At 46.8% G+C, this 71,545-nt stretch overlaps 1 protein-coding gene across 2 annotated transcripts; it reads right to left on the reverse strand.

Moving 5' to 3' along the window:
- Positions 1-1,785: 1,785 nt before the first annotated feature.
- ARID3B (AT-rich interaction domain 3B) lies at positions 1,786-58,925 on the reverse strand. Of its 2 annotated transcripts, XM_039238181.1 has the most exons (9): positions 58,825-58,925; positions 55,458-56,095; positions 22,279-22,350; positions 22,003-22,075; positions 9,379-9,562; positions 8,028-8,308; positions 7,680-7,934; positions 6,192-6,290; positions 1,786-4,288 (listed from the first exon to the last, which is right to left on the reverse strand). In XM_039238181.1, the coding sequence occupies exons 2-9, from the start codon at positions 56,016-56,018 to the stop codon at positions 4,125-4,127; spliced, it is 1,689 nt and encodes a 562-aa protein (XP_039094112.1). In that variant the 5' UTR covers positions 56,019-56,095; positions 58,825-58,925; the 3' UTR covers positions 1,786-4,124. The 2 variants fall into 2 exon arrangements, with proteins under 2 accessions (XP_039094112.1, XP_039094111.1); XM_039238180.1 differs by lacking the exons at positions 1,786-4,288; positions 6,192-6,290 and adding an exon at positions 6,311-7,163.
- Between the last annotated feature and the right edge of the window lie 12,620 nt (positions 58,926-71,545).

The following is a 71,545-nucleotide window of genomic DNA, read 5'->3' on the forward strand; positions in this document are numbered from 1 at the left end:
TTAATTAGAACCCCTGCAGCTCTTCTCACTAGCTTTAGGAGCTCAGGCTGCAACACTTCTCTGTTCCCGTTTCCTCATCTGTAAAATGGGAATCATAGCCCCATCTCATAAATGTGTAGAGGATCCTAGCAGTGAGTTAATGCAAAGAACCTAAACAGCACCTGGCACACACCGGTGTTCAGAAATTGATAGTTTCATAGCCAAGTGAAACCAGCCATCAGGTCTCCTGGAGCACACGTGGCCACCCAGGCACCCCGAAATACCAGAATCTTTTGATAAACTCTTTTGGAGGGTCTAGTTGGAGAAATCCTTCCCTTTCTCGAGGTCTTGAAGATATTCTCCTGTATGTCTTGTTAATCTGAAATGGGATGGAATTGCAAGGCCTGGTGCCTTGTTCTTCTAGATTCTCCAGGTCTGTCAGGAGCCCTTCTCATCTCATCCCCCCTGCAGCCACGATGCACTGTTGATGCACCATTTCCACCGCAGAGGTCTCTAGACCCTGTCTCTCCTCACGTCCTGACGCCCTCATGGGCGAGGCCTGCTGCCCCTCCATGTGGTGGCCCCCTGCTGTGTCACAGGAAGCTGTGAGGTGGGATACCAACTACACTATGGGTTACCAGTCATTAAAGTACGAGGGGCGCCTGGCGGGCCCAGTCAGTGGAGCATGCGACTCTTCATCTCGGGGTTGTGGGTTCGAGCCCCAAGATGGGTGTAGATATTACTTAAAAAAAAAAAAAAGTCTTTAAAAAAGGTGTTTAGAAATCAGTGAGAGGCTCCAAGGTCACTCTCATTTGCTAGCACTTCAAAATGGCAAAGAGGTCCCCTCTTGCCCGCCTCGGAGGACCGCACAGACTGGCGAGGTGCGTTGTTGCAAATCCCCAGTGCTTTCCTTCTCTGCCCACTTCTCTTGGTTTCACCAGAACTGGGTTGTAGCCATAGGATGTGCGTCGTGGCAGAAAACAAGGCTGAGTACTCTGGGTCTAGGCCTGTGTTCCAGTGGTGGTGTCCCAGAGGTCTAGGCCCAGCGTGTCCCTCGACTCCAGATCACGCTTCCGGAAAAGAACCTTTTTAAGCCTACGTCCTGGTTAAAACGGGCCAGCAGCGGAGCTGCTGATGCTCGGAGGATGGCACCCCAATCCCCTTGCCTGGGATCTATCCTGGACCCAGCCATCCTTTCCCCCAATCCCCACCCCTCTGACCCTAGTCCCGGCCACAGTTCCCCAAGGGCGGGTTGGCTGAGGCCACTGAGTTTCCACAGATCAGTTCCTCTGCTGAGAACGCTCTTCCTCACGTCTCCAGTCGGCAATCTCACTCTTCCAGTTAAAACGCTGCCACCTCCGGGAGGCTCTCCAGAGGTGCCCTAGTGAGCTGCTCCGGCCATCTGCCATCGGCAGCCTGCTGTCCCAGTCACGCTGCATCCTGATTTTTGACCGGCTAACTGTGTGAGCCTCCCCAACAAGGCTGTGAGCTCCATAAGCATGGGGACCACACTTGACTCAGCAGGAGCTAAAGACAGGTGGTCCCCTGGCCCTGTGCCCGCCAGGTCACTGATACAGGACCACCGGAGAGGGCCCTGGTGCTCAGGCAACACCCAGGGTTTTCTGCCAACCCAGAAACAGGCCGAGAGTGAGCACTCTGGGGAATGTATGAGCAGTAAAGGGCAGAAGGTTCAGGAAAACCCAAGGATCTGGAGGACCAGGTCCTTTTTACTCTCGGGGCTCTTGCCTATCCCCCGTCCTGATCACTGCCCACGGGAGGGTCACTGAAAGCATCCGAGAGGCCTGCTTGTGTGAAGAGGTAGAGGTTTATTGAAATATAAACATTCGAGAACATGTAAGATAGAAAATAACCACAACATATACAGACACTTGCTGCAAGAGGATGTCTGAGGTATTTATCCACTGCCTAGGCTACCCATGTGCTAGCACATTTTCCTGGTCAGAGTATGCAGCTTGCGGGGGTGAGGGGAGGGGAGAAAGCGGCCCTGGCCAAATGGCTGCCCTGTGGCCTTCAGGACTGCACCTTCAGGGAAAGCTTCCCTTCCTCAGGGCCCTGCTCCTGGGGCACCTGCTGGCATCCCTGACTTTGGGCTTCTGGGCTGAGACCCTGCTGTGGTCCTTGAGGGCAATGAGGGGTTGCCTAGAGGGCAAGGCTGGGCAGGCCGCCTGGGGAAGGGGAGAGGATCCAGTGACCAGAAAGCCACAGTGCACTGTCCCTGTGTCCTCTGGCTAGGAAGAGTCCATCCTTCGTGACCAAACCCCTGAGAAAGACACACTGGCCAAATGTTGCGACACTTTCAAGTGGGCCCAGCGCCAGCTGACCGGGCCCCTCCTGGCACCGGATCCCAGACACCTTTCTCTGCCCACTGCCTGCGCTTACCTGGCGGGTAAGGAGAGAAGGCTCCTGAGGCCAGAAGAGGGTCAGGCCCCGGTGGGTGGGGCTGTGTGTGTGTGTGTATGTGTGTGTGAGTGTGTGTGGAAGGCTGGGGAGGGGGTGAGCAGATGTGGGCCGGCAGAGCTGCAGCCTACCAGGCTGAGGTAGCTGTTTTGTGCTCCAGCCTTTGATTCCCTTTCCTTTCACAGACAGAGCCGAGTGCTAGTCGTGCGATAGCTCGCGCCAGCCTGGCCTGTCACCACCACAGCCAATGACGTCACAGGGAGCAATGTTCTGTGAGCTCTGCAGGACGTGCTCAGCCGGAGGTGAGCCCGCTGTGACAATCACCCCGTCTTTCCAACACGGGAGCTGCCTGCTCTGGCCCAGGGGCCCAGGGGAGGACGGCTTCCCCTTATCCCCTGGGCGTTTTGGCCTCTACAAGACCCAGGGCCTCCCTGGCCCACCCCCGCCCCGAGGTGGCAATGCTGAGGGAAGGGGAGCCGGGGGTAGGGGTGGGGGATGAGCCCTGCTCTGGCGGGAAGTGGGTCAGGAACCATCTCCGGAACCATGTGGTTTCAGGACCCACCCTGCACAAGCCAGGGCCCCTCGCGCCCCCGCCGCTGCGATCCCTGAGTCATCTCTCCTGCCTGCCTCCCCGCCTTGTCACTGGGGTCTGAGCAAAGGGCCGGAGGGGCTGGGGTACCAAATGTTTGCTCGGCTTTAGGGGTGATCTGCTTTCGTTTCTTTGGTGCTACAATAACAATAAAAATTAAAAACAAAAAAGTCAGCAAAACACATATTAAAAAAGATTTCAGAGATGCAAATACTTCCTGAAGAATCAAACATCAACAATTACAAATCTGAGGTATTTCAATGCACCTGACATCAGCAGGTTTGGGGATGTTGGGGCTGAGGTGGCCCGATGAGAAGGGAAGGCCCAAGGGCCAAGTGGGTTGTTCCTGGGACAGGTGGCCAAAGGGCGAGTGACAGCACGAGGTACGGGGGGGGCCAGACAAGGGTCAGTGTGGACACGGGTGCCAGGGCCTGCCTGGGCAGCCCCCTGAGGCTCTGCCTCTCCCTCAGCAGGTACCCAGTAAGCTCTGGGACCCGAGGACTGCCCTCGTGTGCCCTTCCTTGGGACCATTAAAAGAGGGACATGAGGCCCTGAGGATAGCTTCAAAACTTGAATTCGAGGGACCCACAGCCCTGGAACCAAATGTGGTAGGCAGGGTGGGCAGGAGGGCCCCGTCCCATGCTCAGCAGAGAAGGGCCACGAAGGCATCGTCCTGGGCCCTAGCAGCCCCTACATGGGAGTTAAAGATTGAAGGGCTGAGCAGGGGAAGAGGCCGGTGACCCCGGAGTCACGGCAGAAGGCAGGGGAAGGGAAATAAATTAAGGGGAAGGGCTCTGGCGGGCCTCCAGCCCTGTGCCGGCTTCCAGATTGTCAATACACTGTGCCCTAGACGGGAGGTGGCCTGGGAGCCCCGCAGGAAGCCGGCTGCCCACAGCCCGCCCGGTTCTCCAGCACAATCCCTGATTGGACAACGCTGCCCCGTCCTGCCCCTCTCCCTCTCCCCGTCCCCAGAGTACAGCAGGACCTGAGCGGAGCCCGGACAGACGGGCACGTCCAAACTCTCAACATCTGGCCAAATGGTGGTGGACGTGGGCTCCGCAAGATGAGGTAAATTCTGTGCATCAACCTCCTGCACTCTCGACAGGAGAGCGGGGCACGGGGCGCTGGGTCCTGCCCCTCAGAGGGACCAGCTGGTGGAGGGCTCGGCGCTGGGGGTGCCCCGGGACGAGGTAGGACTGGGTGAGCAGTGAGAGCTGCTGCTGCCGCTGGCGCTGCCGCCCATGCTCTGGGGAGCGGACCCTGCGATGAGGTGGACCACGGGCTTCTGGGCAAACAGCACACCTGGGGGGGAAATGAGCATGAGCAGATGCAGAGACACAGGCGTGTGCACTGTCCCCACCACGGGTGCCCAGCTCAGTGCAAGGCTCCGTTTCGGACCCCGTGCTAGCTGCTGACTGGAGTCCCAAACACGGTCCCGCCTCGGGTGCTGACAAGCTGGCCAGGGGGCAGAAAGGTAAACCGTGGTTTTGATGAGATGTAACCAGTGCTCTGTGGGCACGGGTGCCTCCCCCAGGGGCTTGTGGGAACAAAGAGAAGGCGGTGGAAGGAAGGGGCAAGCCAGTCAGGAAAGGCCGGGGCTGGGAGAACACGCTTGGGCCATCAGAAAGAGTGGCCGAAGGAAGAGCTGGAGCAGGGAGGTGGCAACATGCTGGAGGCCGGCATGGCAGGTGAGGCCGGACAGATGGGAGGATGAGGGAAGGGTGGCCCGTGTGCCTCTCAAGAGGCAGGTTTTACCCTGCAGGAGCCACGAAGACCGTGGAGCTTTTAGGAAGGGGAGGGATGCAACAGGTATGTGTTTTAAAACGCTCTCCATGGGGCTGGAAGGAACATGGGGCTGGAAGGAACAGGGGCTGGAAGGAACAGGCACAAGGAAAGAGGCCCAAACCAGGGCAGAGGCGCTGTGGGGGTGGCAGAAGAGGGGAGAGAGCCGAGGAGCGGGGTCTGTCAGCCTGGGGGTGACGACAGAGGTGAGGGGCTCTCAGGAACGACTCTCCGGTTCCTGGTCTGTGCGACTTGCACACCCGCTAAGAAAGGCCACAGATGGGACAAAGGTGAGGCAGGTGAGGTCTGGGGTGCCTTCACCTCCCTTCTGTCACCTGCTGTGAGGAGGTGTTCTCCCTCCCTTTCCAGACACTGATCTCTTCCTTCCCTGCTCTCTCTGTGGACTCACTCCCAGCCCCTAGTCCTCTTAGACCGTCAGGCACTACCGGATGGCCAAGGGCACCTAGGCCCTGCTTGTTGTCTCGCCTGGTCTCCTCGAGGGGCCCCCTGTGTCAGGCTGAGACTTCTTGCTGACGCCTCTGAAGCACAGGTCACGTGATCGGCGAGGCGGTGTGGCATCACTGCTTCTCTGTGGGCTGCTTCTGGGAACTCCGTCCCCTCCTTGGCCACAACCCTGACACTGGTAGCTGGTGGCCCAGCAGAGATCCAGAGCGTGAGGCCGCAGGGTAGTGTCCCCAGAGCAGGGGCACCAGTGTGATGGAAGCTGTAGCTTTAAGGCCCTTCCTCTGGATACCTCCTGGCCCTCTGTCAAGCATGTGGCTAGCGTGCCGGGCTCAGGAAGCCATGCTCAGTGAGAGTCGGCTGGGCTGGTTCCCAAACTCACCCCCAACCCAGAGAAACAGGAGCAGGAAAAGGACTGGTTTCCAAAAGCTGGAAAGACTTGGTAGAGATGCTAACCCAACCAGCCAACCAGATAGAGCGGTAACTGCAAAGGACGGGGCGGAATTGTAACAACAGGGGCCGATTTCTGCCGCACTCAGATTCCTTTGCCTGCATGTCAGTCCTGGGTCTCTTGTAAAGAAAAGGAATGACAGGCGACGTTTAGGGACAGCGGAGCTGAACCCTTCCGAGGAGCCCTGTGCGCCACAGGACCGTAATGGCAGACGCAATGTTTAAACCCTGGGCATGGGCTGGATTATGACGCCTTGTGCTTAAATGATGGGTGCAACTATCGAGCCAACCATTGGTCCAAAATTAGATGCAGGGTCTCCACCGCTCTGCTGAAAGGGGGTATCGGTCATCCTGCTGGCAATCCTCAGCCTCTCCCAGTCTGGAAAAACCACTCAACCTTTGAAACCTTGAGACTACACGCAAGAGAGGCTCCCCTGGGAAGCTGTTCAGATGGGAGGGTGACAGGAGGGGCCCTGGCCATGGCCTGCCCTCAGAGTACCCGGAGCCTCACCTGCGTAGGTGGTGCCGTCAATGTCCACGGACATGTTAATACTCCCGATGCTGCCCGTGGCCAGGTTCAGCGCGGCAGCTGAGGCCTCTGTTCTGTCTTCTGCTAGGGACAAGGGAGACAGCGGGCCTGATCAGGACTTCCGACACCACGGTGTCCTCTCCAAAGCTCTCCCACTCTCCTGGACCAGCCAGAGCAGGCAAGGCCTCCCACTGTTCCAGAAAGTATCTGGATAACCTCCTCCTGAGTGTAAGGTTGGGCAGGAGAACCCAGGCTTGCCAAGGTCCTATCACTTGCTCTCTCTGTTCCCTGCTGAGCCACTCACTTCCCACATTCCCTCTGTTCTCCCGGGAAAGGGAGCTGAGGCTGCAAAGACTGAGCCTGGCTCACAGCTGTGCACTGACACTTTCAGACTGATTCGGCAAACGCTAAGCATCCACTATCCATCTGGCCAGGGAGCCGCAGACCAGTAAGGCCCAGTCCCTGCCTCTGAGGACCTGCTTTTCCTCCTGCTCCCCTTAACCAGGCTGGCTGGTCCTCGAATAGAGGGTCTACCTGCCCAGCATGTAGCCCGGCACCTGGCGCCCATCTCAACCTGACCATCTGGGGTCTGTAGAAAGCTACAGGCACTGGCTCCGCCTGGTTACCCCAGACTCTGCCCTTTCATCATGCAGCCAAGTATTTCTTCCAGGTGAGCTGCTTTTCTATCAGTGTATGGCCTGTGCAGGTGACAGAGCAGAGCCCGGCTGTCACCCCCAGCGTCCTGCACCTCACCTGGGGACAGTGGGGCAGGGAGAGCTGCCCACGAATGCACACAGCTCCCTTCACACCCGACTTCCCACCGCAAGTTCGCTGAAGCTTGTTCTGAGACAGAGTCAGGGCAAGAGTGGCCAAGAAAATGTGGGGGATGGCGGGGAAGGGGAGAAAGGAACAAGGGGCATGGAGTGTAATTCAGGAGTCCAGAAGGTAGGGCACCTGAAAAATGAGGAAGGGAAGGGAGAGATGTCAATTATGCTGCCAAACTGGTATTTCCTCTTTCCCCTGTGAGGGTCACAGGCAGCTGGGGCGACTCTGGCCCCTCCCAGAGGCTCCTGGAGGCTCAGAATGGAGGTGCCGGCTTCCGGCCCAGACCTACATCCGGGGAGGTACTGGGGTGAAGGCTGAGCCCTTTAATTTACACAGATCAAAAGGCCGGGGAGGAAGAGAAACACAGCAGCTGTGCCTGAAGGTCTCTGGCTCCTCCCCCTCGAACAACTGAACAACAGCTTGTCTTTTTCGACAGAGAATAGGGCACTGCCTGAGGCAAGTTTTAGTGGGCTTGGTTAAGGTAAAGCCCTGCGTGGTTTTCTGGCCTGGAAACCCTTGGGGAACCTGGAGGGTAGACCCCGGAGGGGCCCCCACCCCAATCCTGGGATGGCTGGGCCCTGGAGTGGAACCGGGAGGAGGGTGCAGCAGGAGGGGAGGGGCTGCCTGGCTCACCCCCATGCTCACCCCTGCCGTTGATCCTGATCTTCATGGGCAGCTGGCGCGCCATGCTCAGCAGGCTGCGCTGGAAGGCCTGCTGCACCAGGCGCTGCTCCTCCTCTGACAGCCTGGAGGCCTTTTTCTCAGGGGGCTCCCCGGACTCCAGCCGCTCCCGCAGCTGCTCCAGCGCGGCCGTCCGGGTACCGGCCTGCTGGCCTGCCAAGGTCACGGGCACAGCCAGGCGATTTGGCACAGGCACCGTCGTCACCGGGACTCCATCACCTGGGGAAGGCACCAGAGCCAGACCGACCTTGCACCTAACAGACTCTTCCACTCCCTCCCTGCCCGCCCTCCTCCCCCCTGGCCCCTGCAGACCTTTCCTGAGCGTGGTTGCTGGGGATATCCGCGGGCTGCTGGCGGTAGCGCCGCTGCTAGAGCCCAGCCCGAGGATGGGGAAGCGGATCTTGGGTGGGGAGAGCAGGGCGGGGGCCCCGGTGGCAGCGGCAGTGGCGGCAGCAGGCGAGTAGCCAAACAGGGAGGAGCTGTAGCTGGGCCGCCGGCCCTCCCGCCGGTTGCCGTCGATGGCTGCCTGGAGCTCGGCTGGGGAGCTCAAGGCTTTTTTCTCACACTCATAGGCATAGAGATACTTCATGTACCTGAAGGGAAGGAAGCAAGGAGAATAATCCAAAACGGCACCAGAGGCCGCCCCGTTTAAGCTTCTGGGTCTCTGCGGGGCAGGCCTCTAGGACACAGGGTCACTTGGCAGAAGAGAAAGGTCCAGGGCCTGCCAGCTGCTACTCAACCCTTTCCTGACCTCTGCTCCACTCAGGGGCACCACTTCCGGGGAAAGAGAGCACACCTTCACTCACGTTTTGTGTTGGTGTTGGTGCCGTGCCAGCACCCTGGGAGAAAGTCTCTGCAAGGTCTTCCTGGTTCCTGGGCTGTCCTAACCATTCTGAGTCACGCTGCTCAGACAGGAGTGATTTGTCCCACTCTGCGTGGCCCTGGAAGATGTCCCAGGGGCCTCAAGAGAAGGACCGCTGTGCTGGTTATAGCGCTGTCCCTGACTCCTGCTGGAACAGCTCCAGAGATAAAACCCTTCCACTTTTGCACAGGGCTCTGAGGCACTGTCACGGCTGCTCGTTCCACACCTTTCAGAGAGCAGCAGCCGGTGTGCTGGGAAGAGTGGATGCCCCTCGGGCTACTCTTGCTTCCCCTGCTCCTGTTACCCTTGGAATTAATTCATATGGTTGCAAAGATGGGTCCCACATCCCCGGTCCTCTGTGGCTGGGCGCGGAAGGTCAGGTAGGAACGGCTAAGGCTTAGGGTGGGGGTGTGTCTGGGAGGCTACGTCCCGGAAGGAGCGGATGCAGGGCCAGGAGCCCGGGGATGAACCTTAGCTAGCTGCTATAGCCTGGACCAAACTATGATCTTGGAGGCTCAGATTTTGTTTTCTGAAAAATGGCGTAACACCTACCTCATGGAGTTGATGGGGACACCCGAAAAAAAGAGAATGGCAAAGTAGCCCAGGGACGCACTTGGGAAATGATGGCTCTCATCCTTACTTAGGTCGAGAGGGACTCATCTCAGAAAGCTCCTGGCTGCATCGGGAATTCCGCTCATCTTGCTCACTGCACAGTGGAATTTCCTTCCTTCCTCTCCTCTAGGTTAAAACACCCCCATTCTCCAGCCTCAGCTTCCTTTCCCTAGGGCCCTGGCCACTCACTGGGTCCTCAGGGTAAAGGCGGCGCTGGTGATCGACGTGGGCAGGTTCAGGCCTTTGGTGATCTCCCGCCAGATCTTTTTGTTGATGATCTCCACCAGGCCCCCCTTCTCCGTCACCAGCTTATACAGCATGTACAGGTCCAGGATCTGCTTGGCCATGATGGGGATTCGGTTGATGGGGGTCCCTGTGATTGTCCAAATAGAGAAACAGAGGGTTGTGTTATCAAGCGGAGAAAGAAGACATGCATGTGCCCACCTTTTGCTGAGTCAGAAATACGTTCATGAATCTGCTTTCATCTGACTCCAACTCCCAAAGCTGGAAGCTCTCAGACTAGCTACCAGTTCTCCGTGGGATGAGCAGACAGGTCCATCTCACAGGCTTTGTGGTCTTGCCTAAAACATTAGCCTGTTTTCTTTTTTTTTGGCTACCAGGACGAGTCCAGATTCTTTCCTAACGATGTGGCCACTCACATTCCTCTCGAGCCTTCAGAAGCCACTCCGCCATCCCACCACCCACCCACACAGTTCCCTGGGCGTGTCTTTTGTAGCTCTGGGTGCGCTTTATAACAGCGTTTTCATTTGCATACTGCCTGCTTCCTCCTCTCCTGCGGCAGGACGGAAAAATGATTTCTCGCCTGTGTCCCCACCAAGTCAAAGGAGCTGCTGGACACACGAGTCTCCAGGGGGATACAAAGCCACTCAGTAGTTCTCTCCCCACTAATCACTCCACCCCCTGCCTGGCCTCTGCAAGAGGGAGGGTCAGGGCAGCTTCCGCCACTGGCCCCGAAGGGAAGTGAGAGGAGCCAGGGACTTGATTAGGAAACCTGGCACCAGGCAGGAAGGCCTGCTAATGAGCACCAGGGGACGGCAGGGAGGGCGGGGCTGGGGCTCTTTCACAGGCGGCTGGGATGCTCGTCAGGAGGCGTGATGGATGACTGTCATTTGGCAGCCTCAGGATTAATGATCTGGAGGTCAGAGGGGAGAATTCCGCAGGGAAGGGTCACCGTCCAGGGCAGGGTATGAGACTTGTTGCCTTTTGATGGCGAACTCCTTTTACTGTACACAGGCTGCTCTCCTCTGCCTGGGCCCCCTCCCACCGCCCCAGCCTTGCTGAGGTCTCACGGACTGCCTGGTGGATGGTAAGCCAGCTTGATTTTCCAGAAGTGCTGTTTATTTCAGCTCTTCCTGCTTCTTTCCTCTCAAGGAATGGGATTTTCTTCCTAGCCCTGGAACGCTGGCCTCATCAACTCTTTTACAGGATAATTCAAGCTAGAGGCATGAGGAGCAAACAGCCTGAGCATGAACATGTATGTGGAGCTCTTAATGGCAGCCCCAGGCCTCTTTTCTAAGTATGGGGAGGGGGCAGGAGGTCTCCAAGAACTTTGTCTTGATCAGCCGGTCCTTGGAGGGTCAAAACAAAGGGGTCAGAGTGTTAGATCCAAAGACTCCAAAGGTAAAATATTCAGAGGACGGTGGGTACACTGCCAAGACACATAGCTTGTGTTGGTTAACTTTTTCTCCCTGTGCCGTTCTGGACGGGGAGCCTGATTCCCGACATAACCAATGAGAGCCTAGAGTGGCAGAGCTTGGTCCCCTGGCAGGACAGGGCTAAGGTCCACGCCCTTCGGGAGGCCTGTCTGCCTGAGCACACTCATGGCCCAGGTGAGTTTACACCCTCATGGCATCGCCCGGAGACCCTGGAAGAGCCACTCCCAAGGTCCCTTCACATTCCCAGAAGCTTCCAGAACATCTTCACAGTGCCCTGTTCGCTTCCAAGTCAGAATGTTCACACTGAGCCCACCCTTATCCCCAAGCCAGCCCCTCTGTTCCCATCACTTCCTTTTCTTGCAGTAACACTGTCACCCTCTGAGGTCTTGGGCAGCACCGGCTCTTCTCTCCCCTATCACCCGCCTTGAGGGTGTTAGGAGGCTCTGCCGATCCTTCCTTTGAGGCTCCTCTCAAACATATCTGCCTTTCCAGCCCATAGCGGCCTCTTACCCTTGCGCTCAACCTGTGCACGGCTGCCAGCACAGCACCGGCTTCCTTGTTCACCTACAGGCTCTTACGCCTGCCAATCCCGCCCCACATGCCCAGTCTCATCACCTGGGGCCCCAACACCCTTAAAAGCTTACCTACGAAACATTTCAAGCAACCTGATAACTCACTCACTCACTAGCTGGGTCTCCTCACGACAGTCCCCAATCCAGGCCCACTTGGGTTGTGCTCTCCTTCAACAAGCCTAACATGACCTGCCTCTGCTTAAGTCCTCTCCATATTGGCCTTCAGGAAGAATCTGCCAGCTGTCCTAGTTCATGGGGATTTCTTCTCTCTCCGAATTCCTGTTACGACCCTTCAAGTTCAGTGATAATTAGTCTCCGATCATTTCACATATGTTCGTTCACCTGGTGGCCCAGGAGGACCATCAGCTCTGTGAAGGCAGAGACTGCTTCTCCTTCACCATGTCTTAAGTATTAGTGTGTAATAAACTAGACTACCGTGCAGATTGGGGGAAAAATACTCCTCAGAGCCACAGCTGGCAGCTCTGGGTTACCCAACTTGGAATCTCAGGTGCTCTTATGCTTGCGGTGTGCCCGCCAGACCCATCACCAGGATCAAGTCAGGTGTCTGATACTGACAACCCTGAACAGAAGTCACCATCTCTTCTCAGGTTCCAGCAGGTTTATTAGGGTCGTGACCCTTAGTAAACAGATTGGGGGAAGGGAGGCCCAGGGTGGTTCAGCTCTTTGCATCCAGGTGCCATGAAAAGTGGACAAGCAGCAGGAGGATGGATGGAGAGCTCGGGGTGGGGAAGGTTTGAGAAGGTAAAGAAACCATGAACACACTCAGTGGAGTCAAAGAGAAGGGGCAGCATGTTAGAGAGTGGAAGGCGGCCGGGGCCATGCCACGCAGAGACGGGCGCAGCTCAGTGTGGAACCAGCCACGAGGCAGGCTTGCCCAGCTGACGGGCTGCTGTCCCCAGCGGTCACAGAGTCGCGCTATGTACCTGGTTTTCCAAATCCAGATTTTGCTTTTGCAAATGGCCTTCAGAGTTTGCACTATTTTCATTACAATCTCTGACGGTGGTAATCTTCAAACGTAAAGGGTATATTTACTGTTGGACATGGTCATTCACGGAGGCAAGCCAGGAGAACAGAAAGCAACCAAGCCGTTTACGCTGATTTTGTTTGAAGAGGAGGTGTGGCTATGAACCACGAGAGGTTCGTAGGGGTCACTCACACCACCTCTGGAGGCTACTCTCGGGTAGTCACTGGACTGTCTAGCCATCTGACATGGCTTCTTTGAGAGACGACAATGTTACAGATGCAGAAATTTCATGAAAAGTTCGCCTTCTGATAGTCACACAGAGTGACTGCATGTGGCTGAGAACTGCTCAGGGCAGAGGAAACAGAGACGGCAAGAAAGGGGCATAGTGGCATCTGAAGTCATAGGCCGTAAATCTAACCAAAATGTGGCCTCTTTCCAGCACCTCTGGGGAGAAACCACAGGTCTGGGCTCCACTGGCACCCTGGTGCAGAGATGAGTGGATAAGGGGACAGGGTGCTTTCTTCCCGGAGTCTGGCTCTCTGTGAAACCACCAAAAATAGCTCCCAGGGCAGGAGGTGCCCCGATACTGTCGGAAACAAAACAGAGGCTACCATGAGCGATAGCTCCAGATGACGGTACGGATTTCTCACATTGTCCAGACAATCCATACACAAAACCTGCCCTGGCTTCGAGACCAACGGGAGAAAAAGGATCCTCAGACTGGTCTGTCTCTGCAGTCTGCTCTGTGCTTCAAGGGCCCACAGCCATCTCCCTTGCCTCAGGGAGGCTCAGCTATGAAGGGGGAGGGGGAGGCCTTTTGGTGGAGTCCACCTTCTGAACAAGAAAGAGAACCCATAAATACATCCTACTGGGGAATGGGGACGAGAGACTGACATACTTGGGTCTAAGTCTCTCCATCTGTGAAATAAGGAATTTGGGCTAGGTGACTTTCAGTTCTATGAGTCTATGAATAAAAACTTACAACAAAAACGGATTGCTGTGATTACTGCCGAAGGGAGGGTGAGTTGGTTTTAGGAGCTTGCCTGAATTATGAAATGTTGCCAAGTGACCTTGAGGTGGATGGTTTAGGAACTTGTCCTACGAAGGACCCTGTGTGGCTAAGGACTAGGTCCATATGCTCTTTCCCCAACCTTGCAGGGAAGGGGGTGTCTCTGGCCTGCAGTCTGGGCTGGATTGTATCTTCCTCTAAGGAGGCTCTTCACCTGGAAGGTAACAGATCTCTGTCTACAATAAAAGCAAAAGCAACCTGCAGAGAACCAGGAAGGAGGCAAACAATCTTTGCTATAGAGCGTTCTGTGGGTCACTAGCCTTGGCCCTGCAGGAGGCTGAATCTCCGCCCCCAGCAGGCCTCCCCAAGGGGGCGTGAGCACCTGATGGGGAAGCCTGTGTACTGTCAGTCACTGCTATCAAAGCAGGAGCTAGGATTGAGGGTAATTAATCATGCTCCCTCTGACAGGAATCCAGGGCCTTATCTGTACCCCAAGAAATGCCGCTGGTCTCCAGTTCCCTCCTCAATAAAGGAGACTGACAGTTCCAACAAAGAGGGCCCATATCAGATTTCAGCCAGGGAGCCCGAGGCAGCCCAAGGGACTATGTAGAAAAGGCTTTTATGAGGGCCAGGGACCCAGCGAGGCTGTGGGGCTCCCTGGGCTTTAACCCTTGGGTGGTGGGAACGCCGCTGGGCACCGGCACTAGCAAGGCCAGAGCTGTCACTGGGAACTTGTATCCACATGGAGCCAAACAAAAGCTGCTCCCTGGTACTCTGCTCCCCTTCCTGCCACTAAGACTGTGGACACAGGGATAAGGGGTAGGGGTGAGGCAGAAGGAGGAGATGGCCTCCTTGGGCACTGGAGACAGAGACAGGAGAAGGGAATTCCATCCCACCACAGAAAACGAGCCTGTTCCAATGAAGACGAGGCACAGTCGGGGGCAAGGACCCCAGTCAGTCACATGGCTGCCCTCCTGCCCACTGATCAGGGGTAAGGGCCCAGGACCCAGGACGTGGCCCTGCCAAGGACCCTCACTGCTTTTTCCTGGCTTTGAAAATGATCATTAATCATTTCCATTGCCTGTCAAGAGAGCCGGGCGGTCCCAAGAGAGCCTAAAAGAATGAAGACCCGTGTTAAGTGGGGAATGTGCACAGGCAGACGGACGGGCTTCCTGCCCATTCTTCTGCATATTCATTCTCGCCCTGCTCTGGTCCCGCCACCCAGGAACAGGCAAAGAAATGACGGGTGATTTTTCTCCCAACTTGTTTATGTAGAAAATACCTCACGCCAGGAAACTGGGCAGCAGTGTCTGGCAGCGTGCAGTGCAGCGTGTAGCTGACTGTCCCACAGAGCAGAGCAGAGGCAAGATGCGCAAACACCCCAATGCTGGACTGACAAGTATCCTTAAGCTCTCCACCTCTGGTTTCCCACTGAGTGGTCCCAGTAGACACACACAACAGGCCACTAATCTTAAGCACGCGGCTCACTGGTTTTACTTCTGTGTACACCCCTGTAATCATTTCTCAGATCTAAATACAGAACATTTCTAGCACCCCAGAAAATTCTCATGCCCCTTCCCAATCAATATGCATTCCCCACCTCTTCTCTCCCAGGAGGTAGCCATTATCCTGACATGTATCACCACAGATGGTTTGCTTGAACTTTACATACGTGTAGTCATGTAACATTACTCTTTGGTGTCTGGCTTCTTTTGCTCAACATTAGGTCTGTGAGAACCCTCCAGTGTGTAGAGCAGTCTGTTCCTTTTTACTGCTGTGCAGTATTCCGCTATCCAAAGTTGGCACCATTTACCTACCTGTCCGCTCTATACTGATGGGGCAGTGGGTCAGTGGGTTCTTTCCAGTTTTGGGCTCTAATGCATGATACTGCTCTGAATATTTATTTTTTATTTTTTTTTTAGTGTCTTTATTGTATTTGAGAGACAGAGAGCGAGCGGGGAAGGGGCAGAGAGAGAGGGTGACACAGAATCCCAAGCAGGCTCCAAGCTCTGGGCTGTCAGCACAGAGCCCAACGTGGGGCTCGAACCCACAGACTGTGAGATCACGACCCTCTGAGCCAAAGTTGGATGCTTAACCGACTAAGCCACCCAGGCGCCCTGTGCTCTGAATATTCTTGAGCTGTCTTTCAGTGAACACAACATTCACTGCTTTGGGAATACACCTGCAAGCAGAACTGCCGGGTAACAGGGCCGGCATACGCTTAGCTATACTAAACACCACCCAATAAACTTCCAGAGTGGTTATGCCCATTTATATGCCCAGCAGCAATGCACGGGAGTACTGGAGGCACCACAACCTGAGAGACTGTTAAACTCCTCATCTTTTTAAACAAAAAATTTAAGAGAGAGTACACACATATGAGCAGGGGAGGGCCAAAGTGGGGAGGAGGAGGGAGAAAGGGAGGAAGGGAGAGAGGGAGAGGGAGAGAGGAGAGAATATTCCAAGCAGGCTCCACACACTATCAGCCCAGAGCCTGATGCAGGGCTCAAACTTGAGAACCGTGAGATCATGACCCGGGGCCAAAATCAAGACTTGGGACACTTAGCTGACTGAGCCACCCAGGCACCCCAAACTCCTCACCCTCTTTGATACTCTAGCTCAAGACTAATTGCTTTAGTTGAAGTTCTAAGGGCCGTGCTGTCTCTTTCCTTAAAAACTATGTTTAGAAAAGTTGGCCAAGGACTTAGAAGGAGGTGGATCACAGGTCTCTGCTTTCCCTGACTGCTGCTGCTGACAGACCTAGCTGGTGTCTCCGAGAGAGGGGGGTGGGAGGCTGCCTGAGGAAAGGCACAACAACTCAAGGACCTTTCGGCCTAGGCAGTTCATGACTGTCTTCCATTGCCAATCCAGGCCGCTGGCTTCTCAATACTCAGTAGATCTCACCATGTAAATGGACCAAATCCTTGCTTTAGACTATTCCTACACCACCCTTTTATGAGGTACTAAAGATTAGCTCACTTGGAACAAAGAAGGGCAAACTATCAACTCAATTTTACCAAGTGCTAGAAGTATCAGTAAAAGATTTGAAGGAGAAAAGGCTGAATTTAATGACAAAACTGGGCTCTGCAAATTAATCATGCCTTCCAAAAACCAGGATCCCTTCCTGTTATTAGGGATAGCTGAGTAGATATAGGATATTAAATGACTATTTTAAGTGGAAAAAAAGGAAAAAAAACTAAGTATATTCATAGTAGTTGGAACACCTGGAGAGAAAAAAAGATTTGGCCTCAGACAAAGGCCAATCAGAAGATAAATATTTGCATTTTAGACTTTCATTTGGGGCTAAAATTAGAAAATGAAGCCCCAAAGCCTGTTTCATCTGACAGACACGTATTCTAGTCTATCAGGAAGAGTGTTCATGGCATAGACCATTAACTGCAAGATACAAAGAATATATGAGAAACTGCTTCTACCAAAAGGCAGAGCGATATATGTCATGAACATTTCCTTGCCTGAGATGGATAGATAAGCACACAACAGAAGGAAAAACACTCAAATCGCACTTTGAGGCAGACCAAGCCCTTTTCCCACAGTAAATTCTTTGTATATACACATCAAAAACAGATTCAACAATCCATCTGGGAAAACCAAGGTCAGTTTGCAGCCTTGAACAGAACTAGTCGGGGGAGGAGGGCAGTTCTCTGGGTGAGGTCTTGACAAAGCTTGTTCTCTACGTGACTAAGCAGTTCAGTCACCTGGTGTGCCCAGCTAGGGCAGAGAGAGGAGAGCCTTGTCCGTGGGTGCTCTGGGTGTTCAGAAGACGTGTTAGAGCTTCCATCTCCTGTGCCCCTCCCACCTCCATCCTGCCTTGACAGATGGCAACTTCTGTGCTACTGTGAATTGTCACATCTGCCCTTCCCTGAGAGGCAGGCCTTGCCCTGAGACCTCTCTCACACGAGCAGTCCTACCCCCATGTTCATCAGCTAGACGCTGTCAGACCCTACCACACGCTGACCCGCAGAGGCAGACCAGCATGCTCTGTGGGGCTCAGAAGGCTGAAGGAGACAAAGCCCGCCCACCGCCTGAACAGGAAGTGATGGAGCCGCTGGCACGAGGGGCCCTTTCTCAAAGGCGCTGCAGGAGAGGGAAAGAGCACTGGCCTGGGAGTTAGGGGACATGTGCAGGTCGGCTCTGTGGCCTTAGGCAAGTCACTTAACCTGGAAACCTTTGCTCTCTCTACCCCTCAGAGCTGGAGCTGTGGGGAGCAGCAAATCAGAAAATGGGTTGAAAGGGTTCTATAAAATACACAGGATAATAAAAATAACAGCAAAATCATCCTCTTCCTCCTCTTTGATGATGTATTTCTTTCTATTTTACCACCTAGAGAATCTTGAAGAATGAAATTGTTTATAAGCCCTTGCTTATCAGACTTTCAAATTAGTCCCCCTTCGGCCTACCTAGACGTCCCCCCCCGGAAAATCTATCGTGGAATGAACTCTCAGAAACCACCCACAGTCAGTTCAATTAGCCAGAGGATTTTATTTACAACGGGTTAGCTTTATTTTTTGCAAAGAAATACATGTGTATTTTCTACAGAGACATGCATGTGCGTGTGCACACAGCAAAAGGTAAGCAAGAAGGGGTGTCAGAACTCTGAAATCTAACCAGTCTTTCCAGAGAAACATGGGCGGGGTGCAGGATCAAAAGCAACTTGTTTAATTCAATTTGGCTTAGGCATGGAAAGAGGAGAAGCACTTGGTCTTGGGCTCCTCAGTATAGTTTTTTTTTTTTAATACCTTTTTTTTTTACATTTATTTTTGATAGATAGAGACAGAGCATGAACTGGGGAGGGACAGAGAGAGACAGGGAGACACAGAATCCAAAGCAGGCTTCAGGCTCTGAGCTGTCAGCACAGAGCCTGACTCAGGGCTCAAACTCAGAAACCATGAGATCATGACCTGGGCTGAAGTCGGAAGCTTAACCGACTGAGCCACCCAGGCGTCCCCTTACTATTGTTTTTACACCACTGTTTTGATAGAAAAGTGCTATCTTTTTGGTCACTGAGGGCGACTCATCTGTTGTTGGTAGCTCAAAAGATACAATCATGGACATAATACAAAACACAGAACTTGGAAGAAACTTCCAGATTTACTCTAATTGAACTCTCACAGTTTGCACGTAAGGAAAGGGCGGCCCCCAGGAGAATGCTTTGCTGGAGACCTCGGAGACCAGGGAGACCCGAGCCCCGCTCTGCACTGCGCCTCCAGCTCTGTCCCCTGCCATGTGCCTGCCGAGGGGCTGCAGTGGCCCTTTCCCAAGGCAGGCAGGAGGCAGCGAGTCCGACAAGGGGCGCTGCCTTGGCCTCTTCTCAAGCTCCTCCTAGGGTAGCTTGCTCCGATGCACCAGGGGTCACCAGGGTGCAAGTCCCCCTGGTCTGGCCCAGAAACCAAGGTGCCTGGAGCTGAAAGGCCCATCTGTTGTGGCCGATCCAGGCAAAGGAGACACGGCACAAAGCAGCGGTTGCGGCGCAGACCCTCTCCCGCCGGACAGGACAGCCGTTTTATCACCTGCAGCTGCAGTTGCTGCCTCCCTTGGGGCCCCGTCCACATCCCCTGCGGTGCAGCCCGCGGTGTCAAAGCCCCCCTGGCCCCTCTCACAGCCCAGGTGGGAGGCACCAAGCCTTTCAGACTCAGGCCGCTTTCAGTGGCTCTTGTGAAATCTATGTGTGTCCTTCCCATTAGCTCTGGAGGAAAAGTCGTCGGCCTGCTGCCGAGGCCTTCGAGGCTTTTCCTCCAACCCAGCTAACAATATCTGGCTCCTGAGTGCCCCAGACACTCTGATTTGGGAGTGACGAATCGGTCACAAATGTCTAGGGGCCCTTGGTCTCACCACTGTGTGAAGAGCAAAGACAGCAAGCCTCACATGAGTAAAACCGTGATCTGCTCCCAGTGGTCCTGGGCCAAACAATCTAGTTTACTAGCAGATGCTAGTGCTCCAGAGAGGAGAGCGCAACGAGTTTAGAGGGAACAACGTCCACGCTGTCGCCGCGCCTCGTGCTCCCCTCTCTACCCCCAGCACCCACTGCTTGGCACGGCAAGCTCCCTGAAGGCCCAGCTCTGGTGACACGCTCCATGTTCTGTGTCCACAGATCACAGTGCTAACTTCTTGGCCAGACACTGCTCTTTGGTCCAGAGCCAGCTGATTCACCCAGGCCACAGACAAGGAAGGGGTCTCCAGGCTGTGCCTGGCCCACGGGTGACAGCATGCTTTGCCTCTGCCTGTGTGGGTCTTCCACCTGTCACCTCCAATCCGGGGGAGGGGCGGACAGGGGCCCAACACCCATTCCTTAGACACTTGGCCACAGGAGGGGTGCTTGTGATAATGCTTGGCACAGGCCCCCGCCACCCTCAGGCAGGGTGGCCTGAGTGGAGGGAAGATGATTTCCATAAAGAGTTTCTCTGCAAAGGAAATTTTACAACTTCACCCTCTTGCCCATCCTTCTAGTGGTGGTTCTCAATGGGGAGGGCAGGGGGTGCTTTTCTTCCCTAGGGGACACTTAGAATATCTAGAGATGTTTTTGGTTATCACGACTAAGAGGGAGGGGGTGCCCCGACGACAAAGGACTGTCCAGTCCCCGAAGTAAATATGCTAAGGCTGAGAAACCTTGTATTTGGGGAACTAACAAGAAGCAAAATGGACTCCACTGTTTCCTTTCTATGGGTGATGCCGGCAAACAGTGAAATACCTACCTTAAGTGCTGAGGACAGAAAAAGATCTGCTAGCCTGAATACCCATAAACTGACACGATCAAAGGGAGTCACTCACTCCTGCTTCGGGGTTGCTCACAAACAGCCTAGATGGCAGTCTGGGCTTCCCGGCACATGCTGCTTTCTGCTGCTGACTTCCAATTATGGGCTGGCTATCCAGCGCGGGGCAGCTTGGCCTTCCTGTGGGGGCAGCTGAGTTTGGAAAACCGAGTCAGGACTGCTCGCCCGGCAAACATATCTCGAGCACCTCCCTGCCTTGGCCTGTGTGAGCACCAGGGACACAAAGAAATGACGGAGTGGCTGTCCTCAAGGAGCTCCGAATCTAGTGGGGACGCACAGTAGTACACAAATAATTTCCGACACTCACTCTTGGCTGGGCTGATCTCACTTCCGTTCTCCTTTAAAAATCATTCTAGGAAGGGAGACAATAAAGCGGAAAAGAAAACAGGGGAGCCACACTGCTGATTAAAATCTATATCGCTGCGGCAGCCCCTCTGAGACAAGCTCAGCTCCTGGGTTTGCACCAGCTGGGCTTGTGAAGCTTGTAAATAATTAAAAGGTAATTGGAAGGGAGACCGAAGTATTAAGTGGATTTTTCGCTCTCAGGGCAACCAGGGAGTTTCACTGCTGCCAGTCACATTATCTTCGGGGATTATAGTCTTGTTTTGCACTGGCACATGCAGCTCCAGATAGCAGCTGGAGGAGGAAACCGTGGGCTGCCTGGACGGCTCCGAGAGGCTTGGGGATGGGAGGACACAGAGACGCAAAACTTCCGATTACCTTTGTAGGCAAACCAGCAGTAACATGCACGCTACTAGGACAGCAGTGAGGCTTTAGAAGGTAGAGGAAGAGGAAGGGAGAGAGAGAGAGGGATGGGTGTGCCAGGGGCCAGGGGGAAGAGGGAGAGAAACACAGAATAGTACCTGCTGGGGGCTGCCATTATAGCTCAGCCTAAGATAAAGAGGAAGATTTCATTCCCGGGTCTCCATAAAGGAGTGGACACAGAAACCGAGAGACACACAATTAGACACAGGCAGGGTCCCAGGCAAGAGGCTGGTGGGAACAGCTCTGTTATGTCCTGAGGGTGATGAAGGTAGAGCTACACAGGTTGCTGAGGACCTTCTAGAGAGGCTGGCTTTCTGGCAATGCTTCCTGACTTGGCTGGTGAACCCATTGCTGTGACAGGATATAAAGCCAGGAAGTTGAGTCACTTGGCTCAAGACTCAGTCCCGCCAGGGTCCAAAGTGGAGATGTTTGGAGTGGGGGGTGGAGGTGAGAAGGAGAGAAGGACAGAGAAGTGAGAAGATGCATTATAAAGCGGGCGCCCACACAGAGTGCCCCAGACCAAGCCAGGGGGTGCAAAACCCAGAGGCAATGGATAAGAAAAAAAGAGTTAGCCTTTTCCTTTTCACGGATCATTTCAGATCCTCTCAACAAATTCTGAGGGACTTCTAGTCTTTTACTGGCCTTCTCACTCTCTGCAGGACTAGGTATGCCAAGAAGAAACCTGGTTTAAGCGATGTCCAAAGCTGCTATACGGCTAAGAGAAAGTACGTGTGAATTTGAAATAACACCAGAGAGGCCAGTTAATCAGAAGGGAGCAACAAAAATAAGGCAGGACCAAATCTGGATTGACCATTCCATTTCTCTTCTGCCAAGGCCCTCTCCGCCCTCTCTGATTTGGCTGTCAACTACTCTGTGAGGGCCGGAACCACTCAGGAGTAAGTGCCTCTTGCCGTCCCGGGCTAAGATGCTGGCCCTCTGCAGGGAGAATGGCGACATACACAGTAAACGCTCAATGAATATTCACTGAGCTGAAAAACTGAAGAGACTGCACACTCACCCCTCTTCTGCATAAAGACGAAGAGGTCATCCAGGAACTCTTTCCTTTCCGGGTCACCATCCAGTTCATACAGCTGCAATCCCGGTCCCCCAGAAAAAAACACAATGAAAAATTCCGTCTAATGCAGGAAGTCTTCCACCAGAGACACACAACCATCTATCTGTAGGACCACAAATGTGATCCACGGGCCATTCCTGTCCTTATTCCTTGGGGATCAGATTTAACAACCCACTGCAGTGCGGCCCCATTCATTACCACAAAGGAGACGTTACAGACCTTGGCAAAATCTCGAGAGATCTCTCTTCCCCGGCCTCCGTCCGCATCATCACTCCAGGCCAAACCACCATTCTAAAGGAGAACAAAGCACAGAGTTCAGAAGGGAATAGGAGACAGTGACAGAGGACTAGGCAATCTTTTGGAGCGAAGACGAAGACCCTCAGCAGTTGTGCTATCTTGGCTCAGACTGTACGAGACTGCTCAGGTAATGGCCTCTGAAGCTCTTACAGGGAGATCTTGTTCTCTTGCTTTCAGTTATGGTTCCAAAGTAAGAGGGAGTCAGGGGGAAGAATCCGGTTCAGCTGGAGGGAGGAGGGTGGGTGTTACTTATCCTTGATAATCCTGGAAGAGGAGGACACAAAGGCCCAACTTTCTGAGAACCTGTGCACCCCTAGCTGGTCCTCCAGAAGCCATCGCTCTGAGATGTGCCACTTTTCCTCAGGTTCTGTACGGCATACATGTTTGTGTGATTTTACGGCATGTCTGTCCACTACACAGTATGTTGTAAAGCTACATGACCGCTCTCAGTGGAGGATAAATGATCACAGAGAGCAGGCCCTGCAGTTCTGGTCTCTCCACTAAGCCTCACCACTAGAAGCTGGAAGTCTAGTGACCAGAGCTCCCAAGTGATATGACAGCCTTGAGAGCTTGACGTTATTCCCGAGGTATACAGACTGTGCCCCCAGGATGAAATTCATTTCTATTAGAGAAATAATGAAAACCTAATCCTAATTTAATTGATTAGGTTAAACCAACACCATTCAGCCAATTAAGAGGAAATGGCAAATATGCCTTTGTTTATGTTCTTGGAACCCGCTTCCTGCCTTTATTCAGTTGGGTAAGTCTTACTCCTTAGATTAGGCAACACATTCTGGGGGAAGCCTTCCCTTCACCCCCAGCTGCACTAAGTACTCTGAAAGAAATCTCTGTACATTTTGAGCTTAGACTTTAACATATTTTGGAATTATCCATCATCCTCACCATATCATAAGCTCCTTGAAAGAAGTTTTTCATCCATCTTTGTAGACCCAGCACAGAGCACAATGCCAGCACTTAGTGGGCCCCAGAGAATGCCTGACGAACTATAATCATTGCTAAAAGGCATCAACTGGGGCACCTGGATGGCTCAGTTGGTTAAGCGCCCGACTTCAGCTCAGATCATGATCTCAACAGTTCGTGGTTTGGAGCCCCACGTCGGGCTCTGTACTGACAGCTAGCTCAGAGCCTGGAGCCTGTCTTCGGATTCTCTCAGAGAGAGTATCTCCTGTATACAGGAGCCTGTATCTCCCTCTCTCTCTGACCCTCCCCTGCTCATGCTGTCTCTCTCTCTCTCTCTCTCAAAAAAAAAGCATTAGGGGCGCCCGGGTGGCTTAGTCGGTTAAGCGTCCGACTTTCGCTCAGGTCATGATCTCGCGGTTCGTGGGTTCGAGCCCCGTGTCGGGCTCTGTGCTGACTGCCAGCTCAGAGCCTGGAGCCTGTTTCAGAGTCTGTGACTCCCTCTCTCTCTGACCCTCCCCTGCTCATGCTGTCTCTCTCTCTCTCTCTCTCAAAAAAAAAGCATTAGGGGCGCCCGGGTGGCTTAGTCGGTTAAGCGTCCGACTTTCGCTCAGGTCATGATCTCGCGGTTCGTGGGTTCGAGCCCCGTGTCGGGCTCTGTGCTGACTGCCAGCTCAGAGCCTGGAGCCTGTTTCAGAGTCTGTGACTCTCTCTCTCTCTCTCTCTCTCTGACCCTCCCCTGCTCATGCTGTCTCTCTCTCTCTCTCTCCTAGAAATAAATAAAACATTAAAAAAAATTAAAAAAATAAATAAAAAGCATTAAAAAAATAAAATTAAAAAAAGGCATTAACTGGCTATTTGAATCAATTAGGCACCCCTTCAAAAAATATACACACATACTGCACAGAAGAGTCAAAAAGGCCCTCTGCTAGTGGGGAACATGAAATGTCATGGTAGAAGTCTACACTGGTCAGTGGAGGACCCAGTGGATGGGGCTAGATGCAGCAGGCCTGTCACTCTCTCATCGCTCCCCCAGGGCTACAGGTGCATGCGTGAGCACTGGGGTGTGGAAATGGTTGGGGAGGGACTTCTGGGGATGAGGGGCAGAGGTTTCCTGGGAGGACATTCTTTGGACTGCATAGGGATCTCACTGTAAAACTTTGTCAATAACATAAAAGCCTGGTCTAATTCCCTTCTTTCCTATCTTCCCCTCTAATCAAGCTTGCCTGAATGCAGGAGGTATTATTCAGTTATATTTTGGGACCATACTTTGCCTCCCCTACTCAAAGAGGGCTCGGAGATGTAGGCCCGCTTCCTGATAGCAGCAATTTAGTACATAGTGAGGTAAGTATAACCAAGAAGTGACACTCTGTCAGCTGAAATGAAACAGGCTACACCAAATTGTTTCCCCGCTTATCTCACAAGAGATGTGTGTAAGGAAGTGCTCAGTAAATGCTATCTGACTGTGCACTCATCATCTCCCCAGGCAGACATTGTTAGAGATCTCCCTATAGCTCCTCAGCTCAGGGAGGCCAATAACCAAGTGGGAGAAACACTATTTTAAAAAAAAGAAAAAGAAAAAAAGCTAAGATTCACCCCCACATTGTAATTACAGTCAACAGAAATCTGGTATCATCTGGTGGCAACCAGTACAATGAATAATCAAGATGAATTATGCCTGTCAGGTCAGCAAAACCAGACAGAGTTACAGTCCCCCTTTCAAAAGATGCAGTAGGTTGCCCTAATGCCCGGTGATTTTGTTTGAGCCAGTAATTCCTGCTGGAAAGTCAATTATCCCCGGAGCCCCTATCGGCTGCAAGACATTTAATGGGGGATCATTGCCGCTTCTGTTATGTCAGCTGTTTACTGTGGCAGCTCAATTCCCAACTCTCCGGCTAGAGATCTGAAGCTGATTCTGTTCACAGGAGGATTCTTTCTCTATCAGTCACCAAGAGAGATGAAAACACAGTTTTTTGCTAATTACAATAACTTCCAGGCACTCCGAATGCGCACTCAGAAACTATTTAACACTCAGCTGGGTGAGAAGGACAGAATCCACAACCTAAAATTCAGACAGGGCTTTCCACAGCAGGAGAGGAGTGTAAAAACAAGCACACCAGTACAACCACCGTGTGACTATGTGTGAAAATAAACACCCAAGTGTGAGAGAGCTCAGCTCAAGAACAGAGGAGAAGGCCTTGGAGGGTGGAGCCTGGGGGCTGTCATGACCCCTTGGCTTTCTCCAGCTCTGCTCAAACTAGACATCAGAACCTGAGCGGTGGGAGGGTCAGGCCCCGCACTAGCTAGGGCTTGCTAAATATGAAACACTTACAAATCTGCTTAGCTACAGGATTTTAGCCTGGAACATCCCTAGCTCAGTGATCACAGAAGACAGGACATTTGCCAGAACGAGACAGAAAGAGGGCACTCAACTCTTTGGGCGAAGTTACCATCTGACCCATTCCACAGATAGGAAGTTTAGTTATGATTTAAAGAAAACACAGGAAGGGAACAGGAAGGGTGGCTCAGTTGGTTAAGGGTCCAACTCTTGGTTTTGGCTAAGTTCATGATCTCACGGTTTGTAGGAGAGAGTCCCATGTCGGCTCGACACTGATAGCAGGGAGCCTGCTAGGGATTCTCTCTCTGTCCCTCCTCTGCTCACTCATGTGCAAGCATGTGCATGCAGTGATCTCTCAATAAATAAATAAACATTAAAAAAAGAAAGAAAGAAAGAAAGAAAGAAAGAAAGAAAGAAAACACAGGGGAAGAGTTGCCCAGGAGTGGAGGTGTTTTCTTTTGTCTAAGGCTGGGATGGGCCATCACTTAATCTAAAATACTCAGTTGCAGCTAATAAGGAAATGTCCGCTCTCTTTACATGACATGTCTCTCTTGATGTTGGGGCAGTTAAACCCTGCTTCACAAGGTTTTCTGGTTGAAGTAAGAGTACTTCTGGCCCTGCCTGCCCTTCGCAGTCTAGCCGGAATGCTGTTTCCTCCACGAAGACTCTTGCTTCTGTCCACCAGGCAGAACTGATGCCTTTCTCCTCTGGGCTATCACCAGGCGTGCTGGTTACCTGTGCCCCGCCTACAGCCCCAATCTGTGCGTGTCCCCCAGAGTCTGTGCGCATCCCATCAGCGTATCCCCCAGCCTCCAATACTGAGAAAGCATGGGCACGTTTACTGAAAGGCAGGAATGGGCTCCCCCATGGGATCTCGAACCCCACAACTCCTCTGTTCTCCTCTCATCCTCTCATGGGGAGGGCCACAGTCTTCAGTATTCTGATCAACTACTATAAAACATCGCTCACTTCAAGTTGATGTGCAGGTTTCTGGGCCTCTCACCAGGCTATGGGTGTGACTGCTGGAAGCCCAGCAATGATTTCTTTCTTAGAGGCTGAGCAGGGCAGGGAGGAGAGTGGAGGCGTGGCAGAGGTAAGTGTGGGGAACACACATCCAAAAGGAGCTAGCTCCACAGTTCAGGGGGGTCCCCGAGAAAAGCATTTCAGTTAAAAGGCTGCGGCATGCAAGGCATGCCAGTCTATGGGCCAGGGGACCTGGCTCTGTTACTGTGAGGGCCACAGGCAGTAGCCAATGGTCACTTAACTGCCATTTACAACCTTCCCAGCCTCTCCTACTTCAGGCTTCTCTTAACAGCTTTGATCTCACCAGGAGCTCACAGGAAACTGGCAGTTTGTTCCCAAATACCCATCCAAGGCTAGCTGTGGCTGCTATATCCACATTCAGCTAACTTTCCCCAGGGAAGCTCAGTATCATGCCTTTAAATCCCTCAAAAATGGAAGTGGAAGAAGGCTGGAGGAAGGAGTAAGGGGAGCAGAACACTAACGCTTGGGCAAGGACTGGGCCAGGAGCGTAACCAGCATTTTCTCACTGAAGAGTATGATGTAGGGGTGGTTAATTTAGAGATGGGAAAAGAGCAGCTCGAAGAGCAAGCTGCTCAAGTGGCCTAGGGTCTGAGAGTTCCCAGTGGCAGCGCCAGCATGCAAATGCAGGTCTGGCTCTCTTGGTTACGCTGTCCTGCCTTGTGGGTGGAAGAAACAGCAGAGAGTGTTCTGGGTATGACATCAGGAAAGGAGAGAGGGAGGAGGAGAAGAAGAAAATCCTCTGGCCACAGAATGCCTACAAGGCCAAGTAACGGCCCTTTTATCCTCTGGTTCATCTCCCTGGATTCACCTGGAAGTGCAGCCTACCAGGCGTCACCTGCCTGGGGGACTTACCTGGGGGGACTGGGGTAAGAACTGCTAACCTTTCACCACTACCTCCAAAATAGAACATCCTGGGTAGGATGGGCCCCGTCTTCCCCCAGGGGACAGGATGCCAGGGGAAGGAGAGACGGAGAGAAGCAGGTTAGCCTCTGAGAGGGCCAGCAGAATGCGGCACCTAGCACCGAGATGTGCACATAAAAGGCCTTGAAACAATAATGAATCAAAGTCTAACCTGACTGCTCCTCAGAATTAAAACGGTGCGGGGCGCCTGGGTGGCTTAGTCGGTTAAGCGTCCGACTTTCGCTTAGGTCATGATCTCGTGGTTTGTGGGTTCGAGCCCCGCGTCGGGCTCTGTGCTGACTGCCAGCTCAGAGCCTGGAGCCTGTTTCAGAGTCTGTGACTCCCTCTCCCTCTGACCCTCCCCTGCTCACGCTGTCTCTCTCTCTCTCTCTCCTAGAAATAAAGCATTAAAAAAAAAAAAAAAAAGAATTAAAATGGTGCTTCTCTAACGCTCCAACCCTGGAAGATCCAGAAGACAGAGGGGAAATGTATCCACTCCTTGAAAATCTAAAAGGCTGTCTTGCAAGGTGGTGGTGTTTTTTCTTTTCCTTTTTTCCCTAAAGCCCCAGAGAGCAGAACTAGAGTTAAGGGGCAGAAATTACAGGGATGACAATTTCAGGTCGACAGAAGAAGGACTTCTCTAGCAATCAGAACTGCCCAGTAATGGAGGGGGCCTTCTCAGGAGGTGGGCAGCTTCCTGTCCCCGGATGGCCATCTGTCTGGGACGTCACACTGTGGAATCCAACATGGGACAGGGCTGGATGAGAGGGCCTCTGGGGACCCTTTCTGTTGTGAGCAGCAAAGACCCTATGACAAACTCATTCAACACTGATTTCCCGAGAACCCGCCCCGGGGACAGCATTGTGCCAGCAGCTGAGAATACCCCTACCCTCCCAAAAGTGATTCTCCCAGATGGGATTTTTACCATGGAGTTGGAAAAACAAGCTGGACACACACACCATTTAACAGAGCAAGTCAAAGTGCCCAGGAGGTAGAAGAAAGGAGGGTGCCTCAGAGGTGGAGCGGAGATAAAGCCGGCCTGGAAGAATGGGTGGAGGGGAGATTTACAGTGTAAATGAGCACAGAGTGGGGGGATAAACAAGGCATGTTTTGGCAGGGAGGATTCAAGTCTGAATAGCTGAGGTGGGAACGGGCTGTGAAATGCCTTGAATACCAGGAGGAAATTTAAACTCTGAACTGTGAACAGGAGGGAGGCAGTGGATGTTTTCTGAGCAGAAAAATAAATGATTAAACCAGTGTTTTAGAAGATTTTAATGACCCACTTTGGTTGGGAAAAAAAGAAACCTACAAATGTGTGTAGACAGCAAATCGGGTTGAGATCATGGAGAGATTTCAGAGGGAGATGGAGAGATTATTAAAAAAACAATTGCCTATTTTTCTAGATTAACTTGAATGATGTGTCAAGCAAGACCCACCACTTGCTCTCCCCCTTCTCCCTTGTCCCCAACGAAGAAAATCTGGATTGCACTGAAATTATAGAATAGTCAGTGAACTGACACCTCCACAATAGTTAGCCATTCTAGTAAGGGGGCAGTATGACTCTTCATGTAACAAAATATCCCTCCGCCGGCAGTAACGATTTGCAATGCAGATATACTACTTTTGTAAAATGCATGGAAGATTTGAGAGGGAAAGCCAGCACTGGAGGGTAGGGGACAGCAGGACCAAGGAGAAAAGACGGTCTTAAAAGTAGCCACGTCAGAGAATTAACTGGATCTGGATGAAGGGGACGAAAGGGAAAGAGAATGAATGTGAACCTTTTCGTGAGAAAGGTATGTTCTGATGGAAATGGAGAGATGTTGGGCAAGGCATCAAACAGGAATAGACCACTGTCTCTGGTGGTGGTGGTATGAGTGTGAGAGAATGAAAGAGGAGGGGGAGGGGAGAGAGAAGCGAGAGAATATTCCACAACCCTGGAACAAGCCAGGTTATGGCAGCTGACAGTGGCAAGCTTCCCGTGAGGAGAGAGGGAGAAATTCAACCAGTGTTTCCTGACCCAAGAAGGCTACCTAGGGGCTTTCTTTTTACTGGGATTTGGAAGGTATTAAAAAAAAAAAAAAAAAAAAAAAGCCCAACCAGACCACGCCTCCAAGATCTTAGGAGCCAGCACTACATTCCTTAGAGCTGTACCTCCCCAGAGACAGGAGTGCCTGACTTTAAAAGCAATTAAGTATCTAGGCTATTTTGGGATTACTCCTTGACCACCTGGAATATCTTATTAAAGCACAGCTCAGATGTCCAAAGCAATTTTAGTTCCCATTCCTCACTCCTCCCCAAGGCAAGAGTTAACCCTTTCCTTCAGGTTTAAAGTGCGGAGGCTAAGTTACCAACTCTTCATTTGGGCTTCCCATATTCCAAAACCTCCAAGCAATCATCCTGTCCTTCATACATACTTTAGACAACTTTTACAAGATTCTTGAATGTTCTCTAAAGACACAGAACTGTAATGTGTTTCCTTTCTGTTTACTCTCTGTAATCTAATAGATTCTGAACCCCAAGGTCAAGGATCTGGCAAACTCCTGGGGTCTGAATGTCAAAGTAGTCATTAGGAAAATAACTGGACTTCAAAGGGGCTGATCTCAAACTCATGGATACTATTTAATTGCTTTGTAATATAAAATGTAACTAAAGTACTTGGGCTGACTATTGCTGTTGTTACTATTGTTATTTTTTTAAAATAAGCAACCCACAAACTACCTTTTCATTGGCTAGACGATGCTCTACAGGTGTCACCTATGCCTCACTGTGACTGCTCTACTGCTGGCTAGGTTGATGGTGCTGGAATGTTAAAAGCCCAATTCCCAGATCTTGGTAGAAAGAAAAGAAAAACATATTTGCCCTCCCACCAGTTTTAACTGGTTCCAGGAGGTAATGAGACATGCACAAGGGGGTAATGGGCAGGATTACAGGAGAATCCTAAAAGGAGATTGAAGCCCCAGGAAGTAAAACAGATATTGTTATAAGTAACACTGTTGGGCTACAAAACCCTCCTGATAAGATCAGGATTACTGCTCTTAGCTAAATCGCTCAGGCCTTGGAAACACTAGAGTTATAATTATCAGATGCACACCTTCCGCTGTCAGGTAACTTTAGCAGGAACCAGAAAGCACCTCCCCACCTCTTACTAGCAGCAAAGATCAATTCAAACTCGGTGGCTTGGAAAAAGAGCTAAGGGACACTTTCTTGATGAAGCAGTAGAAAGGAAGGGGGGGAGGGGAGAAGGAGGCAGTCCTACCTTCCCATCTAGGCACACAATCCCTCCAGTCAATACTTAAGATTGCCCAGAAATGGGGTGTTCCTACAAAATGAGGAAGAAAATCTGAAGTGCGGTGTTGGCGAAGAGGATGCCTCTATGCCAGAGAGTGAACTGGCCCCAAGTCTAAGTCGGCCACAGAGCAAACTGCCAGATCCTTCTCTCGGCCGAGTTCCAGGGGGCCACATGCTTACCCTGCCCTGTGAGCGATCTGCCCCCTGAATTTCCACACTGGCTCCTGCCATCCGTTTGGAGCACAGAGCTCAGGAAGCCAGCAGTGGTGAACAGAAAACACCTCATCCGACCTTCCTCTGACAGAAGGGAAAACTGAGATCTGGAAAGGTTAGGAAACAGGCCCCAAATCTGTGCTTCAGAAACTTTTCTCTAAACGAAACTTCTTTTTCTCAAGCTACATTTCTAAGTTTATTTTATTATTTTATTTAAGTTTATTTATTTTGAGAGAGCAGAGAGAGTGTGAGCAGGGGAGGGACAGAGAGAGAGGAAGAGAGAGAATCCCAAGCAGGCTCTGCACTGTCAGCACAGAGTCTGATGCAGGGCTTGAACTCATGAAACTGTAAGATCGTGACCTGAGCTGATGTCAACAGTCAAATGCTTAACTGACTGAGCCACCTAGGAGCCTCTAAAGCTAAAAAAAAAAAAAAAAGAAAGAAAGAAAGAAAGAAAAAAGATTTTGTTTTTAAGTTATCTCTACACCCAATACAGGGCTCGAACTGGCAACCGTGAGATCAAGAGTTGCACGCGCCAACTGAGTCAGCCTGGTACCTCCAAGGCAACATATTTAAAATTTTTTTTTTTTTTAATGTTTTATTTATTTCTAGGAGAGAGAGAGACAGCGTGAGCAGGGGAGGGTTAGAGAGAGAGGGAGTCACAGACTGAAACAGGCTCCAGGCTCTGAGCTGGCAGTCAGCACAGAGCCCGACGCGGGGCCCGAACCCACGAACCGCGAGATCATGACCTAAGTGAAAGTCGGACGCTTAACCGACTAAGCCACCCCGGCGCCCCCAAGGCAACATATTTTAAATGTACAGGAAAAACACAGTTTTTAAAAATGCTATGAAAAATTACTTTATAAAGTAAAAAAAAGAAAACCTTCGGGGTGCCTGGGTGGCTTAGTCGGTTAAGCGTCCGACTTTCACTTAGGTCATGATCTCGCGGTTCGTGGGTTCGCCCCGTGTCGGGCTCTGTGCTGACTGCCAGCTCAGAGCCTGGAGCCTGTTTCAGTCTGTGACTCCCTCTCTCTCTGACCCTCCCCTGCTCACGCTGTCTCTTTCTCTCTCCTAGAAATAATAAATAAAAAAAAAAGAAAACCTTCATTTCAAGCTTGGTACTCCATAGAGAGGGTTTCCTTATGCCAAAGACAGCTGCACTTCGTGTTCAAAGTCCGCCCTGCTCAGTTTTGAAAGCTTCTCCTAAGACTTGTCCCCACCCCACAGCCCCATCTTCGGGGAAAGCACCATGATGTGTGCCCATTCTGACTCTGATGCCCGCTGCCCTGGGCTGCCTGCCACCTCTCCTTGGCTGTCTTCCCTCATACACAGTGACCTGCTCCTCTGTGAGGCCAGTGCACCAGCACAGGGCCTGGCAGAAGGCAGGGGTTCAAATGAATGTCAGCAACAGGCACAGACTTAGGAGGATCACACAGGCTAAGGAACGAACTGGGGGGAAGCCAATACTTAAAAGAAGGTGGGCTTCAAGTTCTAAAAATACAACTCTAAAAAAGGGACCTAGAAGGCAATATAACCCATTTCCTAGAGTCAGCAAGTTTAATTTTAAGGTAAAAAAAAAAAAAAAAAAAAAAAAAAAAAAAAAAAAAAAAAAAAAAAAAAAGAGCCCATGATGCATATCCAATTTTACAAATTAGCAAAGCTTTAAGAAATGGTAAGATTTGGGGTGCTGATTGGCTCAGTTGGTTAAACATCTGACTTTGGCTCAGGTCACGATTTCCCGGTTTGTGAGTTCATGTCCGTGAGTTCACGTACCACGCTGGGCTCTGTGCTGATGGCGCAGAGCCTGCTTCAGTTCCTCTGTCTCCCTCTCTCTCTCTGTCCCTCCCCTACTCTCCCACTCTCAAAAATAAATAAACATTAAACAATTGTTTTAAATGACAAGATTCAATGATAACAAGGGTTAGGGCAATTGGATCTCCCTTATTTCCATAATGGAAATAGAAAAACAGCGGGACTTTTCCAGAAAGTTAGTTGCCTTAAAATGCCATCACGGAGTACCTAGGTGGCTCAGTCGGATAAGCATCTGGCTCTTGATTTCAGCTCAGGTTGTGATCTCACAGTTCATGAGTCTGAGTCCTGCATTAGGCTCTGTGCTGAGAGTGGCAAAGCCTGCTTGGGATTCTCTCTCTCTCTCTCTCTGCCCTTTTCCCACTCAAGTGTGCACGCGTGCATTCTCTCTCTCTCTTAAAATAAATAAATAAATTTTTTTTAATGTTTTATTTATTTGTGAGAGAGAGAGAGAGACAGCATGAGCAGGGGAGGGTCAGAGAGAGAGGGAGACACAGAATCTGAAACAGGCTCCAGGCTCTGAGCTGGCTGTCAGCACAAAGCCCGATGCGGGGCTCCAACCCACGAACCGAGCCCCACGAACCGGGAGATCATGACCTGAGCGCATGTTGGATGCTTAACCGATTGAGCCACCCAGGTGCCCCAGTAAATAAATAAACTTAAACCCTAACACTAACAGTAATTGTACTTACCACATGCCTGGCCTTATTCTGGTATTTCATGTGTATTAAACATTTAAACCTTAGCACAATTCTGAGGGGGGTGGGAGGAACTATTATTACTCCCATTTTTTCAGATGAGAAAACCAAGGCATAAGGAAGGCAGAGGAAATACCCTGTTGAAGGTTGCAAAGCAATGGAACAGAGGAGTCAAAAATCAAATGCAGGCAACACATCTTCAAGTCTCTGCTTTTAACTGCTTCACTATCTAGTCTCCTACTGATCTTATAATTCTGTTCTCCAATTCCACCCTAAATAACTAGAAATACAGTCAGTTTTATTTATAATAGCAAAAAATTAGAACTAGCCTAGACATCTGACATTAAGGCACAGGCAACTCATGAAGGTGCTATCCATGTGACAGAACATCACACAGCCAATTAAAACACTCAATCCCTACTTTCCTTCACACCCTTCCCACTAATTCCAAATTTCGGAAAGAGCCCAAATGTCCATTGACTGATGAATGGATAAAGGAGATGTGATATAGATTTCTTACAAATAAAAATATAATCATAAAATAACAATTATATACATATATATGTATATAATTCTGGGGAGAGGTGGGTCTTTTCAAATATGAGAGAAACCATAAAGGGAAAGCTCAACTGATACAACTACATCAAAATGTAAAGTCCTACCTGATGAAAGAACTAAAAGATGAGAGACCAACAACTGAAAAATGCTTGCAACATTAAGAAGGGGCCTATGCCTGAAAGCATAGGTCAAGCTTAATAAGACAAAACAGATGAGAAAATGGGCTGAAGGCAACAAAACACAACAAACCCAAATTCATGGAATGTAACAAAAACAGTGCTAAAAGGAAGTTTATAGCAATAAACGCCTACATTAAAAAAGAAAATGTCAACCAACTTAACTCTACACATCAAAGAACTAGAAAAAGAACAAACTAAGCCTAAAGTTAGCTGAAGGAAGGAAATAATAAAGATCAGAGCAGAAATAAACAAAACAGGCACTAGAAAAACAACAGAAAAACACAAACTAAACTAACAGATGGTCTTTTGAAAAGATAACAAAATTGACAAACTTTTAGCTAAACTAAGAAAAAAGTGAAGACTTAAACTTATTTAAATTCAGAAATGAAAGAAGAGACATTACAATCAGCGGCACAGAAATAAAAAAGATTATAAGAGGCTACTCTGAATAGTTATATGCAAATTGGAAAATCTTGAGGAAAAGGATAAATTCTTAGAAACTTACACCTACCAAGACTGAATCATGAAGAAATAGAAAATCTGAGCAGCCCTATAACTAGAGTAAGATGATAAAATCAGAATCCAAAACCTTCCAACAAAGAAAAGCCCAGAACCAGATGGCTTCACAAGTAAATTCTACCAAACATTTAAAGAATTAACACCAATCCTCCCTAAACTCTTCTAAAAACTTAAAGAGGAAGGAACACTTCCAGATTCATTTTATGAGCCCAGCATCACACTGGTAACAAAGCCAGAAAGAGACACGACAAGAAAGCTACCCGATGAATACAATGGAAAAATCAATAAAATGCTGGCAAACCACTATCAACAGCACATTTACAGGATCATCTACCATGACCAAATGGGACTGATTCCGTGGGATGCAAGGATGATTCAACACACAAAAACCAACCAATGCGATACACCACATTAACAGATGGAAGGTAAAAATCATACGATTATCTCAAGAGATGCAGAAAAAACATTTGACGAACTTTAACATCCTTTCGTGATAAAGATGCTCAATAAACTAGACATACAGGTAAATTACCTCAACATTGTAAAGGCCATGAATGAAAAGCCCATAGCTAACACCATACTCAATGGTGAAAAGCCAAAAGCTTTTCCTCTAAGGTCAGAAACAAGGCAAGGATGCCTACTCTTTTTTTAAAAAAATACTTTGTATTAAAAAAAATTTTTTTTAACGTTTATTTATTATTGACAGAGACAGAACATGAGCAGGGAGGGACAGAGAGAGAGGGAGACACAGAATCTGAAGGAGGCTCCAGGCTCTAAGCTGTCAGCACAAAGCCTGACGCGGGGCTCGAACTCACAAACTGCGAGATTGTGACCTGAGCCGGAGTCAGTTGCTCAACCAACTGAATCACCCAGATGCCCCAAGGATGCCTACTCTTAACATTCCTATTTAACACAGTACTAGAAGTCCTAGCTAGTGCAATTAGGTAAGGAAAATTTAAAAAGCATCCACATTGGAAAGAGAGAAGTAAATTATCTCTGTTTGCCAATAACATGATCTTACATGTAGAAAACTCTAAAGATTACACACACACACACACACACACTCACTTCTGTTAGAACTAAGAAGTGAATTCTGGGAAGCTGCAGAATACCAAATGAACATACAAAAATCAGTTGTGTCTCTATACACTAACAATGAACAATCCAAGAAGGAAATTAAGAAAAAAAATCCCATCAGTGGCATCGAATAGACTAAAGTAAGATAAACCTAATAAGGAGGCAAAAGACTGATACACTTAAAACTACTAAATACTGCTGAAAGAAATTAAAGAAGACACAGAAAAATAGAAAGACACCCCAAGGTCATGGACTGGAAAACTTAATACTGTTTAGAATGTCCATAGAGATTTACAGATTCAATGCATCTCCCACCAAAATCCCAGTGGCGTTTTTTAAAAAACAAATAGAAAAAACAATTCTAGGATTCATATGGAACCACAAAGGACCCAGAATAACTGAATTAGTCTTGAGAGAGAACAAAGCTGAGGCCTCATACTTCCCAATTTCAAAACATATTACAAAGCTACAGTGATCGAAACAGTATGGTACAGGTTATATTTACCAATAGACAGATATTATTTACCAATAGAATACAGAGTCCAGAAATAAACCCACACACATATGGTCAATTGATCTTTGTCAGGGCACCAAAGTAAACAATGGGGAAAAGACAGTCTCTTCAACAAATAGTGTTGGGAAAACTGAATATCCACATGCACAGAATGAAAACTGACCCTTACCTTATACCACACATAAAAGACTTAAACATAAGACTTGAAACTATAAGGTTCCTGTAAGAAAATACAGGATGAAATACAGGATGAAAATACAGGATGAAAGCTTTGTGACATTACTCTTGGCAATGATTTCTTGGAGACGACACCAACAGCACAGGCAACAACAGTAAAAATGACAAATGGACTAGATCAACAACAAAGCTTTTGCACAGCCAAGGAAACAATCAACAGAGCAAAAGGCAACATACAGAATGGAAGAAAATATTTGCAAACCATATATTTGATAAGGGGTTATATCCAAAAGATGTAAGAAACTCCTACAACCTAATGGCAAAAGAGAGAGAGAGAGAGAGAGAGACAGAGAGAGAGAGAGAGAGAGAGACAAAAAAAAAAAAAAAACACCTCCCCCCAAACAACCTGATTACAAGGGGGGGCAAAGACTAGAACAGATGCTTCTCCAAAGGCATACAAATGGCCAGCCCATCTATGTAAAGATGCTCAACAACACTGATCATTATAGGGAAATGCAGATCAAAATCAGTATCACCTCACATCTGTTAGGATGGCTATTGTAAAAACAGACAGAGAAAATAACAAGTATTAGAGAGGATATGGAGAAACTGGAATCCTTGTGCATTGTTTGTGGGAATGTGAAATAGTACAGCCAATATGGAGAACAGTATGGAGGTTTCTGAAGAAATAAAAAACAAAACTACCATATAATACAGCAATCCCAGTTCTGGGTATTTATCCAAAAGAATTAGGATTAGCAAAGGGGCACATGCACCCCAATGTCTTTAGAGCAGCACTATCAACAACAGCCAAATTAAGAGCCCAAATGTCCATACGCTGATGAATGGATAAAGAAGATGTGGTATCGATACACATATATAATGGAATATTACTCAGCAATCAAAAAGAATGAAATCTTGTCATATGCAATAATATGGATGGATCTAGAGTGCATTATGCTAAGCAAAATAAGTCGGTTAGAGAAAGACAAATACCTTATGATTTCACTCCTATGTAGAATTTATGAAACACAAAAGATGAACATAGTGGAAGGGAAGGAAGATAAAAACAGAGAGGGAGGTAAACCCGAAGAGACTCTAAAATACAAAGAACAAACAGGGTTGCTGGGTGGAGGATGGGCTAAATGGGTGATGGGCATTAAGGAGGGCATTTGTTGGGATAAGCACTGAGTGTTAAATGGAAGTGATGAATCACTGGGTTCTACTCCTGACACCAATACCACATTGTATGGTAACTAATTTGAATTTAAACTAAAAAAACTAAAAAAACTAATTCAAGCATTGTTCTCAGTGCTAAGTGTAAAATTTCCAACTGTTACACTAAACTTCGTATTTTATGGAGAATGCTGTGGTAGCCTTAGTATCCTACCATCTAGAAGCCTAAATGGCTTAAATACTGAATAGAAAGTCATCTGTCACTAAGAAAAAAAAAAAAGAATTAGAATTAGGACCTTGAAGAAGTACCTGCACTCTCATGCTCACTGAAGCATTGCTCACAATAAACAAGATACAGAATCAACCTAAGTGCCCATCAATGGATGAATGAATAACAAAATGTGGTATACCAGAAATAAACCCAAAGTTATATGGTCAATTAATCTACAACAAAGGAGGCAAGAATATACAATGGGGAAAAGATAGTCTCTTCAATAAATGGTGCTGGGAAAACTAGACAGCTACATGCAAAGAATGAAAGCGGACCACTTTCTTACACCATACACAAACATAAACTTAAAATGGATTAAAGATCTAAATGTGAGACCTGGAAACGTAAAACTCCTGGAAGAGAACAATGGGAGAATTTCTTTCACATCAGTCTTAGCAACATTTTTTTAGATGTCTCAACAGGCAAGGGAAACAGAAGCAAAAATAAATTACTGCGACCACACCAAAACTAAGATCTTTTGCACAGCAAAGGAAATCATCAACAAAATGAAAAGGCAACCTACTGAATAAAGAACTTACACAATTCAACACCAAAATAACCCACAAATAATCGGATTTTAAAATGGGCAGAAGACCTGAATAGACATTTTCCCAAAAGCATACAGACGCCAACAGACACATGAAAAGATGCCCAACATCACTAATCCTCAGGGAAGTGCAAATCAAAATCACAATGAGATATCACCTAACACCTGTTAAAATGGTTAGAATAAAAAAAAAAGATGAAGGGCGCCTGGTTGGCTCAGCCAGTGGAGCATGTGACTCTTGATCTCAGGTTGTGAATTCAAGCCCCATGTTGGGCGTAGAGATTACTTAAAAATAAAAACTTAAAAAAAAAAAAAAAGAACAAATGTTGGTGAGAAAGTAGAGAAAAAGGAACCCTGGTGCACTGTGGGAATGTAAACTGGCGCGGCAACTATGAGTAAGGAGGTTCCTCAAAAACTTAAAGATAGAAATAGGATATGAATCTCGTAGTTCTATTAGTGGGTGTTTATGGAAAGAAAATAAAAACACTAATTTGAAAAGACAACAGCACTCCTATGTTTACTGCAGCATTATTTCCAACAGTCGAGATATGGGGGTGCGTGGCTGGCTCAGTTGGTTAAGTGCCTGACTCTTGATCTTGGCTCAGGTCATGATCTCATAGTTTGTGGGATCGAGCTCTGTGCTGGCAGCTGGAGCCTGCTTGGGATATTCTCTCCCCAGCCCCCCTCATGCTCTCTCTCTCTCAAAAGAAAAAAATACTTAAAAGAAAGAATACAATAGCCAAGATATGGAAGCAACCTAAGGGTCCACTGATAGATGAATGGATAAAGAAGACGTGGGAGTCAGATACAACGGACTATTATTCAGCCATGAAAAAAGAATGAGGTCCTGCCATTTCCAACAAGATGGATGGACACAGAGGGTATCATGCTAAGTGAAATAAGTCAGACAAAGACAAAAAACATATGATTTGACTTATATGTGGAATCTAAAAAAACAAACGAATAAACACACAAAGAAAAGGCAGAAACAGACCCACGAATACAAAGAACAAACTGATGGTTGCCAGAGAGGTGGGGGAGGTAGCTGGATGGGCACAATGGGTGAAGGGGAGTGGGAAATACAGGTTTCCAGCTATGGAATGAATGGGTCGCGAGGATAAAAGGTGCAGTAGAGGGAATACAGTTAATGGTATTATAATATTGTTGCATGGTGACAGACGGGAGCTACACTTCCGGTGAGCACAGCACGGAGTATAGACTCGTTCAAGCATTAGGTGGTACGCCTGAAACTAATGGAACTTTGTGTGTCAACGATAATGGTGGAATATTAACCAGTCATTAAAAAGAAGAAAATTCTGTAACATGTGCTAACATAGATGAACCTGGAGAGGAAGATGTTAAATATTGTAAACATTTCAGTAGAAGTCAAATAAATGTAACTGAAGTGAAATCAGCTAGTCACATAAGGACAAATACTTCATGACTGCACTTTACAGAAGGCATCTAGAGTAGTTAGACTCATCAAAGCAGAAACCGGAATGGTGGATGCAGGGAGCCCAGGGGGATGGGAAGGGAAATGAGGAACGGCTGCTCAATGGGTTTAAGTTTCAGTCACGCAAGATGAAAAAGTTCTAGAGATCTTCTGTGCAGCACTGTGTTCATAGTTAATAATGTGCATTATACACTTACAGCTTTGTTAGGAGGGTAATCTCATGTGTTTTTTACAATTAAAAAAAAGAAAGAAAAGTGGACAGAAGCTACAAGCAGGATAAGAACAAATACAAAAGGCAAACAGATGAAAAGATAATAATATACATATACCCTCTGATACAAGAAACCCAATCTCTAGGATAACACAGAAATACAGACACAAGGACATGGGGTTATAAAGCAGCTACAGAGATTGTGTATATTTATAATGAACACATGCACATACACACACTCTTTAACACATTCTGTAACTACACAGTTAAATAGGTAGATAATATAGAAACAGCCACAGAAGCTGATGGATGCCAAGTGGCTTCCTGTGAGTGGGGTGGGCTGGGGTGGGAGGGGCGGCATAGGCAACAGAACACTACATTTTTTTAAACTATAAACTTTTATTTTGTATTTTCCTAGGTGGTTTTAATTTTCCTGAGCATCTCTTCAATATTACTTGGGTAATTCTGAGATAAGTGATTATAAAAATATTAATAAATGGATCATTATGAACACAAACATGGAAAGATAGCCATAACACGGAGTAAAAAAAATGTGTTGCAGGGGCACCTGGGGCGTTCAGTTGGTCAAACATGTGACTCTTGATTTCAGCTCGAATCTTGATCTTGTGGTTCATGGGATCAAGTCCCTGGGCAGGCTCTGCGCTGACAGAGCCTGCTTGGGATATTCTCTCCATCTTCTCTCTCTGGCCCCTTCCCTGCTCTCGTACGTGCATGCTCTCCCTCTCTCTCAAAATAAACATTAAAAAAATACATTGCAGAATAATGTGCAGAGTACCTGTTTTTGTTAAAAACAAGCAAAATGTATTTGAAAAGAAAAAAAGTTCTGAAAAAGTACAGAGCACCCAACTTTTAACAACAAAAACCAACTGAAAGTCAGGCTTTTACTTTATACATTTCTATATTTCTAAAATTATTTGAGTCAACAGAACTTCTGCAATATGTTTTTTAAAATTTTAAACCATTTTAAAATTATTCTTTAAAATAAATTTTAATGATAAAAATTGCTCATGGTCTACTAGGTGACAAAACTGGGGCACAAAATTATATATAAAATGCCTATTGCAGCCATTTTTTTTTTTTAAACACAAAGGAAATAGGGCACCTGGGTGGCTCAGGCGGTTAAGCCTCCGACTTTGGCTTGGGTCATGATCTCGCAGTTTGTGAGTTCGAGCCCCATGTCGGGCTCTGTGCTGACAGCGAGGAGCCTGGAGCCTGCTTCGGATTCTGTGTCTCCCTCTCTCTCTCTCTCAAAAATAAACATTAAAATAAAAATAAAAAGGGACTTAAAAAAAATCACAAGGAAGAAAAAATAACACTTGTAGCAATGTACTGTATTTATGGGGGAAAATTCACATATAAAGTGGACTCAGCCAGTTCAAAACTGTGTTGTTCAAGGGTCAACTGCACAGGAAAATGTTTACAGCTTACATATCTGTGTTATGTGGTTACAGTGATTATATTTTCTCCTTTACAAATGTTTACATTTTCCATGTTTTCTAAAATGAGTATGAATCACTCTGACAATCAGAAGAAATAAATCAAAGTTACTTTCAGGGTAATGGAGCACTAGGGGTGGATTATCCTTGCCCTGCTCTATCTGGAAAGGAGTGAGAGGGAGCATGGGAAGAGGTGAAGCATAGAGGCTGGAGTCAGAACCCCTAGGTTAACAACCCAGCTTCCCAACTGTGAGACTACAAGCAGCCCACTCCACAACTCTTTCCTCATCTATAAAATAAAACCCAGAAAAGGTGATGATATCAAAGCCTGCCTCACACAACTCAATGAAATAAGGCAAGTACCAGGCATACAAGAGGTCAAAAAGCCTAATTAAAAATCAAAAACAAAAAAACAAAAGCAGCAAACAAAACCATGATTGAGGACAGTCTGATGTGGAGGAACTCTACTGCTTCCCTCTCTCGCTGAGAAAACCTCACCTAGAAATACGAGCTACAAGTCAGTCCTCTACATTCCTTATACATTACAGCTAAGCTGAAACAAGACAGAAAGCAGAGTCACAGCACAAGGAACAAGAAGGAATCAGCCAACAGTGAGCAGGTGCCAAAGCTGTAGGACTCAAGGGAGAAGGGACCTGGATATAGTTCTTAACATCTAAGGGTTGAGGACTGGGGATTTAATCCCAATGGAGAGGAGTCCAGGCTGAAGGCCCCTGCGTAACAGGAACCAGAACTGAGATCATGTATAAAGCCTGAAGTCATGAAGGAATACACTTCCATCCCTCATTAGATGGGGCTTAAAAAATTGCACACCAGCCTGGAGAAATAAAGTAAGGAACCTTGCCATTTGCCAGGGCCCTCGTGGAAAAATAGGGTGCGTAAGAAACAGAAGCCCAGACTCACCAGGCACAGATGGAGACTCCAAATCCACATTACTGAAAAGCAATGACAACTAGCTAAACTTGCAGGGTCCCAACAGAGGAGAAAACAAAACTCCTCTTAGGAATGCTTCCATAATCCAGAGCACATGGGACTCCCAGGGAAACAAATCCCAACTCAAAATGAGTTTATACTGGGAAAACAAAAACACCATAAGAGGAAATAAACCGTCACAGGGGAGAGTAACATGAAAGAAGAACTTGTACTCCAACAGTGAGATAATAATAGAATAATCTAAAAGCATCTTTAAAATAAGCATGTTTAGGGGCGCCTAGGTGGCTCAGTTGGTTAAGTGTCCAACTTTAGCTCAGGTCATGATCTCACAGTTAGTGGGTTCGAGCCCCTTGTCAGGCTCTGTGCTGACTACTTGCTCTGAGCCTGCTTCAGATTCTGTGTCTTCTCCTCTCTCTGCCCCTCCCCCGCTTGTGCTCTGTCTCTCAAAAATAAATAAATGTAAAAAATTTTTTTAATAAAAATAAAGAAATATTAATAAAAAAGTTAAAGATGTTCAAAGAGCTTAAAAGAAGGAATACAAACCGATTGGTAAAAAGAGGCAGATTTTTAAGAGCCAAAAAAAGTAAAGAAACGAAAGACAACATTAAGATAAACAAAAAAAAATTTTTAAGTTGATTCTTTGTCCTTTGTGGGGCTTGAAATCATGACCCTGAGATCAAGAGTTAAATGCTCTATCAACTGAGCCAGTCAGGTGCCCTGTAAGATAAACAATTTTTTTCAGTTATTATGTAGAATAGACAGCTGAATAGAGAATTCAAAATTGGAAAATAGAATGTGAAAATGTTCCAGAATGAAGGAGAATGACATAAAGAGATAAAAGGCTATATAAAAGAAAAGGTACAGAGAATATTGAATGAGAAGGTCCAAATACTTCTGTTAGAACAGTAGTGAAGAAAAAAAAAAAGAGCAGCCAAGAAAAAAAGGAGACAGATCAGGTTGAATGAGCAGAACAAGGCCAAGTGGAAAAAATAAAAATAAGTCCAAACCTAGAGTACTGAGGTGTAAGTGAAAAATAGCAGAGTTGAAAAGAAAAATCTTAAAAGCCACAAGAGAGAAAAAGGAATCACAAAGGTGACAATAACACTGATAACAGACGACTCAACAGAAAAATAGCTGCTTGAAGAGAATGGGATCATATCATCCAAGTGCTAAGAAAAATCAAGGTCTGGGACACCTGGATGGCTCAGTTTGGTAAGCGACTATTGATCTCAGCTCGGGTCTTGATGTTTTGAGTTTGAGCTCTGTATTGGGGTGTGGAGCCCAAAGAAAATCAGGGTCAATCTAGAATTTAATACTATGAACAATCATAAAAGAGTAAGGGCAAAATAAAGAATATAAGTTAAAAACTTTTTTTTCAGACTTACCAAGACTGAGTTTGCTACATGCAAATCTCTCGTAAGAGAATTAATTGGGAAAAAAAGGAAAAAGAAGACCAAGCCCAAAGGGAACGAGTGGGCTGTAAGAAGCTATGGAGAGAAAAGAAATGGATAAGCTTGTTGGGAAGTCTAAATAATTACTCATCATTAAAGGAAAAAATTAATTTAGGGGAGGGGTTAGAATGAACTGCAACTAAAATACTAGCTAAAATAAACTGGAAGATGGGAGCAGAATAAATGTTAAAACTAGAATCTTGAATGTCCTAATATTTTTTGAGAGTAGTATAAAAAGTCAAGAATGCAAGTTAAAAGCTAAATGTACCCAATAAAAGAACAGAAACAGAAATTAATTTCTAAACCAGTAGATGAAACAAAGATTGAATTTTAAAAACTCCATCATGGAGCACCTGGATGGCTAAGTTGATTAAGCATCTGATTCTTCATTTTGGCTCAGGTCATGATCTCACATTTCATTAGATTGAGCCCAATGTAGGCTCTGTGCAGACAGTGTGGAGCCTTCTCGGGATTCTCTCCATCTCTCTCTGCCCTTCCCCCATTTATTCTCTCTTTCTCTCTCAAAATAAATATATAAATTAAAAAAAACCCTCAATCAAATGAACAAATGACAGGAAAGAAAAAAGCAAGAGGCAAAGAAAGCCTATGGTTGAACTGAAAACCCAAAGTTAGAGGGTAGAAATAGATCCACATGTATCACCAATCCTAATAACTACATAGCTTAAATTAAGCTAATAAAAAGGCAGAGATTATAGGTCTTTTCAAAAAAATTTATTTTATTTGTGAGAGAGTGAGAGATAAAGCAAGCATGCACAAGAGAGGAGCAGAGGGAAAGGGAGGGAGAGAGAGAGAGAAAGAGAATCTTTTTTTTGAGAGAGAGTGGGGGGACACAAATGAGCAAGGGGGAGGGAGGGGAAGGAGGAGGAGAGAGAGGGAGAAGAAGGGAGGGAGAGGAAGGGAGAGAGAGAGAGCACGCATGCGGGAAGCAGGGCTCACTCGAAGTGGGGCTTGACAAACTCATGAACTGTGAGATCATGACCCCAGCCGAAGTAGGAGGCTTAACCAAAGAACCACCCAGGGGCATGAGAGAAAGATAATTTTTTTAAATTAATTTTTTTAAACACTTATTTATTTTTGAGAGACAGCGCATGAGCAGGGGAGAGGCAGAGAGAGAGGGAGACACAGAATCTGAAGCAGGCTCCAGGCTCTGAGCAAGTAGTCAGCACCGAGCCCGACACAGGGCTTGAACCCACTAACTATGAGATCATGACCTGAGCCAAAGTCGGACACTTAATCAACTGAGCCACCCAGGTGCCCCGAGAGAAAGAGAATCTTAAGCAGGCTCCATGCCAAGCTTAGAATGAAGCTTCACTTGGGGCTTGATCTCATGACTGTGAGATCATGACCTGAACCAAAACAGAAAATCAGACACCTAACCGACTGAGGCACTTAGGTGCCTTGTGGTCTTTTATACGTGGCCTTAAGATACAAAGATTGGAATATGTCAGGGGCGCCTGGGTATCTCAGTTAGCTAAGCGGACAACTCTTGATTTAGGCTCAGGTCCTGATCTCACAGTTCATGAGTTCGAGCCCCATACTGGGCTCTGTGCTGACAGCACAAAGCTTGCTTGGGAACCTCTCCTCCCTCTCTCTCTGCCCCTCCCAACTCTCTCTCAAAAATAAATAATAAAACATTTAAAATACAAATAAAATAAAGATTGCACTGTGTGAGGAAAAAAACGTACTAACACTAGTCAAAAGAAAGCCAGTCCTACACTGGAATACTTTAATTCACCTCTCTCTGAAACTGATCACACAAACAAAATTTAGTAAGGATAAGGAAGATTTGAATAACACATTTCATAATCTTGATCCATTCATTAGACAGATACATAACCCCACATCTATCAAAAAGAAAACTGACATTCTTTCCAAGCACGCATGGAGAATATATAGAAACTGATCATACATTAAGGCCAACACAAAGGATGTCATAAAAAATTCCAGAAAATTGGTATCATACCAGTTCTCTAACCACCATGGCCAGAACTTAACTACAAGCTAAATTAGAGGGCTCCTGGCTGGCTCAGTCAGGAGAGCATGCAACTCTTGATCTCAGGATTGTGAGTTCAAGCCCCACGTTGGATGTGTAGCATTCTTAAGCTATAAATTAGTATCTTAAAAAAAAAAAAAAAAACCTACGTTTTTTAAAAACCCACATATTTGGAAACTAAAAAATACTTCTGAACAACTCAGGGGTTAAAGAAGAAATCACAACTGAAATCATGAAATGTTTAGTACTAACCAGTGAAAACACGACACAGCAACATTTGTGGGATAGCCAAAAGTGCAACCTTGAGAGAAATCTACAACTTTAAATGCATTTATTAAGTAACAAGAATTTCAGAAGCTATATTAAACATAAAATTAAATAAGCCTAAAAACAAAATAGACTCAGGGGCACGTGGGCGCCTCCATCAGTTAAGTGTCCTGACTCTTAATTTCAGCTCAGGTCATGATCTCACAGTTTGTGAGATCAAGCCCCACATGGAACGCTGCACTGACAGCGTGGAGCCTGGTTGGGATTCTCTGTCTCCCTCTCTCTCTGCCCCTCCCTCACTTTCTCTCTCTCTCTCAAAATTAAATAAACTTATTTAAAAAAATGAGACACACATACAGAGTACAAGTAAAATTTGGAAAATCTAAGATCAGTGGATAATATCACAGTCAATATTTAGGTTGTGATAGAATACTATAGTTTTATAAAATGTTACCACCGGGGGAAATTAGGCAACATGTACAGAGATCTCTCTAAGTCATTTTTTATACTGGCATGTTAATCTGCAATTATCCCAATGAAAATTTCAATTAAAAAAAAAAGGCCAAAATAGCAAACACTACCACCACGAAATGCTGGCAAGGATGTGGAGTAACAGAAACTTCATTCGTTGGTGGTGGGAATGCAAAATGATACAGCCACTTTGGAAGACAGTCTGGCAGTTTCCTACAAGACTAATCATATTCTTAACATACAATCTAGCAGTTGTGCTCCTTGGTATTTACCCAAATGAGCTGAAAACTTACATTTACAAAAAAACCTGTACACAGATGTTTACAGCAGCTTCATTCATACTTGCCAAAGCAACCAAGATATCCTTCAAGAGGTGAATGGATGAACTGTGGCACATCCAGACAATGGAATATTATTCAGTGCTAAAAAGAAATGAGTTATCGAGCCATGTAAAGACATGCAGGAATCTTAGATGCACATTATTAAGTGAAAGAAGCCAATCTCAAGAGGCTACATGCTGTTATGATTCCAACTACATGATATTCTGAAATTTTTTTAATGTTTTATTTATTTATTTATTTATTTATTTATTTTTTGAGAGAGAGACAGAGTATGAGCAGGGAGGGGCAGAGAAAGAGAGGGAGACACAGAATCCAAAGCAGGTTCCAGGCTCCTTACCGTCAGCACAGAGCCCAACTTGGGCTCAAACTCACAAACCATGAGATCATGACCTAGCCCCAATTCGGACATTTAACCAACTGAGCCATCCAGGAGCCCCCAACTATATGATATTCTAAAGAAGGTAAACCTATGGAGACAATTAAAAAAAAAAAATCAGTGGTTGCCAGGGAAGGAGGGATGAACAGGTGGAATACAGAAGATTTTTAAGGCAGTGAAACCACTCTGTAGGATACCACAATGGAAGATATGTCAGTATACATTTGTCAAAACCCATAGAATGTACACCACTAAGAGTGAACCCTATGTAATCACAGACTTCGGGTGATAATGATGTGTCAATATAGGTTCATCGACTGCAGGAGATGTACCACTCTAGTGGGGGATTTTGATAGTGGGAGAGGCTGTGCGTAGGTTGGGGCAGGGGCCATATGGGAAATCACTGTACCTTCTGCTCAACTTTGCTATGAACCTAAGACTGCTCTAAAAAAAAATGAAATGGTGCTACCCATATTAAAAAAAGAAAAACAGGGCAAACTAAAAGGCAGTGGAAGACACAAATATTTATTCAGCACCTATTATCTGCTTTCACTCTGCTAGGTACTGGGACACAGTGATAAGCAAAACAGATATGATCCCTGTCCTTTTAGAGGTTGCATCTAGTATAGGAATCAGATAGCAAACAGAGTAACCCCACAAATATAAAAGTATAATGTTCAATGATAGCAATATAACCTGATCTCCACCAAAGGTGAAGACAGTGCCTCTGATAAAGAGATGTTTAAGGTGAGAACTGAAGGCTGGATAGGAGTTAGTCTAAAAGAATATTCTAGGTGGAAAGACTAACATATGAAAAGAAAGGCCAGGGTGGTTGGAATAAAGTGATAGGTCAGGAGATTCACAAAAAATTCACAAAAAAAGGTCAGGAGATTCCAGAAGGCTGGACAAACAGGCAGGGATCAGATTATGCAGATTTTGGCTTTTACAACTGGAGCAACTGACACCATACTTGGATGGCATTAGCGGAGTGACATAATTGGATTTATCTTTTAGAAGATCATTCTAGATGCTGTGTATAGAATGGATTAGAATGGGTGAGAGAAGACAGAGAAACTTGTTGATAGCTCCAGCAGCAGGTAGGCTGCCCGGATCAGGTAGGTGATAGGAAGGAGAGAAGGGACACAGTTCTAGACACTTCATTGGGAGAACTGATAAGACTTGATGCTAGACTAGACATCAGATGGAGTGACAGAGTAGGAGGTATGAGAGATGGTCAACTGTGAGGTTTTTTGTTTTTAATTTTTTTCAATGTTTTATTTATTTCTGAGAGAAGGAGACAGCATGAGAAGGGGAGGGTCAGAGAGAGAGGGAGACACAGAATCTGAAACAGGCTCCAGGCTCTGAGTTAACTGTCAGCACAGAGCCAAATGCAGGGCTCGAACCCATGAACTGTGAGATCATGACCTGAGCCGAAGTTGGACGCTTAACCAACTGAGCCACCCAGGTGCCCCAACTGTGAGGTTTCTGACATGAAGACCGAGTGGAGAAAAATTTCACTTACACAGAAGGAAAAATAAAGGAGGCAGTAATTACAGGGGAGTAGGTTGGAAAGCAAGAGATGCCGATAAAACACCTAGGTGGACATTTCAGAAACGTAGTTGGGGCTCAGCGATTAAGCTCAGAATGGAAAAAAGGGCTCCAACAATGCATACTGGAGTCAATAGCTTGTGAACAGTATTTAAAACCATGAGAGTGGAAAAAAAATTGCCCAGGGGAGCATATAGAGAAGGCTTAAGCCCAAGACCTGGGGAACTTGGGGCTCTAGCAGTCAGACAGAAGAGAAAGGAAAATAAGGCAATGGAGGGGGTATGAAAGCAAAGGAAGAGAATGCTTCAAGGAGAGGGGTCCACTGTATTTGGAATCACCGAGAAATCAAGTGAGGTGAGGGTAGGCTGGGCTTAGCAACATGGCGGTCACCGGGAGGACTTCCCAAGAGGAACTTCAGGAACGTGGAAGAGACAGAGTCCAGACTGAAGTGCGCTGAGGGGTGAGCAGGACGTGACAAAGTGAAGATGGGGAGTGCCAACAAGTCTTCTGAGCAGCTATGTCATGGGGAGGGGAGACAAGGACTAAGCTGGAAGGAGATGTGTGGTCAAGGGAGGGTTTTAAAAAGTAATCCTCATTCCTTTGTAACAAAGGACTCAGATTTATTGATTAAAGGAGCTTTTTGTCATTGTTGTTTTTAAATTTGGGAGATAGCAGAACACGTGTGAATGTGGAAAAAGGCTTCAGAAGTCAGCGAGTCCAAAGAAACAGTCCTTTTTCTGATGGAGCAAGTCCCTGAGAATTAGAAGGGGACAGGATCTCAGACACATGTGGAGGGTAAACACACTGGTGGGGAAGAACAGTAAGGAGCTAACTTAAGTCGTTACCGTGGATTTATAAGAATTCAACATAAATAAAGCTTAGTTCTACCTAAAGAAGAAATATGCACATATCCCAATTTTTCTTAAGTAGTGTCCCTGCCCAATGTGGAGCCCAATGTGGGACCCAAACTCACGACCCTGAGATCAAGAGCTGGATGCTTAACTGACTGAGCTACTCAGGCGCCCCTCATGTATCCCTATTTTAATGTAGAAAGAAGCAGCTTCAAAAGTGCAATGGTTTCTCAACGAAGAGAAAATACGAGGTTTTTTAAAGGTGCTGATTAAAAAAAAAAGTGCAATGGTTTCAGAGGACATTATCCTGAAATGTTTCAGAGAACTCCAGAACACTGTAGTTTGGCTACAACTCTAGGAAACTTGAAAAGGAATTGTTGTAGAGCAGTATCTAAGATTCATGGAGCATTTTACTTACATGGGTAGCAAAAACTTCAAAAGGCATCTCGGTGCTAATGACAATCTGACCCAACCCTTGTATGATGGTATAAATTTTACAAAGATCTTTCACATGTCTAATCTTTGCCCACCTTGGTAATATCTGTACAACTGCTCACTGAACACGGTGGGAGAGGATTACCATCCTGTGGGACAGACACATGTGTGTACAGGTTCAGAGCGAGAGGCTAGGACACCTGTCCCAAGCAAGCAGTGAAGCTAGGATCTAAAGCCACATCTTCTGTCTCTAAAACCAATGCTCATTTACTAATTAAATCTGCTACGAATGAACAAGTTTGCTCAGTACATATGCCTTACCCTTTTGGGGTTAATGTACAAAAGGGCAACCAAGCTGTCTCACAAATCACCACAGACATTTTTAGACATCATGGAACGCTAGGCTGGAAGCCCCCTGGTAGAAACAAACCAGACAGTACAAGTTCTAGGTCTCAATCCTCTCCTAAGTGACAGTTTGGCCACCCAGGTGACTATGGGGAAAGACATGAACTCAACACAGATATGGCAAGTAGAAGTGACAAAAACTTTAGGTTGACAAACTCTTCAGTGACCAAGACCAAAACACAAAGAAACAGGGTGTAGGGTGGCGTCTGAGGAAGGCTCTGCGTACATTGTTTCCAATCACACACCATAAAGCAGGGTTTCTCAATATGGTACCAGTGACATTTGGGACCAGGTAATTCTTCGCTGTGTGCAGTACGGGATGTTTAGCAGTAGGGCCCCTACTCCCTATATGCCAGTAGCACATCTCCCCCACCCCAGTCCCGACAACCAAAACATGTCTCCTGATGCCCAACAACCTCTGGGAGCGGGGTAGGGGAAGACTGACCTCAATTCAGAACCACTGGTTGGATTCCACTGTGATGGCAGAAGCTAAGGGCACACAAGACAGACCTACCAAGAAAGTGAGGAAAGCTTATGACCTTATTTGTTTTTCAGGCAAGAGTTTGCACAGTCTTTACAAAAAACATCAAATGTTCCAAAGACATGCAGGCATGTCCTGAGAAAAAGAGGCCTAGCCCAAGAAATGGCTCCTTACTACTTAAAGGAACTCTTAGTAACAGATTCTGGAGACCAAGCACTCAGCCATCCTTCGTCCTTCCCACACTGGTAACCGGGGTTACCGCCAAAGGAGGCCGAAAATCAGACCCATACACTTCGGCTCCCCCACGCCTATCAAGCCATTGCTCATCTTTCTATTCTCTGGGAGGGAGTCTACACTCTTCTGGAAAACTCCTGGCTCCACTAACAGGCTCAAGACAGACAAAGCCTGTATTGCCTGAACTACCCTCTTCCCAGGAGGACAGACCACCCCTAATAGGCCAGCAACAGCCCCCACTTGGTTGTATGCTGACAGGGCTCTACTGATCTCCCTTGAGAGAAGGGACACTCAGCTCTTTGTCTGCTGCCTTGTTTTACAATTATTTACTCTGCTCGTTGAAATCTGATGGGCTTTAGAATGCTTGGTTCAATGGCATTATCCATCTTCCCATCACTCCGGGGTCAGAGAAAACTACATCTGTCTAACGATCCAGGCCTTAAGAAGCAATTCTTTTCTAAGAGTTTCTTTAAGGAGAATCCATTAAATTATTTTGACTTCACATGTTCTAAGAAAGGGACTATAGAACAAAAGATAATCTGTGGAGTCCTCGGGCTTTTTAAATTCTGCTTTTGGCCTGCAAGATGCCTGCCAGCCCAAGCCCCCAAAGTCTTGTAAGAGACTTGCGTGCTCCTGCTGGTTTCCCAAGCTGTGCTAGCTATGCTGTTGTCAAAATTAACTTTTTTACCTTCGGGTGTGAATGTCTGAAACAAAACCTCGCTTTAAAGTATCTGCAGCCTCGCTAAGACTGGGCAGCTGGGCTCTGGCTGACTTAGGACAGAGTGAAATTACTGCCACCCAAGACCCAGACCTCCCAGAGGTTTCAACACGGCCTCTGCTTAGACTGTGAGCGTCCTGAGAGGGACATGGAGTCCATGGAGCTCAGTCCGTCCCCCCAAAGAAGTAAAAGTCTGTTGTGTAAAAGAACAAAATGGCTACTGCAACGCATTAATAATAAGATCATTTTGTGTTACCTGTAGAACATCTCTGTAACTGCTGCTGGAGCAGGGGATGCCCAATTCCTGCTCTCTACAAGTAAACTACATCAGAAACAGAAGACTGAACAATAAAGAAGCTAGTTTCATGCTCTGTGATGGCTCCTACAGGCTCTCCTCAAGGATAGTTTTTCAGCACTCCTGTTCTAAGCAAAACTTTTTTAAAAAGTTTTTTCAATCCCAAGCACATTATTTACTTCTTTAAAGGCAAGAATAGGAGCCCCCAGGTGGCTCAGTAGGTTAAGCATCCGACTTCGGCTCAGGGCATGATCTTGGCTGTTTGTGAGCTCAAGTCCTGGAGCCTGCTTCGGATTCTCCCTCTCTTCGGATGCTCCCTCTCTCTCTCTCCCTCCCCTACTCATACCCTGTCTCTCTCAAAAATAAATAAATCTTAAAAAAAGATGTATTTAAAGGCAGGATTAGACAGAGGAGGAGGGCACAGACCGAAGCAATTTTCTAAAATTAAACTCGAAAGGAAAAGGTGTGCATCTGAGCTTTTCCCTCGCCAGTTCTTGGTCTCCAACTCCAAGGGGAAGGGACGGGAAATTCAGGGTGCGACATTAGGCCTTGGCTATACTGCCGTTTGTAAAACATTCTGGCAGGTGCTCTCTGCCAGGCAGTCCATAATTAGTGCGGATGTCTCAGAAACTTCAAATGAACTCAAAAGGGTTTCGAGACCAATAGCCAGACCCCGAGCACTGAGCTGTGTGGGCTTGGGGCCGCCCCGCCCAGAGCACGGCGCCGGGTGCCTGCCACCGGGCATCCGTGTGTGTGTGCACACGCTGGCTCGGAAGAGTCTCTTTTTTCAAAGCTCTAATGGCTTGACCTCAACACCTGCTACACTTCCTGAAGACAGACAGGCTCTGGAGCTCCACTTGTTCCTCGCACGCGGCTGCACTTTCTAGGAACGACCGCACACACGCAGGGGCTGGCCAGCTGCCAAGGCAGGGGCAGCCCCGCCGCCTCGGGCCTGCACTTTCCCAGTGCAGGCAGGGCGGGCTGCCGGCTCGAGCTGAGTCAGCGGGAGTCAGCGGCCGGCAGGGAACTCTGCCAGCAGCCAGGCCGCGCGGGGGCTGCGGCGGCTCACAGCTGTTTTGCTAAACCAAAGCGATTGGCCAGGAGGTGGGTCTGGGCTGGCGGCCACCTGGCTGCTGTCCTGGAAGCGGGGACTCTCTGAGCCCCAGCCCGGCCCCCGCCACTCCCTCCCTCCCGGGGATCTGAGGGAACACCTGGGGCACCTGGACCTCTTGCCTGCTCCAGGGCCCCCGGTGGCTGCGGTGGGGGGTGGCGCTCCGTGGGCAGGCGAGCGCCCAGAGCCCTCCGACTAGCTGGCTCAGTCCATCCTCACACCGCCCTCAGGAGGTATGCCTGCTTGCACTGCACAGATGAAAGGACACAGGCTCACAGACTGAGAGCCCTACTAAAGGATCACAGGGGTAACAAGTGGAACTGAACCCCACCTTGCAGGCTCTGGAATCTACTGAGACACTGCTGTGGTAAAGCGCAGACCAGCTATACAGGGCTCCCTGGTTCAAAGCCGCCGATTTCTCAGGTTCCAAAGGCCCTTTCTTACGGGACTTCTCAGTTGCCCTGTGAACCCCCACAGCTCTTTATAACTCATTTCCAAAGAGCACCACGGGGCCACATGAAGAGCATGCACTTGTGGGGAGTACCCAGATATTACTGGCTTTGATCACGACGAACTCCCTGTCTAAGCACCAACAAGTCACTGAACCTGGAACGATCCATCAACACTCCCTTTCTGGGGGTGAGGAAAAACTGCACTGTAGGTCAGGAAGAGAAGAGGAATTAGAAGTTAAAGGCTTGGCTGAGAACACAGATTCCTTAGGCTTTACCCAAAGAGAGTTCCTTTTTATTTTTAATGTTTATTTATTTTGAAAGACAGAGGGAGTGCAGGCAAGCAGGGGGAGAGGCAGAGAACGAGGAGAGAAAAGGAGCAGAAAATCCCAAGCAGGCTCTGCGCTGCCAGCACAGCGCCCGACTCAGGGCTGGAATTCACAAACCGTGAGACCATGCGTGACCTGAGCCAAAATCAAGAGTCAGACACTTAACTGACTCGGCCACCCAGACGTCCTCCCAAATATAATTCTTTAAGACCCTGGGAACTGTATTTTTTAAAGCTTACAGGATGACTGTGGTGCTCAGTCATGTTTGAAGATCACTTGCGCTTGGGGCACCTGGGTGGTTCAGACGGTTAAGTGTCTGACTCTTGATTTCGGCTCAAGTCATGATCTTGCGGTTGTGAGATCAAGCCCCATGTCCAGCTCTGTGCTGAGCGTGGAGCCTACTTGGGGTTCTCTCTCTCTCCCTCTCTGCCCCTACCCCTGTCTCAAACACCCCTTGAAAATCACTTCAGCTTACCTTGGCTAAAATTGGAATTTTGAGGTCTACCTCTTCCTGTTTCAAAGGGGGTGGTGTAAGGGTGAAACAAAATCGTGTCTACAATACTCTTTGTTGGAAAACATACAAAACAGAAGTGTTTCTTCTCAGCGGTACTGAACTGCAAAAACAACAAAACTGTCCTTAAAGAGTATGATCCTGGGTTAGCCTGGGGCTAAGAAACGGTCTTAGGCAAGATTATTGTTCTTTTCCTAAAGTACAAAAACTGTAATGAGAGTCACGCGTCGCATTTTTAGATGACCTTCATACCACTGTTGCAACCTCATCCTTCCCTTCTAAAGAGAGACTGTACTGACATTCTTTCACATCCAACGCAAAACTATATGAGGAGTAACTTGCCCATTTCAAAGACACAAGCATGAGAAAAACAATTCAGAGTCTACTTACAGTGAGACCGCTGGGTCACCGAAGTGGGGTGAGAAGGCATAGACCGGCAGAGACCTGGCCCCCGCGGTACCCCTCTCTGCCAGCCTTTAGGAGGAACAAATGACCCCCTGTACCACAGAGACTCACCTGCTTGAGCTGCTCATCCAGATTCCAGCTCGGCTGTCCCACTGTGGAGACCGAAGGTGGAGCCTTGCAAGCATCTTTGGTATGGTCTTCTTTTGCTTGCTGTCCACGCAGCGGAAGCCCGGGTGCCGGAAGCAGGGCAGAAACAGGTGCCGCTCGGGGGTCCTGGCGAACTACTTTCTGCACATGAAAATACTTTGAAGGAGCCTGGGCCTCTTTCTCAGCCACCTCGGCAACTTCATCATCCCCCTCCTCATCTTCCAGACCCCCTTCCTCTTCCTCAGGCTCTGAGTTCACGTTGCTCCGTTCAAACGCTCGGGCTGTGGCTGTGGCTGGTGGAATTCTGGCCAGGGGGCCCAGGGCAGGGCTGCCAGAAGACCTTCCAGGGGGTGCAGAAAGGAGACTCTGCTGTGTGACCAGCTTCTGGGTGTATAAGAATGGGGCTTCCCTCATCTGCTGTCCCTGCTTCTCTCTGGCGTCCATCTGCAGCGGAGCCAGGTGTGGGGGTGGGGGCGGCGGTGGAGGAGGCGGCGGTGGCTGCTTCTGTTGCTGCAGTGGCTCCATCACTGCCTCAAGGTTCACCCACCAATTGGCATGACTCTGAACCTGGGCACAGCCCAGCGGGCACACTGGGTCCGAACCTTAAGTGATTAACAGAAACCACAAAGAAGGAGAAACAAGGGGGGAAAGAACGTATAACAGGTATTAAAAGACTTTCTTTTTTCCAGTAAAGGGTGTGAGTTCTGAACACTAAATATATACTCCTAAGCCTGGGTTTTAAGAGGAACGAGGAGCCTGGGTGGCTCAGTCAGTTGAGCGTCCAACTTCGGCTCAGGTCATGATCTCACCGCTCGTGAGTTCAAGCCTCGCATCAGGCTCTGTGCTAACAGCTCAGAGCCTGGAGCCTGCTTTGGATTCTGTGTCTCCCCCTCTCTCTGTCCCTCCCATGCTCATGCTCTTCTCTCTCTGTCTCTCAATAATAAAAATAAACATTAAAAAAATTAAAAATAAATAAAAATTAAAAAAAGAGAATAGGGGAGTTGGGGGGAGGGGGGTGGGAAGGGATGGAGTGAAGAAGAACTGGATTTAAGAGAGGAAATACGGGATGCATCTCAGCAGTGGTGGACTACCGTGGATCTAAAAAGAAGTAAATCCAGACAATATCTAGCCTGTGAACTTCTGTGTTCTGATCTTTCTCTCTCGAACATTATCGAACATTAGCCAGTTTATTAGTGAAAAGGCAACTGGGTTTGCATTGCACAAAGGCTGTGAGTACGAAACCACAAGAATAAAGGAAAGAAGGTCCTGAGAGAACTCTGTTTACGTTCCCAGGCCCATGGGAGAAAGAAAGTACCATCCAAGCTAAACACAGAGCAATCAAGCAGACGGAATGAGTTCTCTCGTATAAAAGCAGAACGTAGCAAACGGCTCTTACGTTTAGACTTTTCAAATTTCCCAGATCAAATTGCCAGCCTGCTTCTCAAGGGGGCTGAGCCATGTTAACTGTACATTATGGCCTCAAAAAGAATCCAATTTCAACAACATGAAAGAAATACGCAAGGAGGCAAGAGTTTCAAATTGCAGTGGTCATTCAAAAAACAAACAGTAGAGGAATTCCCCTGGAGATTTTAAAGTTAATTAAATTGAAACAGATATCAATATTGTCCAAACAACAAGTTAATGCTTCTTTTTTTTTTTTTTTTATAAGCGGCCAAGGAAATCTCTTCACAACCCTTTTCTTTTGGATTCACTTCTACTATGATATTCTATGACAAATACCAAAAAGAAAAGGCTTTCAGGCCATAAGTACTCAGGGGGCAGGTTTATCAGCATTCTTACCAGTCTCCAAACACATCCCTCTTCTCCGCTAGCTCCCTCTTTCTCTTCCTCCTCTCCAGATCTCCACCCCCCACAAACCTCATATGAGTTATGTCTCCCCATAATTGAATAGATTACTATGCTCAGGCAAATTTTAGGTGAACAGGATTTTCAACATGGAGTACAATGTTGTCGTCACATGAAAGAAGCTGGTACACAGGTTGGGACTTGATATTTGCATTGTTTCACTGTATTCGAGCTGAGTATAAAGATTAAAAAAAACCTAAATGCCTTCAGCATCTTCAAAAATTCATGGAGAAGTAAGTAATCACATCCCTAGCAGTAAAAACTCTTTGAATTTCTAATTTTTTAACGAGTTAGTGGGAAAAGGTACAATTTTTAAAGCTAGACCAAAAAAGCAGATAAGAATTCTCATTTTCCCGTTTATCTGAGAAGCACTGCTTTTGCCTTTTGTATTTTGTGAAAGATTCAAATTCCAATTTGCCTCTTACTGCCTTTACTTCCTCTCTTGGCACTTGAGAAAGTGTGAGTTGCGCCTGCAGCTTTAGCCCTTTTTATAGTGTAACAACATGAAAAGATTTACACCCACATTAAATCCAGTTGGCAAAAGTATTCACTTAGGAAAAAAACAACTGGCGTCAAAAAAAAAAAAAATAAATAAACGAAAGAATAAAGCAAATAATTCGGTGGTCGTTTTAATTTTCCTTATCATCATTTAAGTCAATCACAAGAGGAATAATTTCTCGACTGAGTCCTGCCAGTCACTGAATAACTGCTTCTTGTCCTGTGGCACCATCTTCTCAGTATACTGTCCCCAGCAGACGGGGAGGTGTCGCACAGCCTCTTTAGTAAGACTGAAATGACTCAGTTCCACAACTCAATACACACACCCTCCCCCAAAGAGCCCGTCGACCCCCTGTCCCTAAGCAGAAAGATCCAAACAACAATGCCACCTGCCTGCATTTAGAAAACTTGTGTCTCAGAAATCTAAGCCAGTTCATCCCTTCACACGGCCCCCTCCCCCATTTCCCCTAAAGTTCCCGGACCACCAAGCCCGGCGCAACGGATCGCTTGCAGCTTTGAACCCGGCCTCCCCTACCATTCCCGCTACCTTAGTTGCCGGATCCCTCTGGCCCCGGCCCCTTCACGCCCCACACCTCCTTCCCTTGGTTCCCCCACCCCCCTTCATTATGCCCCCCAATCCAGCCCTATCACTTTTACCTCTACCAAGCCCTCCCAGCCAATCCGCTGGCTCTTCTTCGATCGCCCCAACCCCACCTATCGTCGCCCTCAGTTCCCGGGGGGCCCTTACTCTTCCCATCTCTTTATCTCAAATCACCCTAATGGTTGCAGGGCGCCTCGGGTCTCCTCCCAGCGCTCTCACTTTGCCTCCGCGGCCCCCGCGCTCCGCCCGCCCGCGCCTTCGCGTCTCCCCCCACACACCTGCCTCCCCTCGCACCCCTCGCGTCCCTCCACCTGCCACAGCCCCCGCTCCCGCGTGACTGAGGGAGCCGGGCCGCACGCGGCTTACCTGTGCGGAGCGCTCGGGGTCCGGCAGCGGGGTGAAAGCGGCCGCTGAGGCCCCGGCGCAGCAGCTGCGTCTCGGACTCCTCCGCAGCCGGGGGCCACAGCCGGGGCGGGGCCCGCACCGGAAGCGGCGCCGCGGGGCCGGGGCCGCGAGCCCGGGGCGGGGCCGGGGCGGGGCCACAAGGATGGGGCGGGGCCTGAAGCCGGAAGGAGCCAAAAGGGGAACGAGGGGCGGGGTCGAGCGGAAGTGACTTCTAGGGACGGCCCCGCCCGACTGAGTGGTTGGCGGAACCGGATTGAAGCTGGCGGAAGGTTCCGCCAATGGGAAAGCGCAGGTCCCACGGCGTTCCGGTGTGGGGGCTTCCGCGCGGAGTTGAAAAGAGCAGGTCTGCGTTCCCTCTTCTCTGCCTGTTTTCTGTTCGCGGAGATTGTGGCGCGGCGTCAGGTTGGTAGGAAGGTAAATAAAGGACGAAAGGTGTCCGTGTTTTTATTCTGCTTTCCGTCCCCTTCCCTACCACCTGCTTTCAAACCGATTTTCCCCTGAGATTTCCGCTTCCACATGAGTTTTCTCTGAACGTCTTGGACTGAGACCTGGTTGTCTTCGGAGAATACTGCATCCTCTGGAACCCCCTCACATGAACTAGTAGTCTCACTTCGCAGGTTCAAAAAGGGGGGGATGCTATGTGCGGAATACGGTCACCTCTTGTAAAAACCTTTGCTTTGCGGACACTTACTCTTAAGACTTTGCCACCTATATAACCGTCTCTAAGAAATCATGTTTATTTGTGCATCCAGCTCGTGTTTTAACTTGCTCTCCTCTATCTTCCATCTTGACCATTTAAGTCAAACTACCTGTTACTACCTGGGCCTCATCTTTATTGACCCTTACATCAGCCTCCCAATCTCAGTCAAAACCATGGACCTTGTCACCAGAAACGTTATCGTATCACAAATTAGTAATTGGAACATCCTCTGTCCAGTTGCAGCCTGATGTCCTTTCACCTTGACTGCTGAAAAACTTGTTCAGAACTTTTTTCACTTTATCGGTACCTCGAATAGGTTGAAAGCCTCCCCGTAGTCTGCATTCTTCATTTCCCTTCTTAGGCGTCTTAGATACAAGGATATACCGTTACAATCTGGCTCTTACTCCTGAAGTTGCCTGCCACGCCCTTTTTCTCCAACTAAGCCCTCCACCCTAGATGGACCCACATGCCTCTGTATTCCTGCAGTAGGTCATAGAAAATTGTCCTGCTGAACAGACTGGCATTACTAGCTTATTAATTTCAACCATAAATGGGCTCTGAAATTTTTTAGTGCCTGGAAATTTCATTATAATATTTTTCTAGTTAATTTGCTGCCCACTATCTTTGCAAATCTGTAGCCCTACACTTCCCATACACCTTCCCCTGATTATCTTACTGTATAAGTAACAAAGTGTAGAATGTCTTCTACACCAAAATACAGAAACACTAATTAAAAGTAATACATGCATCCCTATGTTTATTGCCGCATTGTTTACAATAGCCGATTTATGAAAACAGCCCAAGTGTCCATTGATAGATGAACAGATAAAGAAGATGTGGTATATGTACACACACACACACACACAATGGAATATTATTCAGCCATAATAGAGAACAAAATCTTGCCATTTGCAACGATGTGGATAAACTAGAGAGTATGATGCTAAGTGAAATAAGTCAGGCAAAGGAAGACATACAATATAATTTCACTCATATGTGGAATTTAAGAAACAAAACAAAAGTAAAAGGGAACAAAAGGGACACAAACCAAGAAACAGACTTTTAACTATAGAGAACAAACTGATGCTAACGGGGGAGGGGGGGCGCAGGAGGGGATGGATGATACAGATGATGAGGATTAAGGAGGGCACTTGTCATGATGGGCACTGGGTGATGTATGGAATTGTTGAGTCACTATATTGTACACCTGAAAGTAATACTGTATGTTAATTATACTGGAATTAAAATAAGATGAAATAAATGCAGAATGCCCTAAAATCCTGAAGTCTACATGTGTTCCTATTCTGTCTCTTCCTCCTATAACGAATTAAATAAAAAATATTCGTTGAACTACCACTATATGCCAGGCAAGGCACCTCTCTAGGTGTTTGTTAAGTGGTGAACACAAAAATCCCTCGTCCTAAAAGATTATTCTAGTGTTGAAAGACAGAAAAACAAATATATGTGTGCTATATGAAGAACAAAACAGAGAAAGGGTTAGACAGTGGTATCAGGTAGCTGCTATTTTAGATGTCAGTCAGAGAAGGACTGATTAGCAGAAACTGGAGTTGACTTGTAGATACCTAGAAAAGGAATGTTCCAGACAGAGGAGACAGAAGATTCAAACACTCTGAGGCAGGAGCATACTTGACTTGCTAACAGAATAGCAAGAAGACCCCTATAACTGGTACAGAATGAGTGAGGGGAAGAGTGGCAGGAAAAGAGATCTGAGAGGTAGCCAGGGGCCCAATCAGGCAGGGCCTTTTAGGCCATGGTGACAACTTTGGGTTGTTAACATTGAAACCACTGGAGAGTTGAGTAGAAGAGTGGCTTGATCAGATTTAAGTCTCTAAAAGTCTCATTCTAGCTGTTGTGTGGAGAATAGACTGAGGGTGGAGGGGTAAGAGTGGAAGCACTAGTCCTGGCAGAGCATGATGGTGGCCTGAACTAGATGACAGCAAAGAAACTGGTAAGTAGTTAAATTCCAGGTCTATTCTGAAAGTAAAGCCACCAGGATTTACTGATGGATTGGATATGTAGGTTGGAGAAGAGAATCAAGGATGAAACCAAGGTTTTTGGCCCAATAACTGGTAGAATAGTGAAACCATTTTCTGACCTGAGGAATGCTATCAGAAGCTGACCCCAATGGGATAGTACTCAGCAATAAAAAAAAAAAAAAAGGGTGAGGTGTTGATCTACCAAACAACTTGGCATTATAACAACTAATGATAAAGGCATTATGTTGAAAGAAAGAAGCTAGTCTCAAAATGATGCTCTTGAAAGATAAACATATGGGGTGGAGAATAAGTCAGTGGTTGCCAGGAATTAGGGGCAGAGGAGTAATTAATTATAAAGGGACAACAAAGGGCACCAGGGTGTCTCGGTTGAGTGTCCAATTCTTGGTTTCAGCTCAGGCTATGATCCCAGAGACATTGGATCGAGCCCCAACTTGGGCTCCACGCTCAACATGGGGCCTGCTTAAGATTCTCTCCCTCTTTCTCTCTCTCCTCTCTTCCCAGCTCTCTCTCTCTCACTCAGTCTCTCAAATAAAATAATAAAGGGACAGCAAAAAGGAGGGTTTGGGAAGATGGAAATACTCTATCCTGATTTTGGTGGCAGTTGTGTGAATCTATGGATGTGTTAAACTATACAATAGAAAATAGAAACTATATAAAAAATATAGTCAATTTTATTGTATGATTTTTAAAAGCCAAACATTGCATGCATGCTCGAGTTTCCCTTCCCAATACCCAGGGCTCTCCCTCTCACCTCTTGAATACTGGATTCTTCCAACAGTATTCAATCGAGCTCTAGTTTCAACCATCTTTTGCTTTAGAAAAACAAAACAAAACAAAAAAACAAAAAACCAACCCTTTCCCTTGACCCCATGTTCTATGACTAAAGGCTTATCTCACTATTCCCCTTCCTGGAAAAGCTTCTAGAATTACTGTCCTCACTGCAGCCCAAGTGATCTTATCTCTACTTAAAGTGCTCTACGGCTTCCCATTGCTCTTGGGATCAAGACTGAAATTCCTTCATGTAACCTACAGAGCCCTAACCTCTGCCTACCTCTTTGGTTTCATCTCTTCGCCTCAGGTGTAGTAGCAGACCCAAGAGGGCAGCCTTACTAGATGACCTTGGTAGTTAAAACAGAAAAGTCCTCCCCGTAGAAATATGTTTCAACCCTGAGATAATCATCCATTCTAGTTAAAGGAAATATCATTCTATCTCTCTATTTTGGCTTCCAAGGTATAGTAGATTGAAGAGAATAGCCTTGGTATTTTTCAGCTTCTCCCATCAACAGGTATAGTCTCTCCCCATTCTTTGATTCGAGGCTTGCTTTGTTCTATGGGACATTAGCAAATCTGACACAAGGGGATTCTTAAAAAGTGCTTGTGAATCTGGTAAGCACCTTGCTCTCTCTTGGTGCTGGGAACTCTTCCACCATCTTGTGAAAAACTCTTGGGTGACTGATGGGTGATGAGAAACACAAGGTCAACACCTCATCTGACGTCTAACCAATTGCCAAATCTATGAGTGTGGCCCATTAGATCAACTAGCCTGCCAACCACCAGAGATATGAGCCGGGCCATTGTAGACTATCTAAGTCCAGTTGTGCTGGCCTAGACCAGGAGAAACTCCCAGTGGACCCAGAGACCAGTGAAAAATAATTTTCATCGTTTTAAAGTCAAAGCAATAAGTTGTGAAGTGGTTTGTTTCACAATAAAAGATAACAGATACCCAGGTCGTTTCTTTGCATCTTTTGGGCTGGATTTGTTTGGGTGTCCTTCTTGGAGCTGCTTAGCACCTAAAGAAGATAATCAGCATGCATCATCTTCACAAAGTTAGTGTGTTACCTTATGTTCTCTCATCTGATTTCTCATTGTTTTGCTTATATACAGCAGGCGTGATCTTACATGTCCTGTCTGCTGTATTTCAACTTGTCTGGTAAAACTAATAACATGGTTTTCATTGATTTTATACTCTTTTTTTTTTAAATAAAGGTTGAATTGTATACGTATCGGGTATCATTTTTATGTGTGTCCTATTATAAATTTAATCTTAAATGTTAGGGCATAAAAGCTAAGCAACAACAGAGAAATGGTCATATCATAGAATAATAATGCAATTAATCATAACTAGTAAAGAAAAGAATGGCTTCAGTTTGTGTTTATGATAGCCAATATTAATTATTGATGTAGTTGTGTTTCTCTTAATGAGATTTGGTATTTTAGCATGAGTGGGTGTCAGTTGGGGGACTCAAGAAACATAAAATATTTTTCCATTGAAATTACCGGTGATTATATTTTCAACTTGTATTGGCCCCACAAAAGGGGGACACAATGATACAGTAAGGCAGGAGGGGCTGTTCTGCAGTTACTTACTGTACCTTTAATGCCTTGGAAAACTAAAATGTAACTAGATGATTAAGGTTTCCTTTTGTGCCAAGATCAAGGTATAGCCTCAGGAGCTATATAAGAGCATGTGTATAGCCACTGCTGAGTAAATGTCATTAACGTGTGTACAGAAAGAGTATGATTGGCCAAGAGCGTATGAAAGGAGGTGGATCAAGTCCATGTATTCCTGAGGAGACCTCGTCATGGAGGTGGAGGCACCAATAATGTCATCTGTGGCCTGATGGAGCTTTCATTGTCCAGCGTGTTTTCCTATAGGAGGCTGGGGGATGCCATCAGGCTGACTCTCCAGTCTTCTCTTTTATAGGACTGTTTATATTTTGAATCAGAAAATTGTTATTTGGTGTCTGATGACTTGGGTTACATGGTGTGTCAGCTCCCACAAGCCGGTCAACTCTGGGGGACTGCCAGCACCTAATTACTGTGGCCCAAAGCTGAGCTTGGAGAGTATCTTCAAAGTAATAAGGGCTCCTGGTGGTGGACAGCCAGCACGCTTCTGTAGGTAGCTGCTATCTCACCACATTCCCTTTCGACCTGCTTCCACTGCAAAAGCCCTTTCCAGTCCCGTGGCTTTGGGTTTTGCCAACATTCTGATGAACTGCCTTGACTCTATTGTTCTTTCCTTCACCTAGGAATAGAACAAGTCAGACCTCTAAAGCAAATAAAAAGGCCAATCCCAAAGTGACTCACTCACCTTTGAAAACATTAGATCACCTCACTCTCCTTGATATTTAATGGAAAACTGTCTTTGCAAACTCCATCCAGATTTCTGTGGTGGCTCTAGCGCTCGGTAGTCCCACAGACTGGCAGAGCAAAAGGCGGCAGGAGGCAGTTCAAGCCATCTGTGCCTCTGGTTGGGGCTTTTTGGGAGCCATCTGGCCCCCCACCCGAGTTCTGATAAGCCAGACACCATCAAGTGCTGGTGAGTCTAAGAGGAGAGGGCACCTGAGCTGAAGTTGACCTGGCAGTGAACTTGGTCGGCTGGGAGAATCATGGAGCCAACCAGATGCTGTAAATGTGTCCACAGACACCTACACATGCCCAGGGGCTTTATATCCATCAAAATAATCTTTCTTTCCAAGCCCCAACACTGAATGTTGAGTTATCAAGAACAGTAATGTGCATTTTCTATTTTTAAGGTTGGCCAGGACTCTTGTCCTCTCTGAATTTAAAAAAAACTGTCAATTTCAGGAAAAAAAGTATAGAGAATTTATGGAGGTAAGTATTTTGGAAACATGGGCTCAGATGATGCAAGGTCTCCTAGAGAAACTTCAGTGGAAAAGAAGTTTCCTAAATATAGGGTAGAGAAAAGGAGTTTCTCAGGCAGAGGGTGGAGAGCACTTCTTTTATTAGGTTTGAAGTGTTTGGGTCCCGGGCTCATCGTGTCTTTATTGCCACCGCAAAGCACACGACACAGCATGTTCCTGTTGCCAGCTTACTGCCCTTTTATTCCTGATTCTTAGCTAAAGAAAATGGAGTATACTATAATGGGAATTCCAGATATTTTACAAGGGTGAAATATATTCAATGCCAGAGAGGTTGAAAGATTGTCTGTACATGTACAGACCTTCATGTACTGCTTCATAGCAAAAGCACATGTTGAATGCTTTAATTCAAACCTGTCTTTTTTTGAGAGAGAGAGACAGAGAGAGAGAGAGAGAGAGTAAATGGCGGAGAAGGAGAGAGAGAGAATCCCAAGCAGGCTCCACACTCAGCTCAGAGCCCAACACAGGGCTCAATCCCATAACCTTGGAACTATGACCCAAACCAAAACCAAGAGTCAAACACTCAACCAACTAAGCCACCCGGGAGCCCCTGATTCAAACGTGGGCTTTTAACCTGCTGCAATTTCAGGGAATGACAGATAACTTCATCTTTAAAAACTGAGCTGGGTTTTCAAGTCTCTCCAATTAAAGTGAACATTTGATTTTATAATGCTTCTAACTGCACTAGGATTATGCTGGAAGAATATAGGGTGGTTATAAATCTCACTGATCTAATAACAATATCCTCGTGACCAATTCTCTTCCATGTCACCCACCCCCTAAAAGCAAAATACTTAGCTTAACTGTGTGGTCACCAAGCCACCAATCATTTCCTAATATGGACAGTTCAGCCCTCCAGTTTCACTTCTAGAATTCAAGTGCTAGAAGAATGGCATTTACATTTGCATGTATTTTCTATCATTCTTTTTCTCTGCAAAGCAATGAGGCCTCTGTGTTGTTTGTCAATTATGACATCGTAATAAGTGAATTTCCAGAACCTGCAGTATAAGCCCTGACCCACTATAATTGAACTCTAATAGTTAGATAGAAAACTCAAATGAATAGTCATAAGATTTGAGGGCTTTCCCCTTATTAAAAAATGAATAGCTATCAAAACAATGGTTATAGCCACTATAAACAATGAAGTCAATATTTTCTACTGACATGAGAAGATGTCAGTGGTAGAATTTAAAAAGAAACTACCCAAGTAGCAGGAAAGTATGTAAAAGAAAATCATTTCGAAAGAAAATTGAATGATGATTTAATCTTTTGAAAAACAATTCCCACCTTAAGAATAAAGATGCTTATGGGGTACCTGGGTGGCTCAGTCGGTTAAGCATCTGACTTCAGCCCAGGTCATGATCTCACAGTTTGTGGGTTCAAGCCCCACGTTGGGCTCTGGGCTGACAGCTCAGAGCCTGGAGACTGCTTCAGATTCTGTGTCTCCTTCTCTCTCTGCCCATTCCCCCTATCTCAAAAATAAGTAGTCCAAAAAAAAATTTTTTTTAAATAAAGATACTTATGGGGTGCCTGGGTGGCTCAGTCAGATAAGTGTCCGGCTCTTGAGTTAGGCTCAGTTCATGATCTCACGGTCTTGAGATCAAGCCCTGCGTTGGGCTCAGTGCTGAGCAGGTAGCCTGCTTGAGAGTCTCTCTCCCTCTCTCTCTGCCCTTCCCCTGATGTGCGCATGCTCCCTATCCCTTTCTTTCTCAAAACAAATAAATACACATTTAAAAAAAAGAAGAAGAAGAAATACATTTATGATGCATGTCCTATCCTCAGACTCAAGTTCAACTTTTGCTTTCTTTAGTAATTAGAAAAATGCTCTATTAAGGAAAAATCTACAGTATTTATTTACTGATAGTTATTTTACACTTATCACTTCACTTACCTTCTCCTTTAATCCTCATAATAACCACAATTTTACAAGTGAGATAACATGCTTATAAGAAGTTAACTAACATGCCCAAGGTTAAGTTATGTGTTATAGGGAGCAGACCTGGGATTTGAACCCAGGGCTGTCATGCTGGTAACCACCATGCCATATTCCTCTCAGCAGTGTCAATATTTGACTTATAGCCATTTGAGTTTCTTTTTCTTTCTTTCTCTTTTTTAAGCTGGCTTCATGCCCAGCGTGGAGACCAACACGGGGCTTGAACTCACGACCCCGAGATCAAGACCTGAGCTGAGATCAAGAGTTGGACCCTTAAAAGACCCCAGGTGTCCAGAGTGTATTTTTCAACATACAATTTATAACAGTGTGCCACAGACAATCAATACTGTCACATAATTAGCTTTGCAATTTGGCGAAAAGAAGCCAAGTCAAGTCGTGCATCAGAGACAGAAACTGGATCATGCTGAACATGAAGCTGATCTATATCTTGTGTTTGTAGAGTACCAACTGAAAGAACTTAAACATGTGACGCTAGCAAAAGATCAGAAACAGCCCAAATGTCTATCAGTAGGGAGCTGGTTAAATAGTGTGGTCCTTGAGCTCTCAAAAAAGCAAAAAAGAAAGAAGAGAAAAATGAGGAGATCTCTGATGTACTCATATGGAAACTTTCCAGGACATTAAATGAAAAAAACCAAAGTTCGTTACAGGGTGTTTAGTATGTTACCATTAATAATTGTGTTTGCAAATGATGTACATGTGTGATCATTTTGTTGAACAAGCATGACTCATGGGGTATGTCTCTAAACTATGGAAACAGATACGTCTAAAACATGACTCAGCAAAATAGCTTATTTCTTGCTCACCTAACAGTCCTCGGCAGATATTCAGGGCAGAGAGGCAGCTCTTTCATTGCTGTTATCCTGGGCCCTAGGCCCCATCCATCCTATGCTCTATCACCCCCTAGGTCACGAAGTGGTACTCATTGCTTCTGCTCATGTCACACTGGAGTACACTTGGTCATATGGCCACTCCCAGATTGGAAGGGGATGTGAGAAAGTCTAGCTGTGTGCCTGCAGAGAATAATGGCTTTCATTAGATGGCAAGAGGTCTCTGTGATTGTCAGTCTTTCTGGTCACCAAGTGTATTCACCCTTCCCCCACAGGAGATGACAAGAAAGTCCCATCCAGTTGTGGCATTCATATCAAAATCTGGATTGTAGTTTTCTCCAGTTGACCTGGATGAATTTCCTCGTGGTCCAGCCACCTACGAACTAAAAGCCAAGCTGTTAGGAGTGCCTGGCTCCGTTGGTTAGGCAGCCAACTCTTGATCTCAGCTCAGGTCTTGATCTCAAGGTCATTAGTTCAAGCCCCATGCTGGGTCCGCATTGGGTGTGAAGCCTACTTAAAAAATAAAATGAAAGCCAAGTTATTGCCACTTCATCACTACCCGACTGCGCAGTTACAGAGGGGACAGGAAAACTGCAATAAAAACTATTGGGAAAAGGGAGAATGGGGATCACAAACAGTCACATGAAGTGCAATCATGGAATCCTGCTAGATGTACATTGTGAAGACCCCCTTTCCTGGCAGTAAAAGAAGTTCCTAGATTAGATCTAATTTTGCTCTTTAGGAAAAATTCTCTTTATATTAAATATATATATTAAAAATTCTCTCTTTATACCCTGGTTCTGCCCTCAGCCATAGCTCTCCCTGGCTACATAGGAAGTAGGGAGCATGCCCTCCTTGGGGACATTACAGCCTTAACATTCTACTTCTGCTAGTGCAAGTCTGGAGATCCAAGTGTTGTCTTCTGGCTTTGCTTATTCAGGCCAGGCTTGTGGGTTTTCGGCAATACAATTCCCTCAGAAAATTCAGGTCTATTTGCTTCTAAGCAGCTTCTTGTGTCAGAAATCATGGCCAAAGAATTTTTTTTTTCCCAAGATAGAAGTGTCAACTTTCATTTATTTCTTTACTCCATGCCCCCTTCTCAACTTAATGGCAGTTACAGTGAAGCTGTATGAAACAATAGGCTTAGGTGGAAGGAACGCCTTGAAACTGTTCTTTGCACTAGTGCTGAATTCCTCAGTTTAACTGAAATATCTTAGTGGACTTTGGCTCTCAAAACCTTTTCTGTCTTTTTTCCTGCCGTTCAGGTATAAGGCCCTAATTCTGGGCTCTGTCAATTCCTTTTCATTTCTGCTTACAAACCAGGACGTTCTAGCTGAGCTTACCTGTTACAATATCTTGGGAAACACAGCAAGGAACAGGCAGTACACTCTGGCATTTTGACTCATGGCCCATGATTTCAGAATACCATGGAAAGAAAGATACTCTTTTTTTATTTTTACCTCCTCAAGTGTGCCTATTAAAAATGGACACCAAAAAGTGAGTTTCTTGATGTCTTGGAAATTACTGTCGTTAAGTGGAGACTCACACACACACAAATTAGAGGAAATGCTTTATAAATCATTATGCTCACAAGCTGCTCTATCTGAAGTCTTTACACAGCGATTTCTTTTAAAAACAGAATGATGAGCATATGGAGAGGATCAAGCATGCCATCATATATGAAAAAGATTGGTTGCAAGATCCAGGAAGACAAACTCCACTAGCACCAGAAAAGTTCAAATGGACACTGGACACCACAGAAGGGACAAATTTGCCACCATATTAAACACTGATGGGGAAACTTTTCTGAGACGGGAGAAGACATGGTCAATGCAGGCCTCACCTGTGAACAAGGTAACCCAGGAAACCTTATAAAAGTGGAGCACATGTTGGAATCATGTTCTAAGAGATTCTTGGAATATTTCCAAAGAGACTTCACACAATTACCTCCCTGCATGAGTTACGGATACTTACGGTGAGAGTGGGTTTCTTTTCTGGAGCAGCTGAAGCATGCCCCTGTCAAAAAAGCCACAGCACTCCCAGCAGCTAAGGAACTATTGCATTTTGCATTCCCTCCTTAAGATATTCCAACTTCGTGTCTCATGACAAAGGAACATATTTCACTGGGGCAATTATTCTTGAGTTTGGTAAAGCATCACCTCTAATGTAGAAGTCTCACTGCGTTTATCACTCTTAATCAGCTAGAAATGTAGAGAGAATAAAAGGAATATGGATACTTTAATTAGCTGCATTAGTGGACACACTTGAGTTCCCATGGCCTTAAGTGCTGTCCTTGGTTCTTAAGACTCCATGTTCTTCCCATTCAGGAACTCACAGATTGTCTTCCTATGAACTGGTAACAAGCAGGCAGGCCTATATGACTAGGGATCTCTCTACCTATACTGGATTCTAATCTCTTCCAGGCAGAGCTGGCTGAATGTTATAAAGGATTAACCGAATCAACTCAGTCTGATCAGTAAACAGGCACATGCCAAATTCCCTTGCCAGCCACCCAACCTCTTCTAGACACCCTTATTAGACCAGGTGATTGGGTATTTTGGAACTATCTGAGGAACTTAAACCTTGCTTGAAAAAGGACCTTATCACAGCAGTCAAACTCCACAGGATTGATCTTTGGATTCATGTTACTCTGCTAAGATGACATTATCTTTCATATAGCAATAAAAATCAGAAAATTGCACTTACTGGAAATTCTCAGCTGACGTCCTAGAGAGCTGCCAGAAAGCAGATGACCCTTAGATGTTGCTACTGAACACAAGAAACCTGGAGCAAGCTGATGACCGTATGAAGTGCAAAGCCTCTACCCAAGAACAACACACTGAGATGCCCTGCTTTCCGTGCTTTTGTTCTCTATCCTGTGAGCCATAATTTCCCACTCTAGGTGTTCAGGTTTATATAATTAAAAATTTATTTGGTAGAGAGGTGTCTGGGTGGCTCAGTCAGTTAGGCATCCAACTTTTGATTGATTTCTACTCAGGTCATGGTTTGCGAGTTCGAGCCCCAAGTCGGGCTCTGCACTAACAGAGCCCTTTCTCTCTGCCCTTCCCCGCACTCATTCTCTCTGGACACTGGACAGAAGGGACAAATTGGCCATGATATTCAACATTGATGGAGACACTTTTCTGAGACGGGAGAAGACATGGTCAATGCATGCCTCACGTGTGAACAAGGTAACCCTTGTTCTCTCTCTCTCTCAAAATAAATAAATAAACTTAAAAAAATTTTAAAGTTATTTGGTAATAATTTCAGACTTATAAAAAAACCTGCAAAATTGTATAAAGAGTTCCCATATACCCTGTCCCAAGAGTTTGCAAATGTTAACATTTCCCCACATTTGCCTTACCATTCTTTCTCTCTCTGTATACATATTATTATTATATTCTATGGATCACTGGATAGTAATTTACAGACACAACATCCCTTTATGCCTAAAAATTTTGGTATGTGTTTCATAAATACAAGTACATTCTCCTATATAACCATTGTATGATTCTCAAAAT

Source organism: Hyaena hyaena, unplaced genomic scaffold, assembly GCF_003009895.1.
Source record: "Hyaena hyaena isolate Hyena2069 unplaced genomic scaffold, ASM300989v1 scaffold_137, whole genome shotgun sequence".
Lineage (NCBI taxonomy): Eukaryota > Metazoa > Chordata > Mammalia > Carnivora > Hyaenidae > Hyaena > Hyaena hyaena.

Bases quoted from the DNA above. Each gene is read 5' to 3' on its own strand.
- ARID3B (XM_039238180.1), bottom strand. From the start codon at position 56,018: ATGGAGCCACTGCAGCAACAGAAGCAGCCACCGCCGCCTCCTCCACCG. The intron at 9,563-22,002 runs GTGAGTGTGCAG...GGACAATCACAG, and splicing joins CGTCTTTATGCAGAAGAGGG to GGACCCCCATCAACCGAATC. The intron at 7,164-7,679 runs GTGAGCATGGGG...CTCATTTTTCAG, and splicing joins GATCAGGATCAACGGCAGGG to GTGCCCTACCTTCTGGACTC.